The 72089-nt window shown below is 46.8% G+C and overlaps 2 protein-coding genes, 1 long non-coding RNA gene and 1 pseudogene across 4 annotated transcripts in view; 2 read left to right on the top strand and 2 right to left on the bottom strand.

Moving 5' to 3' along the window:
- Positions 1-433: 433 nt before the first annotated feature.
- Positions 434-43375, bottom strand: GMEB2 (glucocorticoid modulatory element binding protein 2). Of its 2 annotated transcripts, none has more exons than XM_089662569.1 (10): positions 43224-43375; positions 28575-28706; positions 22145-22239; positions 20983-21113; positions 19271-19374; positions 16534-16691; positions 14041-14121; positions 13333-13470; positions 11194-11316; positions 434-8093 (listed from the first exon to the last, which is right to left on the bottom strand). In XM_089662569.1, exons 2-10 carry the CDS (start codon positions 28688-28690, stop codon positions 7453-7455), a joined length of 1587 nt encoding a protein of 528 aa, XP_089518695.1. In that variant the 5' UTR covers positions 28691-28706; positions 43224-43375; the 3' UTR covers positions 434-7452. The 2 variants fall into 2 exon arrangements, with proteins under 2 accessions (XP_089518695.1, XP_089518696.1); XM_089662570.1 differs by lacking the exon at positions 43224-43375 and adding an exon at positions 41182-43094.
- A 3400-nt stretch (positions 43376-46775) lies between these two features.
- Positions 46776-50148, top strand: LOC149435557 (uncharacterized). Its single transcript, XR_016308460.1, has 2 exons — positions 46776-49199; positions 49279-50148. It is a non-coding gene; the product is annotated as an uncharacterized LOC149435557 (long non-coding RNA).
- On the top strand, positions 47818-47934 carry LOC149435558 (U2 spliceosomal RNA; annotated as a pseudogene).
- Positions 50149-59426: 9278 nt separating the features above from the next.
- Positions 59427-72089, bottom strand: part of STMN3 (stathmin 3) — a 23058-nt gene continuing 10395 nt past the window's right edge. The window contains exons 3-5 of the mRNA XM_089662571.1: positions 68019-68194; positions 65182-65373; positions 59427-59750 (exon numbers count right to left, since the gene is read on the bottom strand). Of these exons, the coding sequence (XP_089518697.1) occupies positions 59691-59750; positions 65182-65373; positions 68019-68194 (428 nt within the window). The 3' untranslated portion in view covers positions 59427-59690. The remainder of the gene's footprint in view (positions 59751-65181; positions 65374-68018; positions 68195-72089) is intronic.

A 72089-nucleotide genomic window follows, 5' to 3' on the forward strand; every position in this document is an offset into this window, starting at 1 on the left:
ATTTGCATACATCTTTTTGCAGTAGATCCCGTTTCTGTTTTTATCATTTTTATATTAATTAAAAGCTAACCTACACCATCCATGTCAAGATTCTGTTCATCAAATCATCTCTTTATTATTATTATACAGGATTTATATAGCGCCAACAGTTTGCGCAGCACTTAACCACTTGCCCTCATAGGATTTACCCCCCTTCCTGACCAGGCCATTTTTTGCAATACGGCGCTGCGTTATTTTAACTGACAATTGTAAAATTGAGGGAATTTTGCCTTTTTGATACTTGGTATATATCTTTCAATAAATATATTGTTTTTCAAGCCGCAGAATTGTTCTCGAGGACTTCTTTTCCAGTGGGTCCTTTATTCACAAGGTTGTTTTTTTAGCCATTAGCTTTTAATTAAACAGTGAAAGGAAAGAAAAAAAATCACACAACCAGTGTTTCAGTGTTTTATTCTTCCCGTTACATCATCCATTGACTCCTTCCAGTGAATAGCCAGACAGGGCAGAGTTATTAGCAATACAGGCAGTTCCCCGTGTACATCTAGGCATTATAAACACAGGGAAAATGAGCCAAAAATATCAAAAAACAAAACAAGTAAACAATTTTATACCCTAATAAACCGCTCATTTGGATTGCTATAGAGAACCATTATTAGCCTACAAAGGACTCCTTTGCCAAGACACTTTGGGGTTTATTTACTAAAGCTGGAGAGTCCAAAATCAGACTCCCTTCTGCATAGAAACCAATCAGCTTCTAACCTCAGCTTGTTCAATGAAGCTTTGGCAATGAAACCTGGAAGCTGATTGGTTTCTATGCAGAAGGGAGTCTGATTTTGGACTCTCCAGCTTTAGTAAATAAACCCCTTTGGAGCTATATACTAGAGCATGTTCCTGAAAAAAGGGTCAGAGCAGGACATTGAAGTTCTGAGTGTGTACAGGCGGGCAGAAACCATTCAACAGATCCTAGCGCCACTCACCAACCTGAGCCGCCACAAGCAAGAGTCCCTGCTCTTGATTCATCAAGTCAATATTGTCACCTGTCATCCTAACATGCCTTAGGCACCCTTTAGCAATACCTCATGTTCCATTGCGGCTTGATGAATGAGAGCCGTCGTCACTTTAGATTTAACATTAAGGCAATCCATACGGGGAATTCTACGGCTGGAGTTCTTGTCACATGCAAGAATGCCAGCAGGCCACTCAGTCCAGTAGTGTGCAATCATAACTGAAATACCAATTTAAGGTGTACTGGTCCTTTAACTGCCATCGCTATACAATAAGCCAGATATAACCGGGGTTACCTTGTTTCATTAGTCAGCTCCATCCTTCAGACTGTCAGTTTTCTCTACTACTGAGATTACATGCCATCTGCTACCAGGAATCTCGTTATCAAGAAACTGATAAAAAGTAAAGAAATGAGACGTAAATTGTGGCTTCGTTTATATATAAAAATGAAATTCAAACAAAATCATTATTTCCTGCAAAGCCATTGTGACTAAAAAACACAGTAGTTCTGTTGCTATGGTTATCAAAGGTACTTTGCTTTTCACCGGTTTTGATTATTTGGACTTGATCTCTAAGTTGAAGGAGGCAGGCCAAAAATTCTCCATTTGAATGCTAACTGCAGCTAAACAGATGCAGTCCCTGATCGGGTACTCTGTGGGAGCAGCAGCTGTAAAAATGCAATGGGCTTCAGGGGAGATTCCTCCATCCAAACTGTTCAGCAGGGGAGTCTATTGATTTCTCTTGTTCAGCTCTGCTTTACTGACCTTATAGGACCTTCAGCCAAAACATTATTTTGCAGTTTTGGAGAGAGTGTGGAAGGATGGAGAACCTCCATTTTTGCTTCCCTACGTGGCCCCCTCTTGGGGAAATTTTGTTTCACTTTGTTCTTGCTGGGCCAGGAAGTGGGGAGAAATCTCCCAAGACAAATAAAATCATGCTTTATTTAAAAGAGTAAAAGGAAGACTAGAACCCATATTGCTTTTGTTAATCGCTGTTATTAGCTGTTTTTTTAGAAATCTTACTTCACTTTCTCTCTTTGAGAAAGTGGAAATGAGGGTCTCTCTCCGTTATGAGGGCTAAGATAGCAATGAAACCATGCAAAGGTTCTCCTCTACTCAACCCTAAATAAAAAATGATCTAACTGGATGCATTCTTTAGGGCAACCATGCCACCAGGTTTAATCCTAGGTTCTCATCTGTGCGGGTGGTGCCGCTGCGGATCCGCACGAAAATCCGAGCAGCCGCACCACCTGCACAGAGAAATGCGGACCCGTGGACGGGAAAACGCACTGGAAAATGCAACCGTACTGGGAACCGAGGTCCCGTGCGGGCTGCATTTTCAAAAGAAGTGCCGGGACTTCTTCCCTGCGCGTCATGGGCACGGGAATCCATTCAAATGAACGGGCTCTCGTGCCCGTGCACAACGTGGCCCTCATGGCCGCATATATGTGAACCGGTGGTCAAAAAATATGTCAAAAACCATGCCCTAGGAGAAGTAGTTCTACTCACCTGTCCACCTGTTCCTCTAATCTTCACTCTCTTGCAGAAAAATGGCCTCTTCACGTCTAACACATTTCCGGTGTGAGATGCCTGCCCGCCGCCATGATCTGCCATTTCATCCCCCAGTGCCTCAGTCACTACAAACAACATAGACGAGAGTAGGAACCACAACACAGGACGGGGGAACACAGACATCCGACACGTCTGGAAATGTTGAGGCTGAGATTCTCCAGGAGGCTGTAGCTCTTGAATAAAGTAAAGATCAGAAGAACAGTTGGTAGGATGGGTGGGAATAACTCAACTCTTCTTCTCTTGCAGGTCACGCTTTTTGACTTTTTTTTTTTAACTAGGCAAAAGAGTTACCTTAAAACATCTCAGAGTTTCTTAAATCCTTTTTGCTGGTCCACTGGTGAGATCTCGATTACCCCGGTATGCAATTCCTACAGCAAAGACACAAGATCCCGCTCCCTGTGCAAACATTCAGACTACCCGTTGTAGTAAAAGTAAAACACTAAGGGGAATGGGTTGGATTACCTCACCTTGAGCCCTGGTTCACACTGATGTGGTGCGGAATTCGCAGCGCTTTCAGTACAAACTCTGCACCGCATCAGAATCGCACCCCGTTCATGCGAACCGCTGCGGGTTTGTATGTTAACAACACTCAGAAAGCGGTCCACAAAACGCGGTGCGATGTGCAGAATCGGATCACATAAGGTGTGAAAACCAATGCGATCCGATTCTAGTGCGGACCAAAAAAAGGGTCCTGCGTGTTTTTGGTGCGGTGTGATTAGAGCCATCCAAAATGTACGGCTCCAATCGCACCGCACGCAAATCGCATGTGATTTGCGCAGGAATGCACCGCATGTATGTGAACCCAGGCTGAGAGTCCTCCACACACTGAGGGATTAAATAGGTTGCAAAAGCTATTCTTTTTTTTTTTTTAAATATATACTGGTTGTCAAACCGATCCAATCATTTCAATGCTTTCTAAGTCGCTTACTGGAAGAAGCTTGTGAAGAGTTAACGTCACTCTTTGTTGCATGTTTTCTCCTTGCCAAAAGCTTAGCAAGTATTGAAACTAGCGGTGGCCAGAAAACCAAAAATTTTTCGGCAATGGCAGAACCTCTCAGTAGATTTTTTTTTTAAATCTCATGTTCGAGCAGACACACAGGCAGGGGTGTATTTACCACAAGGCAAACAAGGCGTTTGCCTAGGGCAGCATCTTACAGGGGGGCAGCAGCATCTTTCAGGGGGGCAGCGCCGCTCCCCTAAAGAAGAGATGGAAGAAGAGACGCACATAGAATGGGGACCAGGTGGGATCTGTGAGAGGCTGCTTGGTGTATGTAGAGCCTGACTCTTGTTCCCGGGGATGTCCGGAGTTGTGAAGATGAGTGTCTTATCTCTTGCCAGGGTGGGGTGGGGGGGCTGGGGTGTTGTTGGTCAATCTCAGGCACTCTTCGTGGGTGAGTGGGGTGTTGGCCGGTGTCAGGGCCTCTCTGTGGGGGGGGATTTTTGTGTTGCCTAGGGCAGCACGAAATCTAAATACACCACTGTCACCATGGGGGGGGGGGGGGAGGTAGTAGAAGGCTCTCCCGAGTGGGAGGCAGGGCTGTCATTGGTCAACGCCAGGCTTTCTCCGCGAAAGGGGGAAGGGGGGGTTGTGTTGGTTGGTGTCTGTGGGGGCTGACAATTTTTGTGTTGCCTAGGGGGGCAGTACGAAACCTAAATACACCACTGTGACCATGGGGGGGAGGGTTAGTAAGTAGAAGTCTCTCCCGAGTGGGGGGGCAGGGGTGTCACTGGTCAACGCCAGGCTTTCTCCGCGAAAGGGGGAAGGGGGGTTGTGTTGGTTGTGTCTGTGGGGGCTGCCAATTTTTGTGTTGCCTAGGGCAGCATAAAACCTAAATACACCACTGTCACCATGGGGGGGGGGGTTAGCAGAAGGCTCTCCCGAGTGGGGGGCAGGGGTGTCATTGGTCAACGCCAGGCTTTCTCTGCAAAAGGGGGAAGGGGGGGTTGTGTTGGTCGATGTCTGTGGGGGCTGACAATGTTTGTGTTGCCTAGGGCAGTACGAAACCTAAATACACCACTGTGACCATGGGGGGGGGGGAGGGTTAGTAAGTAGAAGGCTCTCCCGAGTGGGGGGGCAGGGGTGTCATTGGTCAACGCCAGGCTTTCTCTGCGAAAGGGGGAAGGGGGGGTTGTGTTGGTCGATGTCTGTGGGGGCTGACAATTTTTGTGTTGCCTAGGGCAGCATAAAACCTAAATACACCACTGTCACCATGGGGGGGGGGGGGGTTAGTAGAAGGCTCTCCCGAGTGGGGGGGCAGGGGTGTCATTGGTCAACGCCAGGCTTTCTCTGCAAAAGGGGGAAGGGGGGGTTGTGTTGGTCGATGTCTGTGGGGGCTGATAATTTTTGTGTTGCCTAGGGCAGTACGAAACCTAAATACACCACTGTGACCATGGGGGGGGGGAGGGTTAGTAAGTAGAAGGCTCTCCCGAGTGGGGGGGCAGGGGTGTCATTGGTCAACGCCAGGCTTTCTCTGCAAAAGGGGGAAGGGGGGGTTGTGTTGGTCGATGTCTGTGGGGGCTGACAATTTTTGTGTTGCCTAGGGCAGCATAAAACCTAAATACACCACTGTCACCATGGGGGGGGGGTTAGTAGAAGGCTATCCCGAGTGGGGGGGCAGGGGTGTCATTGGTCAACGCCAGGCTTTCTCTGCAAAAGGGGGAAGGGGGGGTTGTGTTGGTCGATGTCTGTGGGGGCTGACAATTTTTGTGTTGCCTAGGGCAGTACGAAACCTAAATACACCACTGTGACCATGGGGGGGGGGGAGGGTTAGTAAGTAGAAGGCTCTCCCGAGTGGGGGGGCAGGGGTGTCATTGGTCAACGCCAGGCTTTCTCTGCAAAAGGGGGAAGGGGGGGTTGTGTTGGTCGATGTCTGTGGGGGCTGACAATTTTTGTGTTGCCTAGGGCAGTACGAAACCTAAATACACCACTGTGACCATGGGGGGGGGGGAGGGTTAGTAAGTAGAAGGCTCTCCCGAGTGGGGGGGCAGGGGTGTCATTGGTCAACGCCAGGCTTTCTCTGCAAAAGGGGGAAGGGGGGGTTGTGTTGGTCGATGTCTGTGGGGGCTGACAATTTTTGTGTTGCCAAGGCGGCATAAAACCTAAATACACCACTGCACACAAGACATTGCTGAAGAACTATTATAATGGCAGAACCTCTCTGTAGAGTTTTTCTTGAAATCTCACGTTCGAGCAGACACACAGGACATTGCTGAAGAACTATAATAATAATAATATAATAAACATCAAGAAACCAAATAATGGAAAGACTATGAATCACCCCGTAATTGTTTTGCTGAACACCTCTGGTACTTGTTATAATGCAAAATGCTGAAAAGTAGTCACATACACAAACAAAATATTAGCTTTTATTAAGATATAAAATTAGACTACACTTTGTCATATTCTATTTCCTATTATTGTGGGCACGTCCGTGAACACATTTAAAGAGAAACTCTATAAAGAGACCAGGATCTCACAGTTGCAATGTGGTGGGAAAGGTCTCAGACAGCAGTAAAGACCCAGTCAGGGATGGAAAGGTGCCGTAGCACACCCAATCATAAGGTGTATGGGATTTTTGGTGTAGGTACAAGGTCTCACATAAAGTTGTTGACTATTCCTTACAATAAAAATGTACTATTGAGTTATGAGTTTTGGACGGAATGACCCAGTGTCTTCTTAAAGCTATTTGGGTACTGCAGCAGCACAAAATAAAAATCCGCTCAACTAATGCAAGTTCTCTGACCTCAACACAAGGCAGATTCTGCAACAGTGTGATCCATTAATTTAAAAAAAAAAAAAATAATAAAAAATCAGTGACATCAATGGGTATTCAGCCTGCGCTTTCACCAAAAACAAAGAACCACGCCGAACCATTATTTGTGTGGTAGTCACACATATAAAGAGGCCAATAGGAATAAAACTATGTAATTGCCAAAAGCTGACAACTTTTTGAATGCTTAAACATAGAATTGCTCTTTTCAACCCTGTCTGCTGCTGCATATATTACTGGGGTAACAGAACTGGTATCCATGTGCATTTATGAAAGTGCCAGGTCTTGTATCATACTAGCAGCTTGGAGATCAAAGCAAATTGTGGAATGCCGATAGGATTTTAGTGCAAGGCTGGACAAATCCAAGTAGGCAAGGTGCATAAAAAGAAATAAAAAAAAAAAACAGCTGGCACATATATTGAGCTTTCCTATTGGTTCATAAAAAGTGCCCATTAGCTTCTGGACTGGACTGACTGGCTCTTGAATTCTAAATAAATCTGTTCACCACTTTTCTTATGAACATTATAAAGGAATAAACCTGCATGATCCCATAAGGGAAGCTTTGGTGAAAGCTGAAAGTCAGTTGTGCTCCAGCTTTCATGGAAGCTTCTCCACGGGTACAGGCAAAGAAGGTTCTCACCTGGTGCAACCTAACGCTATCTACTTTGATAAACTTCTCAGGGCTGTCATATTCCAATACATTCTAATTCCTGGGGTACAAGCTCTTAGAACATTGCTAAACCCACTGCACATCGCAGATATTGGATGATAATAACACTGAAGGCTTGGCGGCTCCATCTTGGCCCATTCCGCTGGAAAACGCCACCCAGGCTCATCCAGAAAAGCGCCATCAGACTTTCCTAGGAGTGACCACAGGAACATCTCACTACTAAGGCGTGAGGCTCTGTCTATTAATATTCAACATCCTGTTTGGTGATAGAACCATCTTCGTCTGTATTCTGTGCAATTTGCTGCAGATCTGTAGAACACAGAACTTCCCTCATCCTTCTTTGGTTCATCAGCTTCCTCCAGCTAAACTCCCCTCATCCATCACTGTCACATGACATGTCCGATCTGTTAAGGTACCAAAATGAGGCTTCCCATCTCTACTTCTGCATCTGGTCCTCAGTCAGAGATGTTACCTCTATGGTGGTATGCTCCTCCTCTCCATCCGCTGAGTCACAGGGCATGGCTACAAGGGTACCCCCGGCTGACGCTAGCTGTGCAAAGTTCTGTATGGTCCCCAGCCCTGGCAAAGTGAGCAGCTGGATGGGGCTCATCACTTTGAGAACAGTGTTGCTATCTTGCATAGCCGCCGTACTTAGAACAGTGAGGTTGGATGAGTCGGGGTGAATTTCCAGAGTGCCTGGGAAGTTGCTTCCTGAAGGGGTAAGGATAGTGTAGCCCCCCAAAACTGGGGAGGAAGGCGAGCTGGCTTGGGAAGTTGAGTTCCTGTTTAGGACTGAAGAGGTGGAGGAGGGGATACTAGCAGAGAGTACTTTACCAAATGGAATGCTGGTCAATTGAGAGATGGACATTCCTTGGGGAAGGGTGATCTGCGTTGGCTGAGAAGACACCTGTGAGCTTATAGCAGCAGGGCCAGAAGTTGCACGGGTTAAACGTGGCCGCTTGGCCGGAGGGGGCATGCTGACAGGGGTCAATGTCATCAGTACGTTGTTCAGATGTTGAGATTTGTGCTTCAGCTCCTTGGCTCGTCTCCTGTGTTCATCACACTGCTGCTCCAGTGCTGTGGAGAAAAGGATTTCAACAAGATTCATTCTCCGACCTTAATTTACAGTAACATTTGGAAGGTTTAAAAAAAAAAATTCACACTTTTAAAAACTTTCATGTCACATTTTAGTAATAATATTTTACATATATAATTAAAGCTACTAGAGTGAGCGACACAATAGGCATCCTCTTTTTTCCAACAAAAACTAAGAGAAGGTGTACAGAAACGTCGCTAAATAATAGTCCTCCTGCCTACTTCATTTTTGAAGGATTACAAAGAACATAGACCTCTACTCCTCATCTCCAATACTGCCCTTGTTTTTTTTTTTTTATAATTTGTTTATTTTTGTCAATTTACAAAATGCAAAGTGAGCAAACAGAATAAAAATCGAAATCAATATTTGGAGTGACTACCCTTTGCCTTCAAACCAGCATCAGTTCTTCTAGGTAGACTCTTTTTTTTCGATTTAAATATTTTACTATATCTTCTCAATTTACCATTTTAAATATACAAAAGCTAATAAAACAGACAAAATTACACAAATTTGTCTGACATTCTCAAAATATAACATTAATCATGGTATCCTTTTACACCTCCCTCCTCCCCCTCCACCCCGCCTTGATTATGCACTTTTCCCTTCATTCTAAAGATCTTATTTCTAGAATAATAATGATATTATATTGTATTTGTCCCCTATGACTTTCCTCTATTTCACATATTCTAGGTATAAATCTGACTTTTTACATTCTACCCACTTTTCCCACCTTGTACGGAAAACCTCCATTTTATCTTCCTCCATATGGTAAAGTTCCTCCGTTCTATGCCAATACTGCCCTTGTGATCAGACAAAGAGCACAGGAACATCTCACCTATCAAGATTTCTGCCAAAATTCAGCAGGTATTTTTTGCCCTTCTCAAACAGATAGCTTTGATTACAGCACAGCCCTGTAAACTGTTCCCTGTCTGCTACAATGCCTGGGACAGGCATGACGAGTGTTTGCAGGGACAGCAGAGGACAAACAGTGAAGATCCATACACCGATTGTCCCTACACTGAAACATGCTAGAAAGGACAAACTTCTTGTCACTTATGGTTTCAGATCTGTCATTCCCTGGCTGCTGTGACCAGCGATGAAGCTCATCAACCACCTTAAACTACAAAATTAAGCAGAGACCTCATATGTCTGTGGCTAAATGATTTTGAAGATTTGGAAACCTTGTGTAATCGCAATCATTCCCACCAAAATAAACCAGGATTCATTATGGGTGTGCCCCCGAGGACGTGTTGGTACACGAAACGCATTGGGTGGAGCCCTATTGCTGACGCCACGCCGCCGCCATTGAGGAGCGGCGGCCATCTTGGTAATCACTTTGCTATTATTTTTATTACTCTACATGAATATTTTAAATTGTTACTCGTGACTATTATAATAAAGTACTACACTATTAAGCACCTTTCTGGCTCCTGTGGCTGAGCTAATTCCTCCCCAGGACCATTTTGGCACCCACCCTGATGGATGGAACTGGATGACTAACCCATAGCTGCCAGCATACCGCTGCACCCCCAGATGTGTGACATTTGTAACCCATGCGCATTAATACTTTTGTTTTTGTGAGTGTACACCCGCCACAAGGATTACCTTTCACAAGTTCATACACTACTGTTCATCACAGAAAAACCACACATGCCATTCATGGGCACTCTCTGAGTTGGTACTCTCACACGAAGGACATTCCATTATTCAAGAATGATTATATGAACTTTTTTTAGCACCATTTACCAGTTTACATCATTATTGCACTTATTTGCACTTTGTTGACTTTACATGCGTTTATGATTAATAACATGCATTTATAGCGCTGCACTATTACTTTAACATATGGTTTCACAATATAGTTACATCCAGGACATGCCTTGAATGATTGCGGTTGTAGTTACTACTGTGAATATGTTAGTTTTCAATTGAACTGTCAAATCCATCAAATGGATAGTGTCTCATAGCTGATCACATGTGCACAACGATGGCTACTGCAGATCAAGATGACAGCTCCCCTGGCTGTAGAGGATATGAGGTTTTAGTTCCACTTTTATCAAACATGTATGCTCAGATGAAATAAGGACATGTTTAGTGAACTTCCAGTCAAAGACATGCTGCCAGTCCATGCCTGCATAACTAACTGCTTCTGTAGGGCCATCGTATGGGCCGGTTCACACTAGGAATGTGCTGCGCATCCCTGTGCAATTTACATGCGGTTCAGTGCGGTGAGATTTGGGCCCATTCATTTTGATTGCATGCATGCACGACTTTTGGAAACTCCAGTAACTGGATCGCATGGTACTATTGTACCATACGATCTGGTGCAGGTAAACCCACTTTGTTTGTGACCTATGTTTGGGGTGTCGGTAACTTCAAGTGGTTTTAAAGCCTTAAGGTTTTTTTTCACCTTAATGCATTCTAGGCATCAAGGTAAAAAAAAAAAAACCTTCTGTGCTGCAGGATCCCCCCCAGCCCTCTGCTTATTTTTACTTGAACCCAATCCAATCCAGCAATGTGCACGAGAGCAGCAGGCTCTCGCCACTGTCTCCCCCTCCTCATTGGGAAGATTGATAGCAGGGGAATCATTGGCTCCCGCTGCTGTCAATCAAATGATGTGGCAGGTAGGGGGCCGAGCCACCCAGTCAGTGTCAATAGTTGCAGACAGGAAGGCTCAGGAGGGAGCCCACACCAGTGCCCCCCATAGAAAGTGGGGTGTCCAAGGGAGCACTTGCTGAAGAGAAGGAGCCTGGAGCACCGGTGATTGAGCCCATAAGAGGAGGATTGGGGCTGCTCTGTGCAAAAACACTGCACAGAGCAGTTAAGTATGACATGTTTGTTACTTTAATTGACAAAAATAAGCTTTGTTACTTTAACATTGACACCCGCTGCACACCCGTTTCGAACAGGGTGCGGAGAAACGCACACGAACGCCGGTTTCTTGCATTGCGTTCTGGTGTGAACAGGGCCTAAGGTAGGAGTTACATCTTTGCATTTTGGTACATATTTCACTGAAATCAAAACACACATCAAGCTTCGCCACAGTCTGGACTGTTTTGAGGGTGCTGAAAGTAACCGTACCTGCTAAATCTCTGGTGTACTGCTCTCTAGAGCGGTCCATCTGGCTTTTGTGACTAGCTAGCACTTTCTTAATCAAATCCAGCAAGCCGAAATTCTGGACAATGTTGTTGAGAAGCACAGCGTCTGAAAAACAGAAGGAGGATACCGGCTGAGAGAAAAGATACAAAAGTGACAGCAGCACAAGAGATAAAACCAAATCCTTAAAAAGGTCCAGTGCTTGTTGCCGAATCACTTATAACCCAACAGTGGCTCCAGATAAAACCTTTAAAGAGAAGTCAACCATATATTATTTGTTTGTTGAATCAAATTTATCCATCTGCTATCTGCAGTTTTGTGAGCTTACAACTAATAAGGAGTTGGACTGGAAGCCACAACACTGAATCACAGAAGAAAAAAAGAGATTCGTGACAGGGCAAGTCAACGCTAGGATAAAGTATTAGTGAGTAATGTGTCCTAGTGAAGATAATTGGTAATGTACCATTATTATCCAAGGGGGCGGAAAGGGGCAATTCCAGGTTCACACATTTAAGCAATACAAAAATATAAAATAAAGCTTTTGAAGTTGCTATGTAATATCTCAGAGATTTTAAAGGATAAGTTTATCTTTTGAAAAAAAAAAGCATTTTTTTGCAGGTAAAAAATGTGCATATTTTTTTCCCCCAGGGGCCTGCAGAGCATTGCACACTTGATCAGCAGATTGTGGGGTGTAACCTCAGGCTCCTGCAGACTTGTATGGTAAGGCAGTTATTTAAGTCCAGGAAGATCAAGAGCACTTACCAGCACCCACATAGTTCATTGAGAACTACAAGCCAACAGTTGCAATGGCTGAAGGTACTTGTAGGCAATCATTCACAGGAAACTGTGTATGAATGACGTGGCCGTGTGGATGGCATATCTGATCCTTTCCCTGCACACTGTCACAATTTAAAAATAGGCGGCAGATGTTGGAATAGGTTACATGTTCCACCCTAAAAATGGGTGGAGCATGTAACATGTTCTAAAAGTGAACTTACTCTTACTAAAAAAAAAAAAGCTCTAATTCCAACTCTCACCCTCTCTTTTATTGACCCCTGCATTAATCTCCACTAGACGTCCTCAATCTGAGGACAAACAGAACAAAGCATCATGGACCCCATCATTAAAGGGATGGTTCACCTTTACCAAAAGAATTGCCTATGCATTGCCCCCCCCATGTAATTTCAATAAAGATATTATTATTATTATACAGGATTTATATGACGCAGACAGTTTGCTCAGCGCTTTACAATAAAAAGGGAGACAATACAGCAACAATACAGTTCAATACAAGAGGGATAGGAGGGCCCTGATCCTTGAAGCTTACAATCTAGGATGCAAACATGTTTGTAGTCCATATCAGGAGAGCAGCCTAGGGCAACCACATCACCCTCCATAGACAGAGTGGAGGAGTGATGTAGCCAACCCATGGACAGAAAATGTGGCATTTTCAGGATCACCAAGTGAAAATAGCTTGGAAATAAAATGCATCTACCACACCAAGAACCAGCAGTCTGCAATCTATTACATTTTTGCACAAAGATACATAGCTCCGCTCAAGACTGGCCTCTCCTGCTCACGGACAACCTGGGTACCGGCCAACACAGTCCATCAGTCCGTCTCCACTCTTCATTGAAAATAGGAAAAAATATCCGTCACACTGCAATTAGCTCTTCTTTCAGTATTTTTAATAATCAGTGAATTAACTGCCTACAGTGATGTCTCCAAATCAAAACCAACCTTTGTTGATGCTTTTAGCTACTCCTGGCTTGCTCACAAGGATAGGGGAACTTCCCCAGGAGTGGTGCAGGAGCATGCCAGGAGTGGTGAAACGTGTCAAGGAAATTTGGTTTTGAGCTGGAGACATCACTGTAGGAAGTCAATCCACTGATTATTAAAAATACCGCAGGAGGAGCTAATTGGAGTGCAGCGGATATTTCTCATATTACGTTTTTGGTATGGGTTTAGTTACACTAAGGATTTCCCACTGCGGTGTCACATGACTGACCTAAATACTTTTAGAAAAAGTATTAAAAACATACAGTGGGAGGGAGATCAGTTTTGGGGCGCTGATCCCAGAGTTGGGTTTTACGCATAGATCAATCTAATTGACAGCTGAATTACCCTCTAGCTGGATGGGGGGAATCTGCAACCGCTGTCTCAGGCCTTTCATCGTTTCAAGCAGCTCCCGATGAAACTCTTGAATAACATCACCCAGCAGCCCAGCATCACGCAGCCCCTGCCAAAAGATCAGGGTGTCATCTGCATGGGAAACAAAACCGGGGTCAAGCATAAAAGACAGAATTACAATTTATTATGGTTCAGATGTTTCAAATCACAAGCCCATCCTATAATCCTTTCAGAGTGCATTTCCAAAAGGGTTAGACACATTGTTCAAAAATTTTCCCACATGCTGGAAAATGTTGACGATGGATAACAAGCACTTCTTATGGCAGACGTAGTCCTTGCCGCCTCCTAAGTTCACCCTTAAATGGCCCATGCGATCAATGAGCTAACAGACAGAGCTCTTTGTGTCCAGTTTTAAAAAAACTAAAGTTGCTCACTTCATGTATAAAAACTAAGGAGACATTTTTAACATGTTTACAATCTGATTGCACAAACTGTAAATAAATCTACATTGATGTGTGTTCACAGAGATCGAACATATTCACAAAATTTGTAAGACCTTATATGAAACAGTGGTTTGCTAAGCTGGCAAAACTATCACCAGGCCTGAGCCGATTGTGAAGTTGGAAACACACCTTACAAACTCTGTCAACTTTTCTTTTTTCTGTGAAATAAAAAATCCCTTATGCCATTTTCAGTACTCACCTCCAACCAGATTGCTCCAGTCTCCGGATCCTTCACACGTCTCTATAGTAATAGTTGCTGGACTCCCATTAACAGTAAAATCTGTGCGGGAGAAGACACGGTTAAAAGTAGATAAACTAATATGTATGGCAGTAATGAAAAGCTTTACCTGTCATGAAACTTCTGAAAATGTTAAGATACCTGGTCATGTTGATCCCTTGTAAATTCTACATACCATTTTTAGGTACCTCTATGCCCTGTTCCTATACATTACACAGAATACTGTACAGCAGGGAGGAGGTTAAAAGCCTGAGTTTTGTCATAATATAATAAAAAAAAAAAAAGGGACAAGGGACAAAACTTGCTATTACTCTGATGTGTCCCTTGTGCTGCTGTCTCCTGCATTCATTTAAATCTTCCTCCATTGATCCCCCAATCTATGAATGGAGATTGCGGATCTTTCATTCACCCGTCCTCCATTCATAGATTATTTTTCATTCATAGAAGATGTATATGAATGGAAAAGCTGGACAGAAATGGCTGGCATTGCCGAGCACTATTGATAAGTGCCTGTCACAAGCCTGTTGGCTCTATTAACCCCTGCCGCACCAGGAGATTACAATGGCAGGGGTAAGGAGGGGAGTCGGAGGAGGAAGATTTCAATGAATGCCAGCAGCATGGTAAACACATTAGATTACTAGTAAGTAATGTTCCTTGTGCCAATTTGTTTGTGACTAAACTAAGGTTTTAAAGTGATCCACAGCATTCCTCTTGCTATTCCAACAGTACCTTGCATAGAGGCTGTTGTAATGTCTTTATTGCTGGCTCTCTGATGTCACTAGCAATCCCCAAAAATCAATTTTACCAATTAAAAAAAAAAAAATGTATTTTACTTTTGCTGTCGCTTCCATTATTCTTCCTTTCCCCAATGGCTGGAATTTACTTTTCTTTTGGTTGAAATAGAGCTCAGGAAATGAGGAATAATGTCTCAGTATTCAGACAAATCTATAGGGACTGACTTCACCTTCAAAAGAATGATTTCCAATCACTTTGTACCACTGTTATGAAGGGATTGCTAGAGTAGTGTTTCTCAACCTTTTTTCAGTCAAGGCACACTTTAAAATTATGGACAGTACCGAGGCACCCTTTAAAATGATGGACAGTCCCGAGGTACCCTTTAAAATGATGGACAGTCCCGAGGCACCCTTTAAAATGATGGACAGTCCCGAGGCAGCCTTTAAAATGATGGACAGTCCCGAGGCACCCTTTAAAATGATGGGCAGTCCCGAGGCACCCTTTAAAATTATAGACAGTCCTGAGGCACCCTTTAAAATTATAGACAGTCCTGAGGCACCCTTTAAAATTATGGAACAGTTCCGAGGCACCCTATAAAATTATAGACAGTCCCGAGGCACCCTTTAAAATTATGGAGAGTCTTGAGGCACCCCATTTTAAAATGTGAAAAACTATTCTAATAGTTTTATATAACGCAGCAACATCCACACATGTAGGACACCCAACAATAGAGGTGATTTATTCTTCCAATGCAAATACACTTTTGCAAACCGGTACTGACTAGTATTCCAATGTTTCTCTTTTCCTTCAGTTTTTCTCCATCACTGAGCTAATGTGACCCCAGCACTGATGGAGAGGGAGAGGGGAGGGTGAAACTAGGATGCTGTGTAGGCAGCTGACATCCTCCTTATCAGCTGATGATGTCATTGGGAGTCAGGACGCTGGCGGCTAGAAGGTCGTAATGGTGCACAATGAAAACCTATGGCTTTGTGTAACTAAAAGGCAGACGTGTCCCACCCGCTGGCTTGTATATAAGTTTTGGGCAATTTTTTTATATTTTGCCAATGCACCCCTGAAGAAACCTTAAGGCACCCTGGTTGAGAAAGGCATAGATTGCCCAATTGGCAGTTACCACTTTTAAAGGCCCAATTCCACAGTGGGTTGATATGTAAGCATTTTCCTGCTCAGTGGGTTCTATAGCAGCCCTGATGTGGGATTTTACTAGGTTGCATCTCCCAATAATATTTCCCGCGTTGTCATATGCCTTGGCTATATGGGCTAGACATAAGGTGAAGAAAAATCTCCACTCATACCACACGCCCTTGTGTCCTATATTTTGTAACCCAGAATTTATCCCTGGACTATACTGACAACTCTTCCACTGGTGGGTTAATAAAGGCTTGTTAAGAATAGGATATTTCTGAACAGGAGATAGCTTACAGTCTCTGGAATATTATAAAAACAAATGGCACAAGTAAAAAAAAGCAAAAAAGAAAAGCAAGAAACTCATTACATTTTTCTAATAGAAAAGATGGAAGAATGCAATTGGATAAGTTATGGGATAAGTCTGTTTTAGTCACTAACAAATGTTGGCTACCGCTAACATGGCACCGTGCATTAAACATTGACGTCCTGCAGATGGATAAGTGAGGTTACAGTATTGGAAATACATTTGCCGATAGTGGATGAAAGAAGAGTTAGTCCAGAGTCTTCACTCACTGTCACTGGCTGTAGTGGTGAGGGGAATATACTCCGTGGACACCTGGCTGCAGAGAGACACGCGGCTCCCTGTCACGTCGATCTTGGTGCTCCGGCAGGTATTGGAACAGACCTTGGAGTGTTGGTAGAAATCCAGCTCCCCCGAATCCATTATTTTCCTGATAGAAAAAAAGAAAAAAAAAAAAAAAGGGAATAGGACTTTACAGATGCAGTCGAAACAATAAATGATTGCATTAAACAGGGTACACAACCTTCCTGGTAGCTTACTCCGCTGTATACATCCCAATGGTTGCCAGTATGATGATATGATTACACCTAAGATGTAGCCAGCGTGTTCCCTGGTTCCGGCACACTCTAAACCTCACTGCACTTCAACACATTCTACAGCAGAAGAGGGGGTATAGGTAGGACAAGCAAACAGGCGGTACTGCAACTTCCTTTCCACCCGCTATTCTAATGCGATGTTTATTCAAAACACCTGGCCCTATTCCTGCAGACTCCACAGTACAACAGGGCCATGTTGGCCATTCAGGCACTGTCCTCGGGCTTGGGGTCAGTAGGAGACCCCTTGTGAGTGTCTACACGTGTCATACAGGGGCAGTATATTTAGGTCTGTCTGAATAATGCGTCCGCCTGAAACCCGGATACATTATTCAGGCAGGTATGTGGCTCGGAGCGGGGTCCTGGTGAAATGGTGAGGGGAGCCTGGGATGGGAGCGGATGAGGAGACAGGACGAGCAGTTGACTGCTGGTGACTGTGAGGGGAGTGGGGGAGATGGCGGTGGCCTCCTCCATCCTGATCCCGGAGGTAGCTCACATGTGATGTAGTGGCGGAACGGGTTGGGGTCCCAGGCTGTGATATTCCCTACATGCAGCTGGTGATGGATGAAGGCGTGAGGAGTCCATGAGGTTAGGTGACATGACTGGACACTGACTCCCTTCACCACAGCTGTTGTAGTGGTCAGGGAACCCTGCTGATAGAATCCGGGCAGGGGTGTCCCTAGGGTTGGTGTCACCCGGTACGATAACACTTGGTGACAGCACCTCCAACGATCCCCGCAGGATGGATCGGATCTGTGGATTGAGCATAATGGATTGGAGTCTGATCCATTATGCTCCCCAATCCGCAGATCCGATCCATCCTGCGGGGATCATTGGCATGCAACCTATATGGGGTGACACTGGACCGGCTCCACGAAAAGGTAAGTTGTAAAGCAAGCCGACGATCCCCGCAGGATGGATCGGATCTGCGGATTGGGGAGCATAATGGATCGGACTCTCCTACTTCCCATCTCCCGCATCTCTCTCTCTGCCTCCTATTCCGCTCTTTCCTCCCCCTCCTCTCTCACCCCACTCCTGTTTATATCCCTCTACCCTCTCTTCTTCTCTTAGTTTCTAATAGGAATTTGCAATATTTCAGGATCTCAGTAAAAAATGTATTCTGTCAGTAGATTTTCCATGTTTTGTCAGGAAAAAAAAAAAATGTTTTGGGGGTTGGCAAACCTGTGAGGAAAGAGCTGAGTGGTAGCTGAACGGCCGCACAGGGCAATTAACCTCTCAATCATCGAACATCTTTATTGTACTTTATAACCAGCAGCAGGGGCGGACTGACCATTTGAGCACTCGGGCACTGCCCAAGGGCGCAGGGTCAGTAGGGGACCCCATGAGATGCCCCTAGTACCTTTCATAGGCATTTTTGGGTGTGGTGTGGGTGAGGACACAGGGGCCCCCAATGACCCCCTATTGCCTGGGGGCCCCATGAGATGCCCCTGGTACCTTTCATAGGCTTTTTTGGGTGTGGTTTAAGTGTGGGTGAGGACACAGGGGCCCCATGATCCCCTATTGCCTGGGGGCCCCTTGAGTTGTCAGTCCGCCCCTGCCAGCAGCCTAAATTATGATATTGCACACAGGCCCACTGCTTTCATAAGAAACATCCCTTGGTCGCGTGGCAGCCATCTTTAAACCTGAAAGTGCCTAGCAGGTTCTACAGAAAGGATCCAGGAACTTCAAAGCAGGCTATGCTGCAGTAGATATTAAAATGCACAATGGGGTGCCTCAAGACTGTCCATAATTTTAAAGGGTACCTTGACTGAAAGGAGGTTGAGAAACACTGGTCTAGAGAAACCGTTACCTCCTGATGGCTAGGCTCCACCTGCCAGACATTGCACAGGAGGCCCTTGGGACAAAGACTTCTGGCAACTGAAGTGAGGGATTCCATATCGCTGTAGGTACGGTGTGTAGCCCTATTTTACCATTTCATATGGAGGCCGCATATGTTTATTTTTTTCTATTTTTAAACTTCTCCTTTAAAGCCAAACTCTTGGCACAAGAATTTTCATTTCAGTATAATCTTCTAGTGCCACAAAGAATGTAAAACCTGTGCATCAAATGCATTTACAATCCCAAGTACAGGTATTCCCTCTTAGCAGTGACATCATCATGCTGTATATAGAGCAGAGCTATGGGAGGGACCCAGCAGGTCATCGATTTAAAAATATTAAACCAAAATTATTATTTAAATTAATAAATATAAATTGTATAAATTAATAAATGTTAAAAATAAATACAAATATTAAACCAACTGGGGGCCGCATGTAGCCCCAAAGAAAAAGAATCTGCATTGCCTGCTTGAAACGTAACCTAAAATAGCACAATAAACCAAAGATAACACGCACGCAATTTTAGCAACTGCAGAATCAACGATATGTACACATTATTTATCCAATTATGTGCTGACCTGAGCATGACTCCATTCATCCTGATGGCTCTCTTCCAGTCCTTTAAGGTAGATTTTCCAGCCAAATGCACAAATTCTTTTGGACTGATCAGATGGTCGTTATACTGAACGTTGAAGAAAAAAAAGGGATATATTAAGATAATGGACTTTGTGTGGAAAAAGGCATTTATACTCAGAAAGACTCACTGACGGCTCCTATGCATCCCTCTCAGTTCTCAGCTTGCCTTCATAGTTTCATTATATTTTTTCATCTTGCCAAAAAGTTACTAGTATTAGCAGACTAACCACCCTCCCCATCAGTAGTAGTTCCCACAATAATTTCTGCATTCCGTTTGTTTCTGTATGCATGTTAACATGCATTTTGTAATGCGTTCTGATGAAGTTTTGATGCATTCCGGTGCATTTTGTATTTATCTTCTTTTTTTTTTTTTTTTAACATCAACGGAGTGCTTTATTGACCAAACAGACAATACAACATTGATACAAAAACAACATGATGCAATACAAAACACAATCCACAGCAGAATTAAATAGATTTATCTTTATCTTAATTCAGGACATGCGCATTCCGATGTGTTTTCCATGCATTTTGCCAGATGTGTACCATACAGCTCTACTTTTGTTGATTGCACTGCACTGATGTGAACTAGGGCCACTGGAATATAAAAAAAGAACTCTGCATGGCTTTTTGATGCAGATTAAAAAGACAATGGACTGCTGTGATGGGAGTCACTTTGGGTGGGGGGCCCATGGAACACAGCTCACTTTGGAGAGGTAGGGAGACCCCTGTCTCAGCTCCCCATATCCCTCTTATGTGTAAGTCACCCTGTGCCTGTTAGGGGTGCAGGGTGAGCTGTCCTAATATTGTGTGGACATGTCTGGGAGATAGGTGGGGTGGGGGTTGTGGATTGTTTGGTGTTATGTGGTTGCATCCCATTGTTCTATTGTTTGTCTTGCTTGGGAGCAAACTATTATGGGATGTATGTGTTTATGTGTATTAGCTTAGTGGGGGGGGGGGGGGGGGAGGTGTCTCCAGCAGCCCTCGCTCCTGATGAGACTGTCTGCTGGAGTGAAGTTTGAACACCTGTGTGTCTCTTGTTACTAAATGTAGATTTCCCCGCCCTGTGTCATTATGCAGGGAGGGGGGATTGCCCCCTGAGTGTATATATCTTGTATCTGTGTTCAAATAAACTAGTCTACTTTCTGGATTACTTCAAGATTGGTGTCGACTAGTCTTGCTTGGTCGGCTGTGGTGTCTGTGGTCGGTGTTCGGACGGGGAAGCGGTATTCTAACGGAAATACCCAAGCGCAGTCTGGGGTCTGTTCCGTTACAACTGCATCTGGTGTGAACCAGCCCTTCGTGTTCATAAAGCAGCATCAAATCTCACCGCAACTTACCACAGTTAAAGTAAGTGCAGCAACCCACATTCATTTTGCTATACTTCATTGGTACACATGTATTTGATGGCCCCAGAAAATATAATTATGTTTTCTGCCAGTTATAACATACAATTTTCTGTACCACTTTCCTCCCCTCTTATGTGTAACTATCAACCAATATCATTTATGCACATTAAACTCGATGTAAAAAAAAAAAACCAAAAAAAAAATGCATACATCATGATTGGCATTGTGGAATAATCCGGTGATTTGGGTGACAATAATGCTTGGTAAATGAATTCCAGCTGCATTACAAGTGGACTAGTGCTCACCTGCACACACTTGACATTGATCCCCGGGCACACAAACTTCCTCCAGATCAGGTTTGCCTTGCTCTCTCCGCAGGTGATGGGGTACGCAATCTCTGCTTCGAGAGTTTCCTCTTCCTCGTCACCCATCTTCACTTCTCAGCCGATGTCAAAGTTAAAAGAAAAAGAAGATTTCTGTGAATCTCTCATTTACGAGGCACAGATAAAGAAAGCTCCAGCATTGTCAGCGGTGTGTTACGTGACTGGCCGAGTGGACAGGGAAGGGGCAGAGACGTGACACTACAGGAAGGACCTGCAGTGCCCATGTCTGCAGCTATGGTATGTAGGATAACTAAAAGATCTTTTTTTTTTTTACCAGTTTAACCCCTTGGCGCCGGCGCTTCCCGGCCCTTTAAGAGTTTCACTGTTTGGCATTTATACAGCAAAAAAATAAAAACCCCAGTGGTGAATAAATACCACCAAAATAAAGTTTTATCGGTCTCAAAAAATGCTAAAAAATTCACATGGGTACAGTGTTGCATGACCGTGCAATTGTCATTCAAAGTGTGACAGCAACGCTGAAAGCTGAAAACTGGCCTAGGCAGGAAGGGGGTGAAAGTGTCCGGACTTGAAGTGGTTAAAGTTTTCTATGCATAAACCGATCCAAATGTCCTCATCTAGTGCATTTCATTTCATCTGGAGCATATTTGTAGATTTCACAAACTATGAATAAGCTCCAAAGTGACAATTATTAGAGGTTGTGGGACAGGTAGAATGGCTTCTGCATGGAAAACTTTAATAAACAAACACAACGTTTTAAAAGGAGAGCAGCTTCCTTTCTTTTGTGCTTGGAAATCGTGTACAACAGTCCCGTGTTTCCTTCCCCTCTAGTCTGAGACACAACACCAGCACTTGCATCTATGATACAGGAGGAGGCGAAATGGACAGGGAAGCCACCCTGTGTAAATTCCCATTCTCCCCATTGGCAGGGGGAAATGGAGCAATGGAAGAGTGAAAAGGAAGTTAATAATTTATAGTGGTGTGGTCACCATTAATGAGAACCTGTTTTTTTGCATGCATAAGGCACAGGTTGACTTTCAGTCTAGTAGAGGTTACAGTATCTCTGAATGAAACCAGCAAAGCCATTGTCCCTGGGCAGCAGATATAATGAGAAGACTCTAAATACCTAAAACGGCTTCTTTCAGTTCTGTTGAGGCACTAAAGGCGGCTGCAGCTGCTGCTGCCATGTTTTCTGACTCCAAGGCTTCTTCAGCTAGGCTCCTGCATCCAAAAAGGAGAACAGAGGGTTAGGACAACTGGCAACTTTATTTTTTTTTTTTTAGCTTTGTGAACATAAATCATAACAGGCACACTGCAGTTTAATCCTGCTGTACCCTAAGGCACGGGTGTCAAACTGGCGGCCCTCCAGCTGTTGCCGAACTACAAGTCCCACAAAGCATTGCAAGATTGACAGTTACAAGCATGGCTCCCAAAGGCAGAGGCATGATGGGACTTGTAGTTCGGCAACAGCTGGAGGTCCACCAGTTTGACACCCGTGCCTTAAGGTTTTAGTCTCACAGCTGTTATTAAAGCTGAACTTTAACAAAACCAATAACATTAAGAAAAAAAAAAAACAGGTCTGAAATAAAATAAAAAAAAAAAAAAACAACAAAAAACAAAAACAGACAAACAAAAAAAAAAAATAGAAAACCACACAACACATATTCCCGCAATAACAATCAAAGGCCTGCACTACACTATTTTTCTCCGAAAACTAAAGCCAAAACTTGTTTTGGATAGAATTCTAAATTTCACTTTTAAACTGATCGCCGGGACAAACAGAAAGGGTGAATCTCTCTAATGGGGACACAACAATACCTGACAAGTGTTCTAATCCCTCTCCACTCAATCAATTCTCCATTTAAAAAAAGTAAAAATTGGCCGCAGCCTGAGGACTGTAATCCTTATCCCAGATTTACTAACTTGTTCTCTGGAACATGCAGGATGCTAGTCCAGCCTTGTTTCTATTTAGTGAAGCATTAAAGCGGAGCTCCACCCAAAAGGGGAAGTTCCGCTTTAAGGACTGCTCCCTATTAAGGATTGAAACCTTTGGAGGGCGGGTACCTGAACTTGACAGGTACCCGCTCCCATTTCCGGGCGATCGGAAACGGAAGGTGTCCTCTCTCCCTCCCTGTAGTCTTTTGGGACACGTGACAGGTCCAAGAAGACTACAGGACCATTCAGGAAGCGCAGCACTACTCATGCATGCGCAGTGGGTACCCGGCTGTGAATCCAAAGAACAAAAGGTATACCGCTCAGGCAAACAATCCAGATCAATCCACGAGAGGTGCAGGCTCTGGCTTGCCTTTGTTATGATTAACCACGAGATCGTGTGAAACGCGTTAACTAGTCCTGTATTCATGTCCTGGTGTTTGGTGTGTCCTATGGATCAATAAATACACACTATATTCATCTATCCTCCGGTGTGCGGCTGACCCTTCTTCCTGTTACCCGGCTGTGAAGCCGCAAGCTATCACAGCTGGGTGTCCACACTGAAGATGCCGGCCTCCTGGAATACAGGACGGCCGGTGAAACGGGCTGCGGGGGACACACCACGGGACCGAGGGACAGGTAAGTGGCTGTTTTTTAAAAATTAGCAGCTACAGTTTTTGTAGCTGCTGACTTATTTGTTGAGGGTGAGTGGAACTCCGCTTTAAGTTGTACAGCCAGGATTACCTACAACTTTAGGCTAGGTTCCAGGGGCGGACTGACAACTCATGGGGCCCCTGGGCAATAGGGGATCATGGGGCCCCTGTGTCCTTGCCCAAACTCAAAAAAGCCTATGAAAAAGGTACCAGTGGCATCTCATGGGGCCCCCTACTGACCCCGGGCCCTCGGGCACTGCCCGAGTTTCCAAATGGTCAGTCCGCCCCTGCTAGGTTCACATCTATGCAGGTTTGCGGTTGATGCATTTTACCAGTGTGTTTTGCATTTTGGAACAAGCGTTTTTGATGCATTTTTTTTTTTTTGCTAATAGGAAAGTATAATAATTCTGTTCCTGTAGTGTGACTTTGATGTGACTTTACGCTCTCTGGGACTCAAGTAGCATCAAAGTTGCATTAAAGTAGTGCAGGGACCTTCATGTGTCCAAAGTCGCATGTTATGGTTTGGGTTAGCAGTTATTGTTGGGATTAGAGTTTTAACCCTAACAATTACCACTAACCCAAACCATAACATGCGACTTTGGACACATAAAAGGTTCCTGCACTTCTCTGATGCTACTTGAGTGCCAGAGAATGTAAAGTCGTACCAAAATGCATCAAAAATACAATACTTTTGGTGCAGGTCCACTGAAGTCTATAACAGGCAAAACGCAATCTGCCGCGGAAAAAAAAAAAGTCCCTAACCCCTTCCAAAAACCGCACCGAAGTGAACTAGATCCATAGGAAATCATGTTAAATGGACTGTAGGGTGTTTCTCCAAAACGCACTAAAAAAAATGCATAGGTGTGAACCAGATCTTAATAAAATACACCGTTTGTTACCACCGTGCATGCCTTTAAAAAAATGTATTTTTACATAAAACTATAGTAATTAGCCTCTACTCCGCAGGACTACGCTGGAGAAAGGCAGAGGCTGCACTAGGAACCAATCGGGCCCTGTTGCAGTGAACATGTGCTGACAACAGGAGAAAGCAGAATTAATGGTGATTTGCTGCTCTCTTTCACTGTCCAATCAGGCAGATGCAGGTGTTTCGGTGACACCACTGTATTCCTTTAAGTGTCACTAAAGACAAACTGCCTTCCCCATCATTTTGGATAGAATTAGAGAGGGTTTATAACTAACTTTTTTTGCCATCTGTGTCCCATTGGGGAGACTTCCCTTCACTTCCTGTTCCATAGCCAAAACAGGAAGTGAGATGAAATCCCTGCAAAGCGAGGGAATCCCGGCTGTGTCACCAGATTTAATGTCCCCATCAAAAGATTTGTTTTTTTATTCCTGTTCTCATGTCAAATCAAAATTTGGGATCTTCTCTTACTTTCAGCCCGGGTTCACACTGATGCGGTGTGGAATTTGCAGCGTTTTCAGGGCGAATTCTCCACCGCATCACAATCGCACCCCGTTCATGCGGGTGTGTATGTTAACAACACCCCGAAAGTGGTTCACAAAACGTGGACGCTGACAGATCAGCCTCGTCTCAGAAGGGGCCTGAGCTGTGGTTCACACTGATGCGGAATTCACAGCATTTTCAGTGCAAATTCTGCATCGCAACACAATCGCACGTCGTTCATGCGAACTGCTACGGGTAAGTATGTTAAGTTAACAACACCCCGAAAGCGGTCCGCAAAACGCGGTGCGATGTGCAGAATCGGATTGCATAGGTGTGATCCAGTTCTAGTGCGCACCCAAAAAGGGGTCCTGCGCGTTTATGGTGTGGTGCGAATAGAGCTATACAGAACGTATAGCTCCAATCGCATGTGATTTGCACAGGAATGCGATGCGGTTCCCGTGTGCATCACATGCGATATACCGCGCCGCACAGATGTGAACCCGGGCTCAGTGATAATGGCAAACAGGACAAATAGAGAGGGTGATGCTCCCAAACGGGGGCACAGACAGCAATAAAAATCTGACAATGTTTATTATTCTTCTCCAGTCTATCCAAAACAAAAACAAACAACAAAAAAAAAAACAAAAAACAAAACAACAAAAAAAAGCAAAACAGAAAAAAAAAAAAGTTTTGCCTTTAGTGACACCAACTCGAGCAGAGAAAATGGTGTCACTAAAGGCCAAACTAGTTTTTTTTGTTTGTTTTTGTTTTGGCTGTGCAGCAAAAGTGTATTAAACACACAAACGTGCCAGACCGCATGAAAGCGATCTTTTTGGCAGATTACAAATAAATATTTAAACATACAGAATGAAAAATCTTTTGGCAGACAAGACAATTCACAAATAAATATTTCTACTGTTTTATTGGAACTTTTATGGGGAGTAAAGTCAAGGTCATGTTAAGGCAGATATAGATTGAATTCAGAACAGATGCAGCCGGGGCTCCTTAATGTACCATGCGGTCAGGCGTGGCGCAGGATCCTGCCGGTTTAAAGTCTCAATTGCCGTTTAAAAAAAAAAAAAAAAAACTGGCAAAATAAGGAACGCTTCCCTTCTTCCGCAAGTTTAACATTTTGCCTGGCCAATCAGGTGTTAACATCCAGGAATACCTGGTATTTTTAGTGTCGCTTTAAATCCCTAACTTGCTCTACATTCCTTATAATGTGATTGGTCCGGAGAGAAAGGAATATGTCAGCAGCCCCCGGCTGGAGGTGTTTGATGTCGGCCCCAAGTGTACATGTCGGAAGCAGGCCCTTGCTTGTTGCCATGGCAAAACTGTAGGAGGCAGATGGGTGCAGCCTGTTAAAGCCTTGTATCTAGTGTCTGGACTGAAGATGGCATTTCAGGACAGCGGTGAGCCCAAAACTCGCATATCCTAGCAAAGAGTATGCGGCTGGGAGATATCACCCCATGTAATGAAGATCGCTGAGATCAAACCCTTTGGGAAAGCACTGCTGCAGGCCTGCTAAATTATTTATGTCCTGAAAGAATACAGCTAAGAAATGCTGCACCCTAGGGATGAAAATGCATGAAGTACCACCGGTATCTAAATGGCATCTTTTAGGGGGAGTGTGTCCATTAAAGGGACACTGACAGTTTGCCCATAGCCCCTTTAAACCCAGGGCCCCCCTTCCCACCCAGCTATGCTCCCTCCCACTGCAACATCCCAGCTCCAGAGCAATTCTGTAATAGACCTATGGCCTGCCTAAACCCAGGGCCCCCCTTAAACTGCTATGCTCCCACCCCCTGTAGCATCTCATCTCTGGTTCAATGCTTTGGAGGTCCTATAGTTCCCGAAAACCCATGGCCCCTCTTACCTGGTCATGGTCCCTTCCACTGCAACAACCCAGCTCCAGAGCAATTCTGTAATAGACCTATGGCCTGCCTAAACCCAGGGCCCCCCTTAAACTGCTATGCTCCCACCCCCTGTAGCATATCATCTCTGGTTCAATGATTTGGAGGTCCTATAGTTCCCCTAAACCCATGGCCCCTCTTACCTGGTCATAGTCCCTTCCACTGTAGCATCCCAGCTCCAGGGCAATGCTGTAATAGTCCTATGGCCTGCCTAAACCCAGGGCCCCCCTTACCCAGCTATGCTCCCTCCCCCTGTAGCATCTCATCTCTGGTTCAATGCTTTGGAGGTCCTTTAGTTCCCCTAAACCCATGGCCCTTCTTACCTGGTCATAGTCCCTTCCACTGTAGCATCCCAGCTCCGGAGCAATTCTGTAATAGACCTATGGCCTGCCTAAACCCAGGGCCCCCCTTAAACTGCTATGCTCCCACCCCCTGTAGCATCTCATCTCTGGTTCAATGCTTTGGAGGTCCTATAGTTCCCGAAAACCCATGGCCCCTCTTACCTGGTCATGGTCCCTTCCACTGCAACAACCCAGCTCCAGAGCAATGCTGTAATAGTCCTATGGCCCGCCTAAACCCAGGCCCCCCCTTACCCAGCTATGCACCCTCCCCCTGTAGCATCTCATCTCTGGAGCAATGCCTTGGAGGTCCTAAAGTTCCCCTAAACCCATGGCCCCTCTTACCTGGTCATGGTTTCTTCCACTGTAGCATCCCAGCTGCAGAGCAGTGCTGTAACAGTCCTACGGCCCGCCTAAACCCAGGGTCCCCATTACCTGTCTACGCTCTCTCTTCCCCCAGCATCCCAGCTCTGGAGTAATGCTGTATTGGTCCTATAGCCTCCCCCCTTACTTGGCCACGCTCCCTCCCACTGCAGCATCCCAGCTCCGGTGCAATGCTTTAGTGGTCCCGTAGCCCCCCTAAACCTGGGGCCCTGCTTCATCAGCACCACTTCCTCCCCACTGCAGCATCCCAGCAATGGAACAATGTTGTAATGTCCTATAGCCTCCCCTAAACCCAGGGCTCCCCCTTTTCTGGTCATGCTCCCTCCCCCTGCAACATCCCAGGCAAAAGCCAACTGCTAAAATGAGTTCATACTTCCCACCGTTGATCTGCGTTGCACTGCAGAGTTACCACTGCATGAACAATCGTCAGAATCTGACACTTCCGGGAGTGTCAGATTCTCATTCCCCCCAATGCACTTTGTGGTTCCTCTGTCTGGTCCCTATGCCATTACTGTATTGTGTAGCGACATAGAGCTGGCGGTAGGAAACACTGTGTATAATGGGGGAACCAGATATCCGACATGTCTAGAAATGTCACATTCTGCAACACCACATAGATCAACAGGAGATATATGTATGAACTCCCTGCACTTCCAAAAGAATCAGAATTCTGGTCCTCAGTTATGCTGGCCCTATGTTGCTACAGGGAACAAGAATGACATATGGGGCCAGTGACAGGAAACAAATTTATTTTTAATTTGTGTTCCAGGGATAAAAAAAACAGTCTTATGAAAACAGAAACAAAAAAAAAAAAAGTCTGATGTCCACAACAAGTACACAAGTGTAAACCAACTGATCAAGAAAGTAAACATATCCCGCCCGAGGCAGATTGCTGTATTCATATGATACAGAATTTAGTACAGAGTCCTACCTGTTGGTGGTCACAAGCACCGCTTTCACCTCCTCCATGCTACCATCCATTATATTATCCGGTGTGGTCACCACCACCACCTCTTCTACATGTACGCTGACATCTGGGGTAGCCATGGTTTCTCTGGTTAGTCTGGATTAGAAAAAAACACACCAAATTTCTTAGTAAAAAATGACAATGGATTCATATAAGACATAAGCAATCAATATTATGAAAACCCTGTATCTCTATACCCTGAAAAATTGTTTTTGTTGCAGGAAAATTAACAAAAAGAAAAAACAAAAACATATGCTGTACAGTACACCTCTTCAATACATTCACATTCTCCATGGGTTATCCATTTAAAAACACTATAGTTACACCACAGGTACAGAAATATACCTGATGATTTGCCAAAAAACAGAAAGCTCCTGATTTCCTGTTGTGGGCTGACAACGCTCCATCTGTTGCACAGAAATTCCAAGGAGTGGTCAGCACTGCCTGCTGGACTACAGAACTCTGCATATTGCCGCCCCTCTCCAAGTGCATACGGTGCATCTACCTCTAAAAACCTAACAATGACGTAACTGGGAGTAGTAAAAATAACATTCTAAATTAGATTGTAAGCTCCCAGGATCAGGGCCCCCCTAACCCTCTTGTATTGAACTGTATTGTTGCTGTATTGTCTCCCTTTATATTGTAAAGCGCTGAGCAAACTGTTGGCGCCATAAATCCTGTATAATAATAATATATAAATCCTGTATAATAATAATAATATATAAATCCTGTATAATAATAATATATAAATCCTGTATAATAATAATAATATATAAATCCTGTATAATAATAATAATAAATAAATCCTGTATAATAATAATAATATATAAATCCTGTATAATAATAATATATAAATCCTGTATAATAATAATAATATATAAATCCTGTATAATAATAATAATAAATATATAAATCCTGTATAATAATAATATATAAATCCTGTATAATAATAATATATAAATCCTGTATAATAATAATAATATATAAATCCTGTATAATAATAATATATAAATCCTGTATAATAATAATAATATATAAATCCTGTATAATAATAATATATAAATCCTGTATAATAATAATATATAAATCCTGTATAATAATAATAATAATATATAAATCCTGTATAATAATAATATATAAATCCTGTATTATAATAATATATAAATCCTGTATAATAATAATAATAATATATAAATCCTGTATAATAATAATAAAGGAGGAACCAAATAGCTGAAAACAGCCAGTGGTCAGTTACATGAAAAAAAAATGTTTTAATAAGAGAAAGAGAAAGGATTGCAGAGAAGGAACATTCTAAATCCTAAATGTTTTGCAAAGACCACAACATCACTAAAGCAGAACCCTAGCCACAAAAAAATGGATAAACTATATATATATATACACACACACACTTCTTTTTCCTCCTCGCTCTCACAGGCTTTGGTGAGGGCAGCGGGAGCCATCGGTTCCCGCTACTGTCAGTCAAATCCTATGACAAGGGAGCTGGAGATGGGGCTGAGATTACAGTAACAGCAGCTGTTTTCTAGCGTTCAAAGTGTTTGTAGTTCGCTTCTCTCCTCATTTGGAGAAGCGATGTACACCGCTTTATAAAAAGGCATTCAGAGGAGAACGCTCTCCTCTGAGAATGCCGGAGAAGTGAGCAGTGGTCATTCACTGCTGCATGATAAAAGGACACCTAAATATGTTAAGAGATAGTTTTCAAGAAAACCCCCTCCTTGGGGGACAAAATTATTTGTAGTCTATGTAGACCACAAGTGACCTCTAAGGCTTCCTCGAGGGGCATATTCCAACGTAGCCAATGTTCCTTTTGCCCCTGGATACAACAGGGCATGCGTTTTCGCTTGCCAAATGGGGAGTTGTTTATTCCACGCTTTCAAGCTGCAACACCCAGGGAGTTATCTATCTCATGTTGTGCTCTTGTGGGGCTTTTTATGTTGGCAAAACAATTCGCCAATTTAGACAACGGATTAAAGATCACATATATTATTCCAATAAAGGTAAAATATTGACCCCAGTTAGCAGGCATTTGGGATTACATCACAGATTTGACATTTCGCACATAAGATTTCTGGTTTTGGATGTTGTGCCCAAGGACCCACGTGGTGGGAATTGGGATAAAAGAATTCTTCAAAAAGAAACATTGTGGACTGAACGTCTCAATGCCACCTAACCTCCGGGAATTAACGAAATTATATCCTATAGGCCTCTCTAGTGAAGTGCTAACTGCAGGATATTGTTAAGGAATTGGGTATAAATCTTTGGGCCTGTAGATATATTTTCATACATATATAAACTTTTTAGGCTAATAAAGTCTAGATCTTTTGGCACGCTTATCAATATTTTGGAGGAAACGTTTATAGAATGTACATGCCCTTATTATAATATTTGTGAAATATCTGGATTATACAGAATTTTGTATTATGGTATTGTTTAACACATTGGTTTTTGAACAGAGGGAGTATTGGAGCAGACATGGGTGAGTGGTCCAGATGTGCGGTCGGAAAAACCACAGCGCATGGCCGGTGGGTGTATGTGCATGCCTTCGGGTGTACTGGTCTCTCCCCTGCCATGAGCTGTGGCCTATGGAGTGTTGGTTCTCTCCCCACCTCCAACTGTGTGCGTGTCGGTGGGGGGAGTCCAGTCTCCTGTGTGGCCGGCCCCCATTGTGCTGGCTCTTGGCCTTTGGGGAGGCTGCATTCCCTCTGCACATGCACTGGTCCCTCGCGCGTGTGCATCTCATCTGGCTGGATCATAAGACAATACACTCTTGTCAGGGCTATTTAGGGCAGGTAGTGGAACGGCATCTGTGGGGCTACTATAGTAGCCGTTCTGCCCTTTGACAGGCATCGGTAGGCAGCCGGATCTCAGGCAACATGGGGCAGAGCAAGCTTTTGGTGGTGTTTAAGGCCCACCATGCTACATGGATGGGATACTGATTTGGGGTATTGTTTCTTATAGTGCTGGGAAGTGATTACCATACAAGCATCATTTATTTCCATCACAACTAGTAGGGTTTGGATAGATCGCAACTACTGATATATTGAGGTCCTCAAACTAACATTGGTGGCAACATACCTATATGCTTCAAGGTATTTTATTCATTGTTGTGATTGTAACGGAACCGGACCCCGACTGCGCTAGGGTATTTCCGTTAGACTCTCGCTTCCCTGTCCGAACACCAACCACGGACCCCACCGCTGACCATACAGGAAATAGACAGCACCAGACTCTTCTTAAGACAGGAAGTCAACTGCTTTATTTTAACACAAACACAAGATATATACACGGCGGGAAATACAACCAGGAACAGGAAACACATCAGCAGGCCATCCCATCAGGAGGGAAGGGCTGCTGGAAACACCCCCCCACCAAACCAAGACACACAATAGAACAATGGGATACACCACATGGCAGTAGACAATAGGGGAACACATGCATGCAATAATAGTTTGCTGGAAAGCAAGATACAATAGAACAATGGGGCAACCACATGGCAGTGAACAACCCCCACACCCAACCTATACATGTCTACACAGTATCAGGACAGAGCACCCTGTACCACTGACAGGCACAGGGTGGGTTACACATAAGAGGGATTTGGGGAGATGACACAGGGGCCCCCCACCCCCAAAAGTCACTCCCTTCACAGTGATATATATATATATATAACTATATATATATTTTTTATTATTGGCATATGGGGTTATATAGAGTGCGATCTAGATCTCACCCGTTTTCCTTTTTTTCTAGCAAACCATTAAGTCCATCATACTCTCCATGGTATGTTGGGGATCAACTGATACCACCTAATTATATTGGCTTAGCACACAGAGTAAGTTCATCATTGTATACGATTTCCGTTTATAATCCAGTTCAATGTGATTGGTACATTCAGCAAGTGCACCGCTGCATATTGCTGTTATGCCCTTTGCATTTCGGCAACAACTGTACTGATGGCCAGTTTTATCAGAATTTAAAGCGGTCTTGTTTTTATTACATTGCAACGTTATCATATGGTGCTGGCCCTGGCCCCTTGATGTGCCTCCATGTGTGGACACCCATCCTGTTCTATCTTATTTTCTCCAATGACGAACTACAATTGTGATTTTATTGCAATTGTAACTGAATATCCATTTATACTTCTCATGGTCTGAGAGTCCCTCAGGTGCCTTTTGGCAAACTCCAGGTGGCCTGCCATTTGCCTTTTACTGAGGAGTGGCTTCCGTCTGGCCCCTCTATCATACAGTCCTGATTGGTGAAGTGCTGCAGAGATGGATGTTCTCTCTCCACAGAGTAACGCTGGAGCTCTTTCAGAGTGACCATCCGGTGCTTGGTTACCTCCCTGGCTAAGCCCCTTCTCCCTTGAACGTCCATTTTGGCCGGACGGCCTGCTCTAGGAAGATTCCTGGTGGCTCCAAACTTCTTCCATTTATGGATGATGGAGGCCACTGTGCTCATTGGGACCTTCAATGCTGCAGAAATGTTTCTGTACCCTTCCCCAGATCTGTGCCTTGATACAATCCTGTCTCGGAGGTCTACAGACAATTCCTTGGACTCCATGGCTTGGTTTGTGCTCTGACATGCACTGTTACCTGTGGGACCTTCTATAGACAGGTGTATGCCTTTCCTAATCATGTCCAATCAAATTAATTTCCCACAAGTGGACTCCAATCAACTGAATGTCCCTCAGGTGGACTCCAATCAGGTTGTGGAAACATCTCAAGGATGATCAGTGGGAATAGGATGCACCAGAGCTCAATTTTGAGTGTCATAGCAAAGGCTGGGAATACTTATGTACATGGAGTTTTTTTAATAAATTGCAAATATTTCAAAACGAACTTCTTTCACGTTGTCATTATGGAGTATTTGTAGAATGTTGAGGGAAAAAAATGAATTTAATCCATTTTGGAATAAGGCTGTAACATAACAAAATGTGGCAAAAGTTAAGTGCTGGGAATACTTTCTGAGTGCACTGTATGTTGGTATCACTTTTAGTGTTAATTGTTAAAATATATGTATATATATTATATATTAAAAACAACCATTTCTTTTTTTTAAAAGGTGGGATCAAAAAGTTAGTTTTTTAACACTCCACCAGATGGCAGCACAAGGTTGCACGCACAGTCAAAGGGAGCACCAACCTTCATAAGTCAGTGTGCCAAAAGACATCGTCCTGTGTACATTGGGAGCTATGCAACTGGTGCTATTCTGACTACATGCATTACCACGTCTGCTATTTCATCATGAACAAGTTAGAACAAAAGGTCAAATGCGAAATTATGAGTGAAACTGGTCAAATCTGCCACAGAGACGTTTGATGTGATTTGGCAAGTTTACGGCGATGCTGCAATGAGTCCTTTGAGGTGTTTGGAGTGCCAAGTGCACTTCAAGAGCTTAAAACATCACTGAAAGAGAGATCAGGAAGTCGTTCAACAAGCTCAACCCCCGAAAATGTTGAAACCATTCGGCAACTTGTGCAAGATGATCTTCGGAGGAGAATCCACAACATTGCTAACATTGTCACTGTGTCATATGGAACAGTCCAAGCAATCCTCACTTGAGATTTGAACATGTGCCGTGTTGCTGCCAAGTTCGTCCCCAGGCTGCAACGATCTCACTTCCGCACCCACCCTACTTGCCAGAAATGGCTCCTGCGGACTTCGCCATCTTCCCAACAATGAAGATCCAGCTCAAAGGTCACCATTTTGACATTGAGGAGATCCAGCGCAAACAGCTGAAGGTGCTTGACATGCTTTGAAAAGAAGACTTCCGGGACACTTTCCACAAGTGGCAGGAACACAGGCAGCACTGTATTGTTGTACAAGGGGACTATTTCCAAGGGGATAATGTGTATATGTGGGGCAGCACAGTGGCTAAATGTTCAGCACTTCCACCTGGCAGTACTAGGGTTGTTGGTTCGAATCCCAACCACGGCACCACCTGCCTGGAGTTTGCATGTTCTCCCTGTGTGGGTTTACTCTGGTTTACACCCACCCCAAAGACATGCTGGTAGGTTAACTGGCTCATGACTAAATTGGCTCTTCTATGTGTACGTATGAATGTGAGTTAGGGACCTTAGATTGTACACCCCTTGAGGGTTAGGGACCTTAGATTGTACGCCCCTTGAGGGTTAGGGACCTTAGATTGTACTCCCCTTGAGGGTTAGGGACCTTAGATTGTACACCCCTTGAGGGTTAGGGACCTTAGATTGTACACTCCTAGAGGGTTAGGGACCTTAGATTGTACACCCCTTGAGGGTTAGGGACCTTAGATTGTACGCCCCTTGAGGGTTAGGGACCTTAGATTGTACGCCCCTTGAGGGTTAGGGACCTTAGATTGTACGCCCCTTGAGGGTTAGGGACCTTAGATTGTACCCCCCTTGAGGGTTAGGGACCTTAGATTGTACGCCCCTTGAGGGTTAGGGACCTTAGATTGTACGCCCCTTGAGGGTTAGGGACCTTAGATTGTACGCCCCTTGAGGGTTAGGGACCTTAGATTGTATGCCCCTTGAGGGTTAGAGACCTTAGATTGTATGCCCCTTGAGGGTTAGGGACTGATGTGAATGTACAATATATATGTAAAGCGCTGCGTAAATTGATGGCGCTATATAAGTACCTGGAATAATAAAACGTAGATAAAAGACTTCCTTGAAAACAGAGCTAGTCTCCAAACTTTTTGATACCACCTCATATATGCAACAAGGGTACGCAAGACCTACACACGATGCAAAGCCGGCCACACACAATTAGTTTTCTTTTCGTTCAGCCACTAGGCTGTACACATTGTAATTGAGTCACAATTCCTGTAAAAATAAAAACCATCAGTTTATCTATGGGCAGCACAGTGGCTAAATGGTTAGCACTTCCGCCTGGCAGTACTCGGGTCGTTGGTTCAAATCCCAACCATGGCACCACCTGCCTGGAGTTTGCATGTTCTTCCTGTGCCTGCGTGGGTTTCCTACGGGTACCCAGGTTTCCTCCCACACTCCAAAGACATGCTGGTAGGTTAATTGGATCCTGTCTAAAAATTGGCCCTAGTATGTGTATGTATGAATGTGAGTTCGGGACCTTAGATTGTATGCCCCTTGAGGGTTAGGGACCTTAGATTGTACGCCCCTTGAGGGTTAGGGACCTTAGATTGTACTCCCCTTGAGGGTTAGGGACCTTAGATTGTACGCCCCTTGAGGGTTAGGGACCTTAGATTGTACGCCCCTTGAGGGTTAGGGACCTTAGATTGTACGCCCCTTGAGGGTTAGGGACCTTAGATTGTTCGCCCCTTGAGGGTTAGGGACCTTAGATTGTACGCCCCTTGAGGGTTAGGGACCTTAGATTGTACGCCCCTTGAGGGTTAGGGACCTTAGATTGTACGCCCCTTGAGGGTTAGGGACCTTAGATTGTACGCCCCTTGAGGTTTAGGGACCTTAGATTGTACGCTCCTTGAAGGTTAGGGACCTTAGATTGTACGCTCCTTGAAGGTTAGGGACCTTAGATTGTACGCCCCTTGAGGGTTAGGGACTGATGTGAATGTACAATATATATATATATAAAGTGCTGTGTAAATTGATGGCGCTATATAAGTACCTGAAATAAATAAAATCTGCACTGTAATGAAGGGGCAATTTTGTTTTGCCATGGACTAGGTGATGGCTGCTGTAGTTGCAGCCCTCATATACCCACTGAATGAACTCCGTAAGTCACAAAACGGACTAGTTATAAAAAAAACCCAATGGCGAGCCACCCCTTTTACCCCCTTCTTTACGGACAGGCAACCTTCTTCATATTCTCGTTAGCCTCGGCTGATCCAGTCAGAATAGGAAAGGATGAGCAGAAAAAGTTCTGGATGCCTTCCATACTGGTTGATCAACACCAGGTATTTATGAATAAAAAAAAAAAAAAGAAAACCAGAGACCAATAATACTGTGTGTCATCCAACCTGGAAGACTAAGGACATTGTGTTGCCCAAAACAAAAAAAGTACTACTTCCTGACCAGAAATAAAAGAAAAAAAAAATCGCGAATCATTTAAACCATCCACCTAAAACACCATCAATTGTTTTCCAGTTCCAAGAAACCAAACAAATGATTTTTAGGGTGAACATGAACTGAAAATAGCGTTTAGCTATAACTGTGGCGATTTTCATTCATTTCCACTGCAATTCTGACCGTTTGCTTGCTTGAAGACGTGAAATGATTGAATCAGCGGGATGCAGAATGTTTTGTGCTGTACATTTCCAAGTGATTGTTTCCTTTTCAGACAGCTGATGGAAAGCTTGTGAGACCAGCATTAGCTCTTCCATACAGTACATGGACCTTAAAGGAAGAACACAGCATACTTCCCTCCAGTTTCCAATATGCAGCCATGAGCACACAGCATGGGATTCACTTACTCTGGATTGTACAGTGCCTGGCTTCATTGGGGGCTGCCTGACCTTTTGTTTTCATTGGCCTCCCTGCCTACATGCACTGCATTTATTTCAGCATCCAGCCTGTCTACAGGTCTTATTGTCAAAGAGACACAGGGATTAATGTAGAATTCCAGCCTAAACTTAACTAGTCTTCAAAATGTATACACCAGCCTTTCTCAACCAGGGTGCCTTGAGGCCTCTTCAGGGGTGCCTTGAGGCCTCTTCAGGGGTGCCTTGGCAAAATGTCTAAAAACTGCCCAAAACTTGTATAAAAGCCAGCAGGTGGAATAAGCCGGCCTTTTCGTTACACAAAGCCTCAAGTTTTCATTGTGACCTTCTAGCCACCGGCATCCTGACAACCAATGACATCATCAGTTGATAAGGAGGATGTCAGTTGCTTGCACAGCATGCTAGTTTGACCCTCCCCCGCCCCTCTCCATCAGTGCTGGGGTCACATTAGCACAGTGATGGAGAAAAACCGAGGGAGAGGAGAAACACTGGTATAGTAGTCAGTACAAGTGTGCAAAAGTGTATTTGTTTTGGAAGAATAAACCATCTCTAGTGTTTGATGTTCTACATGTGTGGATGTTGCTGCGTTATAGAAAACTATTAGAAAAGTTTTTCACATTTTAAAATGAGTGCCCCTTTAAAATTATGGACAGTCTTGAGGCACCCCATTTTAGAAAGGGGTGCCTCAAGACTGTCAATACTTTTAAAGGGTGCCTCGGGACCATCCATAATTTTCAAGGGTGCCTTGACTGAAAAAAGGTTGAGAAACACTGGTATACACTACCCCGTTTTCAGCCTGCTCTGGTCACGTGATCCCCTGTATCACTCAGCAGGGGGGCTGCAGAGCAGAAGAATGGAAAGAGAGCTTGGCAACAGCTGGGAATTCCGAGAGTGGTGGCATCACCCACAGCCCCCCCCCCCCCATGTCCCAGCAGTAGCTGCAGGGAAGAGGAAGGAGCGATAACAGCTGCTAGGACATGGGAGCCAATGGGTGATATCACCGCTGTCAAGTGCTCTCTCCTCTCCCCTGCAGCCGCTGCTGGCCAACACAGGGGAGCCGAATCATGCGAGTGGAAAGGAGCAGGTTGAAAATATCCCTCTTTCTTACACAGGTTAGCCAACGTCGGTGTTAGGAGGGGGGTGGGAGCATTTTTAATTGTTAGGAGGGGGGAGGGAGCATTTTTAGGTGTTAGGAGGGGGTGAGAACATTTTCAGGTGTTAGGAGGGAGTAGGAAGCATTTTAGGTGTTAGGAGGGGGGAGGGAGCATTTTCAGGCGTTAGGAGGGGGGAGGGAGCATTTTCAGGCGTTAGGAGGGGGGAGGGAGCATTTTCAGGCGTTAGGAGGGGGGAGGGAGCATTTTCAGGCGTTAGGAGGGGGGTGGGAGCATTTTTAGGTGTTAGGAGGGGGTGAGAACATTTTCAGGTGTTAGGAGGGAGTAGGAAGCATTTTAGGTGTTAGGAGGGGGGAGGGAGCATTTTCAGGCGTTAGGAGGGGGGAGGGAGCATTTTCAGGCGTTAGGAGGGGGGTGGGAGCATTTTTAGGCGTTAGGAGGGGGTGGGAACATTTTCAGGTGTTAGGAGGGAGTAGGAAGCATTTTAGGCGTTAGGAGGGGGGAGGGAGCATTTTCAGGCGTTAGGAGGGGGGAGGGAGCATTTTCAGGCGTTAGGAGGGGGGAGGGAGCATTTTCAGGCGTTAGGAGGGGGGGAGGGAGCATTTTCAGGCGTTAGGAGGGGGGGAGGGAGCATTTTCAGGCGTTAGGAGGGGGGTGGGAACATTTTCAGGCGTTAGGAGGGGGGAGGGAGCATTTTCAGGCGTTAGGAGGGGGGAGGGAGCATTTTCAGGCATTAGGAGGGGGGTGGGAGCATTTTTAGGCGTTAGGAGGGGGTGGGAACATTTTCAGGCGTTAGGAGGGGGGTGGGAACATTTTCAGGCGTTAGGAGGGGGGTGGGAACATTTTCAGGCGTTAGGAGGGGGGTGGGAACATTTTCAGGCGTTAGGAGGGGGGTAGGAACATTTTCAGGCGTTAGGAGGGGGGTGGGAACATTTTCAGGCGTTAGGAGGGGGTTGGGAACATTTTCAGGCGTTAGGAGGGGGTGGGAGCATTTTCAGGTGTTAGGAGGGGGGTGGGAGCATTTTCAGGTGTTAGGAGGGGGTGGGAGCATTTCCAGGTGTTAGGAGGGGGTGGGAGCATTTCCAGGTGTTAGGAGGGGGGTGGGAGCATTTTTAGGTGTTAGGAGGGGGTGGGAACATTTTCAGGTGTTAGGAGGGGGGAGGGAGCATTTTTAGGTGTTTAATTTACTACAGAAATAGAGAGCATAGTGGACAGTCTCTACTCTTTTAGAAAATCAACTCCACAGACTACTACGCATTCCATCTATGCAGCAGTACAAAGCAAATAAAAATAGAAAAATTGCCAAGCGGCAGGTTCCTTTGAAGCAGAAGAACCATGCTGTCTCTTCTGCATTATTGCTTGTTACCTGCCTGTCAGCAATGTACAATCTCGGCATATGCTGAGATGAATGCACTCCTGCGCATGCACAGGAGTGCCGTCACCTCTAGCCAATGAAAATGGCCAAAGTTCAGAGTGGCTGTAGATACCACTGGCTGGTAATGGAGCTCCAGCATACCACAGCACTGGACTGGAGGAGAGTATAGCTCGGCTTTAAATTCTACAGCATATGGGAAGGATGCAAACTTCAGCAATATGAAGCACTATACATACACTCTACAGCTTAAAGAGGACAGCATTCTACCCACTGCATGGTGTCACTGGGATCACCAACAACTCTCAGCAGCTCTGCTAGGTGGCTGTGCTATGTGTTCAATACACAGAGTCAATTCTTGAAATCAAACTCCAAATACCTTGTTGTACATTTTGGATAGAAGAGCAAAGAGTTAAAAATTCCTGGGTATATCTGGCAATACAGGCTGCCCAAAGCAGCTAACAGACTCTGGGTGTCAATATCTGCCAGGTTTAACCACTTCAATACCAGGAACTTCTACCCACCGGGTGCTTCTACCCCCTTTCTGCCCACCGGGCGCTTCTACCCCCTTCCTGCCCACCGGGTGCTTCTACCCCCTTTCTGCCCACCGGGCGCTTCCACCCCCTTCCTGCCCACCGGGCGCTTCCACCCCCTTCCTGCCCACCGTGCGCTTCCACTTCCTTCCCACAGCGTGCTTCCACCCCCTCCCTGCCCACCAGGGACTTATGCACCCTTCCTGCCCACTGGGGACTCTTACCCCCTTCCTGCCCACAGCGCGCTTATACCCCCTTCCTGCCCACCGGGCGCTTCTGCCCTCTTCCTGCCCACCGGGCGCTTCTGCCCCCTTCCTGCCCACCGGGCGCTTCTGCCCTCTTCCTGCCCACCGGGCGCTTCTGCCCCCTTCCTGCCCACCGGGCGCTTCTGCCCTCTTCCTGCCCACCGGGCGCTTCTGCCCCCTTCCTGCCCACCGGGCGCTTCTGCCCCCTTCCTGCCCACCGGGCACTTCTACCCCCTTCCTGCCCACGGGGCACTTCTACCCCCTTCCTGCCCACGGGGCACTTCTACCCCCTTCCTGCCCAGGCCAATTTTCAGCTTTCAGCGCTGTCGCATTGTGAATGACATATTGCGCGGTCATACAACACTGTACTCATATGACATTTTTTATCATTTTTTTCACACAACTAGAGCTTTCTTTTGGTGGTATTTAATCAACACCGAGTTGTTTATTTTTTGCTAAACAAAAAACACCTGAAACTTTGGATGAAAAAAAAAAAAAAAAAACAAAAAAAAACTTGTTTCTGTTATACAATTGTGCAAATAAATAACATTTCTTCATAAATTTAGGTCAAAATGTATTCTGCTACATTTCTTTGGTGAAAATAATAATAAACTGAATTCGTATTTTTTTTTTTCAAATGTTCCTACAAATTTTTTATTACATTTTTTCACCTTTGTTTTTAAAAGCCCCCCCCCCCTCCGACATTCCTAATATCACCTCCGATTTACATACAGATTTGATTAAAAAAAATATATATTTTTTTTTTTATCTGGACAAGTAGATTGTCATGAGGGACAAGTGGATTGGGGCCCCGAATTAGTCCCTGGACAAGTAGTTTTTAAAAAAATATCCATAGCCCTGGTTTATTTTGCAGCTTACCAATCATTAGATGTGGTGGCTGCGTTAGTTTTCCTTCCCCCCCATTATCACCTGGTAATCCAGCCAGTAACACACTAGGTTTCCCCATCACTGGGAGGACTACAAGTCCCATCATCTCCTATACACAGACTCCCCATCACCGGGAGGACCACAAGTCCCATCATCTCCTCTACACAGACTCCCCATCATCTCCTCTACACAGCCGCCCCATCATCGGGAGGACTACATCTCCTATACACAGACTCCCCATCACCGGGAGGACCACAAGTCCCATCATCTCTACACAGACTCCCCATCACCGGGAGGACTACAAGTCCCATCATCTCCTCTACACAGACTCCCCATCACCGGGAGGACCACAAGTCCCATCATCTCCTCTACACAGACTCCCCATCACCGGGAGGACCACAAGTCCCATCATCTCTACACAGACTCCCCATCACCGGGAGGACCACAAGTCCCATCATCTCTACACAGACTCCCCATCACCGGGAGGACTACAAGTCCCATCATCTCTATACACAGACTCCCCAAAACCGGGAGGACCACAAGTCCCATCATCTCCTCTACAGACTCCCCATCACCGGGAGGACTACAAGTCCCACCATCTCTACACAGACTCCCCATCACCGAGAGGACTACAAGTCCCATCATCTCTATACACAGACTCCCCAACACCGGGAGGACCACAAGTCCCATCATCTCCTCTACAGACTCCCCATCACCGGGAGGACTACAAGTCCCATCATCTCTATACACAAACTCCCCAACACCGGGAGGACCACAAGTCCCATCATCTCTATACAGACTCCCCATCACCGGGAGGACTACAAGTCCCATCATCTCTATACACAGACTCCCCATCACCGGGAGGACTACAAGTCCCATCATCTCTATACACAGACTCCCCATCACCGGGAGGACTACAAGTCCCATCATCTCTATACACAGACTCCCCATCACCGGGAGGACCACAAGTCCCATCATCTCCTCTACAGACTCCCCATCACCGGGAGGACCACAAGTCCCATCATCTCTATACACAGACTCCCCATCACCGAGAGGACTACAAGTCCCATCATCTCTATACAGACTCCTCATCACCGGGAGGACTACAAGTCCCATCATCTCCTCTACACAGACTCCCCATCACCGGGAGGACTACAAGTCCCATCATCTCCTCTACACAGACTCCCCATCACCGGGAGGACCACAAGTCCCATCATCTCCTCTACACAGACTCCCCATCACCGGGAGGACCACAAGTCCCATCATCTCCTCTACACAGACTCCCCATCACCGGGAGGACTACAAGTCCCATCATCTCCTCTACACAGACTCCCCATCACCGGGAGGACCACAAGTCCCATCATCTCCTCTACACAGACTCCCCATCACCGGGAGGACCACAAGTCCCATCATCTCCTCTACACAGACTCCCCATCACCGGGAGGACCACAAGTCCCATCATCTCTATACACAGCCTCCCCATCACCGGGAGGACTACAAGTCCCATCATCTCTATACAGACTCCCCATCACCGGGAGGACTACAAGTCCCATCATCTCCTCTACACAGCCTCCCCATCACCGGGAGGACTACAAGTCCCATCATCTCTATACACAGACTCCCCATCACCGGGAGGACTACAAGTCCCATCATCTCCTCTACACAGACTCCCCATCACCGGGAGGACCACAAGTCCCATCATCTCCTCTGTGAGGTAACACTCTCATTGACTCTGGCGCCCCCTTAGGCCACGCTGGAAGCTGTACCCCACCCCCTCTTTCCCGCGCTCGGGCCCGGTTCCCTCACGGCGAGCCCACATCTCAGGGGGCCCTCTCCTCCGCCGGTCACCATGGAACCTCCGACTCCCTGACTGTCCACACGCCGAGGTGACGCTTATAAGGCGGCCTTGCGCTCTCCCTCCTCCCCCCGGCGCCGCCGTGAGCACGGCCCGCCGTCACGTCCTGACGCTCCGCAGGGACCCGGTGCGTGCTGAGGGGGAGGGGAGGCCGCGGCGTCAGGGCTGCTACACTCACCTGGTCGCTGCCGACACCAGAAACCGGACAACTCCAGTCCGCCGCCCGCCTTGGATATCGGACGCCTTCCTAGGAAAAGGAGGAGGATGAGTGGTGGGGGGGGTCTGAGAGGAGAAGGCCGCGCGCGTTCACGGGCTGAGGCGAAAAGGGAGGAGGTGGGGGGGTTGGGAAGTGTGCGCGCTCACGTGACGGCTACTAATATGGCCGGGTCGAGAAGTGTGTTCGCGCATGCGCCGATAGGGTACTGTCCGCCAGGTGGCGATGTGCGCTCATAATATTTTTCAAGGAAAGCAAGTTGTATTCTCACCAATAATAATAATATAATATTTTAATATTAATGTGTAATTTATATTGATTAGTAGCGCACAAAAATGATAATTCTGGTGCAAAAACGAAAATTCAAAATGCACTGAAAGCCAAAATGTGCAGTTTTAAAAATCAATATATATTTTTTGGAAAAAATACACTGAATAAAATATATATATATATATACCCTAATTTTTTTGTAAAATATGGAAAAGGATGTTACGGCGCGTAAATAGATACCCAACATGTCACGCTTTAAAATTGCGCACGCTCGTGGAATGGCGTGAAACTGCGGTACTTAAAAATCTCCATGGGTGATGCTCTAAAAATTACTGCAGGTTAGCAGTGTGCCGTTACAGAGGAGGTCTAGTGTGAGAATTATTGCTCTTGCTCCGACGTTCGTGGCAATACCTCACGTGTGTGGTTTGAACACCGTTTACATATGTGGGCATGGTCTACGTATGTGTTCACCAATACGCGGGGGGCGGGTGCACTTCAAACTTTTTTTATTATTTTTTTGGACTGTCCCTCTCTCTCCTCCCCTCCTCTCCTCCCCTCCCCTCCTCCCCTCCTCCCCTCCTCTCTTCTCTCCTCCCCTCCTCTCTTCTCTCCTCCCCTCCTCTCTTCTCTCCTCCCCTCCTCTCTTCTCTCCTCCCCTCCTCTCTTCTCTCCTCCCCCCCTCTCTTCTCTCCTCCCCCTCTCTTCTCTCCTCCCGCTCTCTTCTCTCCTCCCCTTCTCTCTTCTCTCCTCCCCTTCTCTCTTCTCTCCTCCCCTTCTCTCTTCTCTCCTCCCCCTCTCTCTTCTCTCCCCCTCTTTCTTCCCTCTTTCTTCCCTCTCCCCCCTCTTTCTTCCCTCTCCCCCTCTTTCTTCCCTCTCCCCCTCTTTCTTCCCTCTCCTCTCCACCTCTTTCTTCCCTCTCCTCTCCACCTCTTTCTTCCCTCTCCTCTCCACCTCTCTCGTCTCTCCTCTCCACCTCTCTCGTCTCTCCTCTCCACCTCTCTCGTCTCTCTCCTCCCCCTCTCTCTCCTCCCCCTCTCTCTCCTCCCCCTCTTTCTTCTTTCCACCTCTTTCTTCCCTCTCCCCCTCTCTTGTCTCTTCTGTCCATCTCTCTCTCCTATCCCCCTCTCTTGTCTCTCCTCCCCACCTCTCTCTTCTCTCTCCTCTCCACCTCTCTCTTCTCTCTCCTCCCCCTCTCCTCCCCCCTCTCTCTCCTCCCCCCTCTCTCTCTCCTCCCCCCTCTCTCTCTCCTCCCCCCTCTCTCTCTCCTCCCCCCTCTCTCTCCTCCCCCTCTCTCTCCTCCCCCCCCTCCCCCCTCCCCCCTCTCTCTCTCTACCTCTACCCCTCTCTTCTCTCCACCTCTACCCCTCTCTTCTCTCCACCTCTACCCCTCTCTTCTCTCCACCTCTACCCCTCTCTTCTCTCCACCTCTACCCCTCTCTTCTCTCCATCTCTACCCCTCTCTTCTCTCTCCTCCCTTCTCTCTCTTCTCTCTCCTCCCTTCTCTCTCTTCTCTCTCCTCCCTTCTCTCTCTTCTCTCTCCTCCCTTCTCTCTCTTCTCTCTCCTCCCTTCTCTCTCTTCTCTCTCCTCCCTTCTCTCTCTTCTCTCTCCTCCCTTCTCTCTTTTCTCTCTCCTCCCCTCTCTCTCTTCTCTCTCCTCTCCTCTCTCTCTTCTCTCTCCTCCCCTCTCTCTCCACCTCTACCTTCTCTCTCTCCACCTCTCTCTCTCCGCCTCTACCTCTGTCTCTCCCTCTCTCTCTCTCCACCTCCACCTCTGTCTCTCCCTCTCTCTCTCTTTCCTCTCTCTAATCTCTCTCTCTCTTTTCTGTTTCTCTACTCTCTTTCTCCCTCTTATCCTTCTTTATTTTTCTTGGGGGGGAGGCCATTAGATAGAAGGGACTTGGATCTAACCCTTAATCTTTCACACCCACTTCCTGTGTTTACAGGAAGTTGCTCCGACATCCTCCATAATAACAAACATCCTCTGGAAAGAAACAATTAATTATCTGAGGATTTTTTTCCTGGCTAAATGTTTTCCATTCATAAGGAAACACTCAAGTGTTTTCACCTGTCAGTAGCCAACAGTGAATGTTCATCTGGTGGGAAAGCCCGTGGGTTTGATATGATCTTTCATATGACATGGGGGGGCACAATGGCTTATGGGTTAGAATGCATGCATTACTGCGCTGGGGTCCTTGGCTTTAATTCCAGCTAGGACAATCATCTGCATGGAGTTTGCAATTCTTTGAAAAGTGAAAGCTTGTGAGCGGCCATGTGGGTGATGAATACCCCCCAGTGCCAATTGTGAATCGCCTGCACCTAACATACTCATACTAGTGTGCCAAACAAATACTATATACAAAAAGTGTGCTGCGCATCACTGAAAATTACTCCAAATAAATATGTGCATACAAGTACTACTAATAATATTGCATATCAAGATGAAATAAAATGAATCAATCAATAACAATTTCCAAAAGAAATGTAAAAATTATAAAAAACAAAAGTCCATATACAAGCTTCTTCAAATGTGCATAATTCACTTTAACATGAAATATCCTATGCCTATTAATTGATTTTTACGTGTGAAAAAACTTTCATTAATGTGCTTCCCCACCGATTGTGCTCTCATCTCAAGTACAGTTGCAAGAAAAAGTATGTGAACCCCTTGGGATTACGTGGAGTTTTGCATGAATTGGGCATAAAATGTGCTCTGAACCTCATCTAAGTCACAACAATAGAAGAACACAGTCTGCTGAACATAATACTATGCAAACATTAGATGTTGCCATGGTTCAATTGCACATAACATGTAAACATTCACAATGCAGCGAGGAAAAATTATGTGAACCTTTGGACTTAATAACTGGTTGACCCTCCTTTGGCAGCAATAACCTCAACCAAACGTTTCCTGTAGTTGCAGATCAGACCTACACAATGATCTGGAGTCATTTTGGACCACTCCTCTTCACAAAACTGTTTGTGTAGAAATATTCTTGGGATGTCTGGTGTGAATCGCTCTCTTAAGGTCATGCCACAGCATTTCAATCGGGTTGAGGTCATGACTCTGACTGGGCCACTCCAGAAGGCGTATTCTGTGCTGTTGCAGCCATTGTTTTGTTGAATTACTTGTATGCTTTGGGTCATTGTCCTGTTGCATCACCCATCCTCTGCGGAGCTTCAGTTGGCGGGCAGATGGTCGTACGTTTTCAGAGCACATTTTATGCCCAATTCATGCAAAACTCCACGTAATCCCAAGGGGTTCACATATTTTTTCTTGCAACTGTATATGACCAAACCATTAAGTAAGGTCATATAACGCTTGTGTCCCTTTAAATAAGCCAAAGTATGGGTGGTTTGGTATCTTGCTGTTTGGGGTCCTCCTCCACTCAATGGATAGGCTCTCCTGCTTGGTGGTTATAGTTTTAGCCAGCTAAAAAGCAGTTGTTGGGTAAACTCCCAGTTTAGCAACTGCATCCATTGTTTGTTTGTTTTTTTTCCCTAAAGGTTGCAAATTAGACCTCTATGGCAGTGGGGGTGAATTAGATTGCAAATAGTACATTGTTTTATGATCAAACACAATGTTTAAAGGACTGGGCTAATGAACTTTTGAGAAGTTTGTATTATGCATAATAATTTGGTACAGGGTGTATGTATTGAAGACATTGAAACACATACAGTCCATTCTTGGATAGGCCAGTGATAAGACCACTTTATACACCAAAAGGACTCCTTACTATGTTAAGGTATGCAGGAGGCAATTACCTTACCTTTGTTGTGTTGGGTTAACCTGTTTTTGGGTAAATATATGGAGAGTTAGGGGAAGTTTAAGAGCGGATTAATTGCAAATAGATTGGGAAAAGTCTTAAATATTCATGATGTGCTTGTTTATGGTGAAGAGAGCAGATTTGCCATAAACAAGACAAAGGATCTATTTCACTTTTTAATTAAAAGCTATGCATACAGCTATTCTGGGTCTAGACACCTAAGATCAAACATGCTAATAAAAGTGTCAAATAAAAAAATCAGAGTGCTTGCCATTGTACGGAATGGGGAAAATGTGTATATTAACACACAACACAGGATAGAATACATGGGACAGAGCATAGGTCAGGATACGGGTGACAAAACACAGGTGACAGGACAGGTATAGATCATAACTCACATTATTGCATGCATGGGAGCTACCTAGGTGCATATTATATATCGGACATATGCTGGATGGTATTGGGGGAGGGGAGAGTGGTCTCTGTTCATCTCTGACTGCTAAGGATGATCTGCGGGGTAACAAATCGCTTCCCGGCCTTTTGGCTAAGATCAAGTGTAGTATCTGTTCTTATCAGTGCCCAGTAGGGGTGCTCCACCATCATTCCTGCTTGCGGGGATTATTGGTTGTATAGTACTCCTGCTGGTAGGATGGGGGTCCTGATGGTTAATACAGGCTGGAAAAATAATCGAGGTGCCCACAGGCAGTTGGGGTGCGGGAGTAATTCCCCCCAGGAACGCCAGAGGGGCCCATTTTCTTCTGGTTTGAATGGACCTACCTTGTCTGGCCAGGGGCCGGGGAGGCAGAGAGTCCGCGGAACAGTGCCCCCTGAGTGACCGCCTCAGGGGTGCTCTTAGTAGCACATGGGGGTGGGATCCCAAGTGTGAAACCTGCACATGGTCACTGATCCAAACACTTTTCCTGCACTGCGCCTTTTAGGGCTAGGCCTGTTGGCTAAGTCCAGGGCAATTTTTATGCTACGGGCCTCAGGGCCTAGCCAGTGCACAATTGCACGGCCACTTTTTTATTTTTACTTATTTAATTTATTTTTCTCCCACATTTGTTTCACTTTTCACTTATGTGTGTGTTTTTTTTCTCACGGACAGTAGGGTGTGGGTCCTCGGGCCTACTCTGAAGTCTAGGGGGAGGATGTTTGGCCTTTTGGTTCCTTCCTTCTCTGTCCCTGGGGGGTCTCTCTTCGGGAGAGCCCCCTGACCAAGTACTTGGTGGCTGGCTTCGGCTGGCCACAAGGAACGGGGTCCGCCAGGCCTTTTGGCTAGGTGGACCACATGGGAACCTTGTCCCTGTCAGGAGCTTCGTGCCCCGGGGGATCAGGGTAGAGCTCCTACCCCTTCGGGGGGTGGACAAAGCACATCCCTAAGTGCACTTTTTTGTGTTGGTTTTGCACTAGCACGTTTTTTGTTCACTTACGGGTTTTTTGTTTTTTCGCACTTCCGCGGACTTCAAAAAAAAAAAAAATCTTTATCCGAATAAATGCATCTTTCTGGAAAAGGACTATTGGTTGCTGCGGGAAAAGTACATATATAAATACACCCTGGTCATCCGGAGAAGGGCTAGATCTGCATGCCTTGATATGAACTATCTTGAAAAGATCTAAATGCATCTCTGGCAAAAGAACTGTCATAATATTAGTAAGACAACATCTATGTCCCTGCTGGAGGTGGACAGCTTGTATGACTGCTGTGAGTACTGGCCAATTGAAATTTTATGTTTTATTTATGCATTTTTGGGATGCTTATGTTACCCATTGGTGGTGTCTTATATATTTCCCATTTAGGATCTTTTCCTACTATATTTGACCTTGAGTCCTTTTTTGTCCGCCTTGCTCTCTGGCCTCCTCTGCCCGCTCCCCAGACGACTTTGCTGCTGATCTGCAATGTCTCCATGTAAGCCTAGCTAACATTTTTTGCCTATTTATGTATTTCTATGTATTTGTATACCTAATTTGTATATTTTTACATGCAGTAGCTGTCAGGACAGGAACGCTGGAATGGGCATGCAGGCATATTAACAATGTAACGCACTGGCTGACGACAACCACCACCCACAGACCGAAGTCCCTCGGGGCGCGGAGTCTAAGTCCCAGGCTGCCCTTCACCAGGGCCCCTGATGGTGGGGATGGACTTGACGCAGACAGGAACCAGGTCGCGGACCTCAAGACACCCCATTTGCGGTAATGGCCGCCGCCAATGGCGTGTAGCTGGTGGAAAGGACAATAGAGTAGTCGGCAGGCCGGGTCGACAACGGGACAAAACGGTACAGGACAGCAGACGAGAATCACAGGTCACGGGCCGGGTTCAGCAACGGAGGGTCAGATCAAAGGAGAACACACAGAATGGTCGAGTCACAAGCCGAGTCAGATTCCAGGAGAGTTACGAGAGTCAGAACAGAGCTGTAGCAACACAAAGACACAAGTGCAAAGGGCATGTGCGGACCACAGGCTTATATGTAATCAGCCACACCCCTCTGGGGGATGGACCTCAGAGACCTGAAGGCATAAAAGGTTCCCACCATGCTCTGCAGAAATCCAAGATGGATGCCAGCACATGGAGTAACATAACCTCTGGGAAAAGGTAGGACCTTGACAGTAGCACTGTGCTTCCTTACATTCAAGTTACGGTCTTGAAGAAGCCAAATGCACAGGTGAAACGCGTTGACCGTTCTTTTTTCATATTGCAATTACTGTATCTATGTGCTAAATGATTAACATGTATGCAAGGGAGGCACTTTGTAATTATTTATGTCCTTTTTCTGACCCCTTTTAGGGGTTATGTTTGTAATATGAGCCCTATAGAGAGTATAGGACTCTTTTATGTCAGTAAATGCTTGTATGTATTTTATTGTGTGGTCTCTTACTGTGCCCAAAGAATCCAATATTTTTGTCATACTTATTGTCTGGCTTCTTTTTTCTGAAAGATTTATAGTACTTCTATATAGATGGCTATCGCTGTAGTTCTGGGAGCCAGAATCCTTCTGATCCTTGTATCTTCAAAAGTAGAGTCGCTGCCGCTGCTATACCTGCCCCTCCTCTTTCCCAATCACAGAAGCCTTGGCATTATGTGAACATATTCACAAAATACAAAGGCTTCTGTGAATGAGCAGCAGAGGGGAGGGGCAGGCATAGCTACTCTGTGTGCTACTCATCTCTCAGATTCTGATCCCCCTTCCCAGAGCCTGTTCAGTGTTTTCATTAGAGATTAAAAGTGTCAGGGCTCCCGGGTATGACCAGAGGTGTGTGACTGACGCAGGGAAACGCAGACTTCAGATATGTTATAAACAATGTAATTTATTAACACTAACCATACAAACATAAACGCAGTGCAATACTAAAACATAACACAGTGCAAACAAACCAACCAACCACCCACAGATAACAGTACATACAATGCAAGCATCGTCAGGCAGGCCGGGTCAATATCAGTTGGGCAGGTAGGTACAGGGGGAGCAAGCGGAGAATGGTCGGGGTCACAGGCCAGGTTCAGCAGGTAGCGGGCAGCGTGGTACAGAGGGTCAGGCAGAGGAGAATGGTCAGACAAGCCAGGGATCAGAGCAGGGTCAGCAGAGAATCAGACAGGAACAGGAAACAGGGCCCAAGAGAAACACAACACCAAGGCAGAGTCTGCAGGTCTGAATGTCCCTTAAATACACCAGTATAATTAGTTCCAGGTGTTTGACTGGCTGCAAGGTTGAGTCTCTGATTGCTGGGAGCACCCGCTGGCCAGCCCTGGTACTGCAGCTCATAAGGCAGCTGAGTCCCACTATTGCTGGCCAGTCCATTCCTGACAGTACCCCCCCCTCAAGGAGTGGCCTCAGGACGCTCCAAACAGTCCTAGCTGGGCAAAATGTTCCACCGCCCGGGTCTGGTAACTGGCGGGATATCAAAGACTGGCACACCGGGCAGGACTCCGGGCAGCGGCACACCGGGCAGAGGCACATCGGGCAGGACTCCGGGCAGAGGCACATCGGGCTGGACTCCGGGTAGAGGCACATCGAGCTGGACTCCGGGCGGAGGCACATCGGGCAGGACTCCGGGCAGAGGCACATTGGGCAGGACTCCGGGCAGAGGCACATCGGGCAGGACTCCGGGCAGAGGCACATCGGGCTGGACTCCGGGCAGAGGCACATCGGGCAGAGGCACACCGGGCAGAGGCGCATCGGGCCGGACTCTGGGCAGAGGCACATCGGATTACCAGGCGAAGCAGCAGGCACCGGGCCCCCAGCCGGGGCAGCAGGCACCGGGCCCCCGGGTGGAGCAGCAGGGAGCGGGCCCCCGGGCGGAGCAGCAGGCAGCGGGCCCCCGGGCGGAGCAGCAGGCACCGGGCCCCCGGGCGGAGCAGCAGGCACCGGGCCCCCGGGCGGGGCAACAGGCACCAGGCCCCCGGGCGGGGCGACCGGCATCGGGTCCCCAGTCGGGGCGACCGGCATCGGGCCCCCAGGCGGAGCGGCGGGCGCCGGGCCCCCAGGAGGGGCGACAGGCATCGGGCCCCCAGGCGGGGCGACAGGCATCGGGCCCCCAGGCGGGGCGACAGGCATCGGGCCCCCAGGCGGGGCGACAGGCATCGGGCCCCCAGGCGGGGTGACAGGCATCGGGCCCCCAGGCGGAGCGGCGGGCGCCGGACCCCCAGGCGGAGCGACAGATCTCAGGCGGAGCGGCGAGCGCCGGACCCCCAGGCGGAGCGACAGGTCTCGGGCCCTCAGGCGGAGCGGCGGGCGCCGGACCCCCAGGCGGAGCGACAGGTCTCGGGCCCTCAGGCGGAGCGGCGGGCGCCGGACCCCCAGGCGGAGCGACAGGTCTCGGGCCCTCAGGCGGAGCGGCGGGCGCCGGACCCCCAGGCGGAGCGACAGGTCTCGGGCCCTCAGGTGGAGCGACAGGTCTCGGGCCCCCAGGCGGGGCGGCAGGCGCCGGACCCCCAGGCGGAGCGGCGGGCGCCGGACCCCCAGGCGGAGCGACAGGTCTCGGGCCCCCAGGCGAAGCGGCGGGCACCGAGTCACCAGGCACGACAGTGGGCTCCGAGTCAACTGGCATGACCGCTGGCACTGGGTCAGACATTGGATCGTCTGGCTGGACAGCGGGCATCGGGTCACCAGGCATCAGGTCATTTGGCTCGACAGCGAGCACCACGTCATCTTGCAAGGCAGTGGGCTCCGAGTCAACTGGCATGACCGCGGGCACTGGGTCAGACATTGGATCGTCTGGCTGGACAGCGGGCATCGGGTCACCAGGCATCAGGTCATTTGGCTCGACAGCGGGCACCGCGTCATCTGGCAAGGCAGTGGGCTCCGAGTCAACTGGTATGACCGCGGGCACTGGGTCAGACATTGGATCGTCTGACTGGACAGCGGGCATCGGGTCACCAGGCATCAAGTCATTTGGCTCGACAGCGAGCACCGCGTCATCTTGCAAGGCAGTGGGCTCCGAGTCAACTGGCATGACCGCGGGCACTGGGGCAGACATTGAATCGTCTGGCTGGACAGCAGGCATCGGGTCACCAGGCATCAGGTCATTTGGCTCGACAGCGGGCACCGCGTCATCTGGCAAGGCAGTGGGCTCCGAGTCAACAGGCACGACAGTGGGCACCGGGTCATCAGGTACCGGATTGTCTGGCTCGACAGCGGGCATCGGGTCACCAGGTATGACAGCGGGCACTGGGTCACCAGGCATCAGGTCATTTGGCTTGCCAGCGGGCACCGCGTCATCTGGCAAGGCAGTGGGCACCGGGTCCCCAGGCATTGGATCGTCTGGCTCGACAGCGGGCATCGGGTCACCAGGTATGACAGCGGGCACTGGGTCACCAGGCATCAGGTCATTTGGCTTGCCAGCGGGCACCACGTCATCTGGCAAGGCAGTGGGCACCGGGTCACCAGGCATTGGATCGTCTGGCTCGACAGCAGGCATCGGGTCACCAGGTATGACAGCGGGCACTGGGTCACCAGGCATCAGGTCATTTAGCTCGCCAGCGGGCACCGCGTCACCAGGCACAACAGCGGGCTCTGAGTCAACTGGCATGACAGCGGGCACTGGGTCATCAGGTACTGGATTATCTGGCTCGACAGCGGGCATCGGGTCACCAGGCCTAATAGGATCGTCAGGCTGGATCAGTTCATCATGCTGGGTAGAGGCATCAGGCTGAATGCAGGCATCTGGCTGAGTAAAGGCATCAGGCTGAGTAGAGGCTTCAGGCTGAGTAGAGGCTTCAGGCTGAGTAGAGGCTTCAGGCTGAGTAGAGGCATCAGGCTGAGTAGAGGCATCAGGCTGAGTAGAGGCTTCAGGCTGAGTAGAGGCTTCAGGCTGGGTAGAGGCTTCAGGCTGGGTAGAGGCTTCAGGCTGAAGAGAGGCATCAGGCTGAAGAGAGGCATCAGGCCGAGTACAGGCATCAGGCTGAGTAGAGGATTCAGGCTGAGTAGAGGCTTCAGGCTGAACCACGGAAGGCAGGCTCACCGGTTTGGATACTGGCAGGATGGTATTGGTTGGAAAGAATTTTCGCTTTTTTCTGGTTTTAACTACTGGAGCACTGCAAGTAAACGCAGGTCTGCAAACGAATGGAGCAGCTGGAGACAGAGAAGAGCTGGAGGATGGAACAGAGGAGGGAGCAGTTGCTACAGAGGGCTTTTTTACAGGGTTAAAGGCAAGATAGGTGCAGCGAGTGGGAACAGGGTACTGACATGCGGTAGATAGCCAAGTATACTGGGCTGTAACTGGAGGAGCTGTTGGGAATGCAGGAATAGAGTTTTGAGGAAATAGATTAGAAGCAGGACTGGGTCTTTGTAAGCTGACTGAGGCTGGGTGTAACAAATCTGTCCATGTCTGCAGTATGGGGTGAACAAAGCTGAGCTTACACAAAGCCTGTCTGACCAAAGACTGCACTGCGTTTATACAATCTCTTAGTGTCTGTGGTGAACATGTGGAATAACGCTCCAGAAAGTAACCCACATCATCCTCTAATAACCACACCAGGGACTCTACCTGGTCTGCACTAAATGGTGGCAAAAATTCATCCCTGCATTCGGGGGTACCAGATGAAACCAACTCAGCACAAACCTCAATCAATGGCTGCACCTCAGAGAACTCTGTGCCCTGATCTACTAGAACATGAACGATCCGTATACATTCTAGCAGTTCATCCCGGGGATACTCCTTCAGAGTCTGATAAGCATACTCCCTGTCATCAAATACTAGCAGATATAAATACGCAACCTCATCCAGATCCATCCTTCCCATCAACAAACCAAGATGGCTTCCCTGTGCAGCCACTTCTGGTCAGGATTGGCCTTGGTGTAATGTCAGGGCTCCCGGGTATGACCAGAGGTGTGTGACTGACGCAGGGAAACGCAGACTTCAGATATGTTATAAACAATGTAATTTATTAACACTAACCATACAAACATAAACGCAGTGCAATACTAAAACATAACACAGTGCAAACAAACCAAACCACCCACAGATAACAGTACATACAATGCAAGCGTCGTCAGGCAGGCCGGGTCAATATCAGTCGGGCAGGTAGGTACAGGGGGAGCAAGCGGAGAATGGTCGGGGTCACAGGCCAGGTTCAGCAGGTAGCGGGCAGCGTGGTACAGAGGGTCAGGCAGAGGAGAATGGTCAGACAAGCCAGGGATCAGAGCAGGGTCAGCAGAGAATCAGACAGGAACAGGAAACGGGGCCCAAGAGAAACACAACACCAAGGCAGAGTCTGCAGGTCTGAATGTCCCTTAAATACACCAGTATAATTAGTTCCAGGTGTTTGACTTGCTGCAAGGTTGAGTCTCTGATTGCTGGGAGCACCCGCTGGCCAGCCCTGGTACTGCAGCTCATAAGGCAGCTGAGTCCCACTATTGCTGGCCAGTCCATTCCTGACAAAAAGGCTGGAGAGCTGCCACATCACTGCTGGGAGAAGGGAACTAAATTGAGGCTAATTTTGAAAATGAATTCGTCCACAGAGCGTGCAGCTAAGGAGGTCAGTGAGGGCTTGGCAAGAATATATAAAATTGAATTCCATAGCCTGTCCACAAGTTCATTATGACTCCGTACCTGAAAGTTAAGTGATGGAAGGGGGCAGTGAATATTTATTAACCACTTGCAGAATCAAAAAGTGTGAAATATGTCCTAAAATACTTCTTTACGTCTTTAGGATGCATCTCTTACATTCAGCTCTTCTCCCTCTGCCTCTGTTACCAGCAATTAATGGCTGCCAAAAAGACAACTGGTAATTTCCTTGTATTACATAGCAGGAGAGGCTGTCAGAAAGCAGTTTTTCCTGTGTTAAATTACACTTACAGATAGTCTGCAAGTGTAAGAGCTTGTTCACTCCAGCTGCTGTATTCATCTACCAGTGTGGAGGATCGAGTTAGTAGACCTTTTTTTTTATAGCTGGCCACACATTATACAATTTTCTTGTTCATTTTCCTTTTGAGTTACCTTCACCTATGTAGTGCAAGGGCCTGTCTGATTGCATCGTTGGTTCGAATCCCAACCACAGCACCACCTGCCTGGAGTTTGCATGTTCTCCCTGTGCCTGCGTGGGTTTCCTCCGGGTTCTCTGGTTTCCTCCCACCCTCCAAAGACATGCTGGTAGGTTAATTGGATCCTGTCTAAATTGTCCCTAGTATGTGTATGTATGAATGTGAGTTAGGGACCTTAGATTGTACGCCCCTTGAGGGTTAGGGACCTTAGATTGTACGCCCCTTGAGGGTTAGGGACCTTAGATTGTACCCCCCTTGAGGATTAGGGACCTTAGATTGTACACCCCTCGAGGGTTAGGGACCTTAGATTGTACGCCCCTCGAGGGTTAGGGACATTAGATTGTACGCCCCTCGAGGGTTAGGGACCTTAGATTGTATGCCCTAGAGAATAAAATTGTGGTAGTTCCAAATTTTCATGTCACACGATATTACTGCAAAGGTCTAGAAAATGCAAAATTTAATTAGACACATTAAATTAAACACAATAAATTATCCAAATTTTTGGTAAAAATTAAAAGCCGAGGTTTTGCCGCATCATCAAACCTTAAATTTGTGTGCGCCCGTGAAATGGCTACGTACTTCAGTACCCTATATTTTCTATTGGCGACACTTCAAAAGCTTCCTGTAGGTCATCAGTTTAGTGTTACGAAGGTGGTCTTGTGCTAGAATTATTGCTGTCTGGCGTGTGCGGCGATATGTAACGTGTATCGCAATCGACGTTTTCATGCATAGACACGTGTGTGTACATGCATATATATGTGGGAGGGGCCTCAACATTTTTGGGGGGAGGGATTTTATGTGCTTGGGCTTGCCTTAATTTTTTTTGCAGAAATTTTTTTTTTATTGCTTAACTTTTTTCTTTTGGTGACAGGTTCTCTTTAATGCTTACAATGTTTTTAATGTCTAAAAGACCCTGCATGTCTGCTCTGGGCTCCACTCAATGTTTTACACTGCAGATCGCATAGCAATACGTTGCTTCTTGGCTGTGCTAGCTGGGAAAAGTGATAGGTGACCCGGATGTGACGTCATACATGTGGCTTTCCGGGTCATAGGAAGAAGGGGAGGAGAGCGGATGTGTGTCAGCTCTCCTCCCTCCCCTTCATCTGCCGGTACCCACCATGTCAGCCCCGAACCCGCAGCTGGACAAGTGGAGCCCGGGACACATGCCGGGGGGGGGGGCGCGCGCGGTGCCGTGCCAGTACCGAGGTGTATGGAAGCAATCTGGCAGCAGCTTCTAACTGCTTCCACCTGACAGGCAAGAGTCTGTCTGCAAGTGCACAGTATATTTGCCTTTAGTAAATCATCCCCGAAGTCTTTTCTCTCCGCTGTCTCATTCCTCTTATCACTTACAAGTTCTCCTGACACCAGAAGCTTCAGAGGTGACAAGGAAGGGACCTTCAGCTGATTTAAAGCCTCAGCTCTATTCCTGTGTAAAGGGGAGGGGTGTCCCTTCTCTCCAATCAGCTCTTTTGTACAGTCTTTAACTGCAGTTCCCCATCCCCTGCTTTGTGAGTCGGTGAAAATCCTTTTCGTCTCTGAGTTTCACAAGGATGTAGAGGACAAATGACTGCAGATACACAGGTACAACCTATGTGGGATAATTTGTTTTATCTCTGTGTATCACCTGAAGCCAGTCACTTCACTGGGTATAGTTAAGGGGTGTCAAACCAGCGATCCTCCAGCTGTTGCAAAACTACAAGTCCCATCATGCCTCTGCCTTTGGGAGTCATGCTTGTAACTGTCAATCTTGCAATGCCTTGTGGGACTTGTAGTTTGGCAACAGCTGGAAGGCCTCCAGTTTGACACCCGTGAAAAAGGTTTTAAACCACTTTAACCCCTTCCTCCCCTCATCTATTTTTTTTTAACCAATAAAAATTTAATTTTCTTTTATATTTCAATAGTTTTCTTTGCTGTCTTTTTTTTTTCTTTGTGGCATAACGAAAATGCACAAAATTGCAAATATCTTTGCAAAATGGGACAAATGATAAAATAATGCTGCATGCACACGGACGTATTAAATTAATAGAAATTGCTCCGGCCCATAAGAGGTACACAGGTACAAGAGCTGAAGTGGTTAGAAAAAGGTTGCAACAAATGTGGATTTATTGATAAATTTTAGCGGTAATCCAGACAGCAGCAAATTTGCCAGAAATCCATTACTAGTTAAGTAGTACATATATTACTTTTTTTTCTGGCTTCTGTCCCATTCACATGGGTTTACTACAGCGTACACCCAGGGCCGTGGAAAAGGGGGTACAACCAGTCCTCCTGTATGGGGCCCAGGTCAGCAGGGGGGCCCAGGCAGCTGGGTGAATCAGATTTTTACGCAGGAAGGGTGATTGGCACAGCTGGGGGGGGGCAATTACTGAACCAATCCCTTGTATACCTCTCTGCAGCAGTTGAAAGCTGGCCTCTTCTCACCCTCCTGCTGGCTTTCAGCTGCTGCAGAGAAAGCCATACAGGGGATTGGTTCCAGTAATCCCCGCCGCACCCATCACCCTCCCTGTGCACCATACGTTTCACTCTGCGGCCCGGGCCCCCCATGTGTGCCCCCCACCCCTGCAGTGCTGCTGGATTCCCTCCTCTAACCACCAGCAACTGCAGTAATGCAATAGGATCCTTCAGGATGGAGACTGAGGGAAGGGTGCGGTAAATATGTCACATTTACCCGCCCTTTCCTTTTCTGAATGAACACAATGATCGGTACCGATCACTCGTGTTCATTCATAACTGAAGCATAGTAAGCTTGGAGATTTGAGGGAAGGGTCTGGTAAATATGTCACATTTACCCGCCCCTTCCTTTTCTGAATGAACGCAATGATCTGTACCGATCACTCATTGCGTTCATTCATAACTGAAGCATAGTCAACTTGGAGAGTTGAGGGAAGGTTTTGGTAAATATGTCACATTTACCAGCCCCTTCCTTTTCTGAATGAAGGCAATGATCGGTACCGATCACTCATTGTGTTCATTCATAACTGAAGCATAGTAAACTTTGTGTTTTATGTTTTTGAGGGGGCCCTGTCACGTTGGCTGTATGGGGCCCTGTGGTTTCTAACAACCGATCACTCATTTTGTTTATTCATAACTGCAGCATAGTAAACTTGGAGAATTGAGCCCCTTCCTTCTCTGAATGAACGCAATGCTCGGTACAGATCACTCATTGTGTTCATTCATAACTGAAGCATAGTAAACTCTCTTTTTTATTTTTTGAGGGGGCCCTGTCACGTTGGCTGTATGTGGCCCCGTGGTTTCTAACAGCAGCCCTGCGTACACCTGTGCAAGGGCCGTGTCAACCTACATATAGGTGAACAGGTGTTCTGCGCATCACCATGCGGGTAGTCTCATTCATGTCTATTGGGATGCTGCAGCTGCGTGGACACAGCCGCTGCTCCCAATTTGACATCCATGTGAGTGAAGGGCCCTGATTGCACACTGTCTGCACATGGATGTCAAATTGGGAGTAGCAGCTGTTTCCGTGCAAACGATGCGTGCTAATTGACATCAATGGGATTGCCTTCTTGGGGATACACAGGACACTTGTGCTTCCCCGTGCTGGTAAAGATGGGCCCTTACATGGATGTATGCTGTGTGAATGAGGCCTTTAAATGATGAGAAGTAGACAGGAGACAATAAAGACAAGGGACGCCAGGTGGTCGAACCATCGTATTTTATATGGTTTAAAAATAAGATATGCAAGGGGCGTTCTCCTCTGGGAGATTCTGCTGTCGTGCGATCCAGATGGCGTTATCGTATGGATGTCATGACCCCAGGGCGGCGGGACCATGAAGGTGACAGGTAAGAGGGAAGGATGGGAGCAGGGACTGTGTGATGGAAGTGACAGATGACATGTACGTAAAACAGTTTCCTTTGCTGTTTCCAGGAGACAACATGGAAGATTGCGGCAGTGGCAGCGTTTATCCGGACATTTCCTCTCGCTGCTCCTTGTTCTTGCGGACTTCAGCAGCATGCAGCTCCTAAAAAGACACAATAATGGGTCTGTGAGGGTTAATGAGATAGTACAACTGAGGCAAAGGGTATTAAACCTTAAAGTGTTACTAAACCCTGGACCCCGCATTCACTATATCCGCTCTCCCCGGACCCCGCATTCACTATATCCGCTCTCCCCGGACCCCGCATTCACTATATCTGGTCTTCCCGGACCCTGCATTAACTATATCTGGTCTCGCCGGACCCCGCATTCACTATATCTGGTCTCCCCGGACCCTGCATTCACTATATCTGGTCTCCCCGGACCCCGCATTCACTATATCTGGTCTCCCCGGACCCCGCATTCACTATATCTGCTATCCCTGGACCCTGCATTCACTATATCCGCTCTCCCCAGACCCCGCATTCACTATATCTGGTCTCCCAGGACCCTGCATTCACTATATCCGCTCTCCCCGGACCCTGCATTCACTATATCTGTTCTCCCCGGACCCTGCATTCACTATATCCGCTCTCCCCGGACCCTGCATTCACTATATCCGTTCTCCCCGGACCCTGCATTCACTATATCCGCTCTCCCCGGACCCTGCATTCACTATATCTGGTCTCCCCGGACCCTGCATTCACTATATCCGGTCTCCCCGAACCCCGCATTCACTATATCTGGTCTCCCCGGACCCTGCATTCACTATATCCGCTCTCCTCGGACCCCGCATTCACTATATCCGCTCTCCCCAGACCCCGCATTCACTATATCTGGTCTCCCCGGACCCTGCATTCACTATATCCGCTCTCCCCGGACCCCGCATTCACTATGTCCGGTCTCCCCAGACCCCGCATTCACTATGTCCGCTCTCGCTGGACCCCGCATTCACTATATCCGGTATCCCCGGACCCCGCATTCACTATATCCGCTCTCCCCGGACCCTGCATTCACTATGTTTGGTCACCCTGCATTCACTATGTCTGGTCTCCCTGCATTCACTATATCTGGTCTCCCTGGACCCCGCATTCACTATATCCGGTCTCCCACAGTACACAGAACATGGAAATGTAATTATTTTAGTAAATATAAACTGGTAAATACCTTTTCCCATCAGCAGTTAGAGCAGTCTCGTGACTTCTATCAGTGTCCCACAGAGCACTGGTTAAAGCTTGTAGAAGGAGTTTTCTTTCTGCTCTAGCAGGATTCAGAACCCCTGACCCTCTGTCTGGACAGTACTGATTGGCCCTGTGCTGATCACTTGCACCCTCCCAAGAAACAAAAAAACCTCTCTGGCAGTACACACCAAATTGAGCATGTGCAGAATGTCTCCGCACAATATGTCTTATCAGGAGATAAGAGGGGGGCACTGGAAGAAGGGGAGGATCAGAGAAGTCAGGATCAAACAGCATTTTTACACAATGCAGAGGATTAACCTCCTAGGTTCCACAGTGAGTATAACAAGCATGCTTTACTGCATCTACAGACTGTTTGTACTGTTGTGGGTTTAGTAACACTTAATGTGGAACTCCAGGCCAAGAGCACAATGTAAAGAACGTGGTTAAGCAGTACAGCTAGGTCACTTCCCTGCTCCCCGCCTGTGATTGCACAGTGAAGGAGCAATAGCAAAATTATGAGTTATCACTTTGCTCTCTCTCCCTGTCAGCATGTTTTTTGTCAGCATATCTGCAGAATATCTGATTGGCCCCTAGTGCTTCCTTCACTCTCCCAGCCTACTGTACAGAGGGTGATGTCACGTCAGATTCACTGAACACACTAGTTGCAAAAAACAATTACAGTTCAAGGAGAAATAGGGTGAATCTCCCTAATAGGGGCACAAACAGCAATAAAAACCTGACAGATTCTATACCATCTTCTTTTTATCTAAAACTAAAAAAAAAATGTTTTGCCTTTAGTTACAACACCTTGAAAAAGTATTCATACCCCTCAAAATTTTCCACATTGTATCATGTGACAACCAAAAACGTAAATGTATTTTATTTAATAGACCAACACAAAGTGGCACATAATTGTGAAGTGGAAGGAAAAGGATAAATGGCTCTCAACATTTTTACAAATATTTGAAAAGTGTGGCGTTCATTTGTATTCAGCCCCCTTTACTCTGATACCCCTAACTAAAATCTAGTGGAACCAATTACCTTCAGAAGTCACCTAGTTAATAAATAGAGTCCACTTGTGTGTAGTTTAATCTCTGTATAAATGCTGTTCTGTGAAGCCCTCAGAGGTTTGTTAGAGAACATTAGTGAACAAACAACATCATGAAGGCCAAGGAACACACCAGACAGGTCAGGGATAAAGTTGTGGAGAAGTTTAAAGCAGGGTTAGGTTATAAAAAAAATATCCCAAGCCTTGAACATCTCACGGAGCACTGTTCAATCCATCGTCCAAAAATGGAAAGAGTATGGCACAACTGCAAACCTACCGAAACATGGCCGTCTACCTAAACTGACAGGTCGGGCAAGGAAAGCATTCATCAGAGAAGCAGCCAAGAGGTCCATGGGAACTCTGGAGGAGCTGCAGAGATCCACAGCTCAGGTGGGAGAATCTGTCCTCAGGACAACTATTAGTCGTGAACTCAACAAATCTGGCCTTTATGGAAGAGTGGCAAGAAGAAAGCCATTGTTGGAAGTAAGCCATAAGAAGTCCCGTTTGCAGTTTGCAAGAAGCCATGTGGGGGACACAGCAAACGTGGAAGAAGGGGCTCTGGTCAGATGAGACCAAAATTTAACTTTTTGGCCTAAAAGCAAAACGCTATGTGTGGTGGAAAACTAACACTGCACATCCCCCTGAACACACCATCCCCACTGTGAAGCATGGTGGTGACAGCATTATGTTGTGGGAATGCTTTTCTTCAACAGGGACAGGGAAGCTGGTTGGAGTTGATGAGAAAATGGATGGAGCCAAATACAGGGCAATCTTAGAAGAAAACCTGTTAGATTCTGCAGAAGACTTTAGACCGGGGCGGAGGTTCCCCTTCCAGCAGGACAACGACCCGAAACATCCAGCCAGAGCTACAATGGAATGGTTCAGATCAAAGCATATTCATGTGTTAGAATGGCCCAGTCACAGTCCAGACCTAAATCTAATAGAGAATCTGTGGCCAGACTTGACAATTGCTGTTCCCAGATGCTCTCCATCCAATCTGACAGAGCTTGAGTGATTGTGCAAAGAAGAATGGGCAGAAATGTCCCTCTCCTAGATGTGCAAAGAGACATCCCCAAAAACACTTGCAGCTGGAATTGCAGTGAGTTCTAGGTGGGTAGGGTAGGTGTGACATGCTCACTCCTTTATCTTTGGGAACTGCAACTGAAAGATCTTCCTGACAGAATTCTGAGTCCAGCATCACATTACAGAATCTCACTCCTCTTGCTGAATTCTCCATACGGCCTGGTTCACTCCAATGCATTGTACTTTTTGTCCGTTTTCATGTGACTTTTTCTTCATTTTTATCAGTTTTCGTCCTGCCTCTGTGCTTCCTGGGCCCCTTTCTTTCGCTGCCATTTTGAAAAATGTACTTTATATTGTGCATGTGAAAGGTGAAGTGCATGATGCAATGCGCCATCTCACCTATGGGCCAGACAACACTACATGTATCTGTTGAATTAAAAAAAAAAAAAAAAACATTCCGAGATCTCAGGGAGAAATTTTTTTTTTGTTGCTGCTAGGTTTTTTTTTTTTAGTTTTTTTTGCCTTTTTCTGGATCAACTGTGGGTATAGGATTATAACTTTTTTTTTTTTAATGTTTGAACTGGATGGACTTTTGTCTTTTTCCAGCCAGACTAACTATGCAACTCTGCAAAAAATGTAATTTAGTATAAAACTTAGTATGACATCATGCGCTTCATTTCTCGCATATGCAGTTAGGCAATACGGCAAGATCCCACCTGGCAGTACTAGGGTCACTGGTTCGAATCCCAACCACAACACCAACTGCCTGGAGTTTGCATGTTCTTCCTGTGCCTATGTGGGTTTTCCCTGGGTACTTTGGTTTCCTCCCACACTCCAAAGACATGCTTGTAGGTTAATTGGCTCCTGTCTAAATTGGCCCTAGTATGTGTATGTATGAATGTGAGTTAGGGACCTTAGATTGTACGCCCCTTGAGGGTTAGGGACCCTAGATTGTACGCCCCTTGAGGGTTAGGGACCTTAGATTGTACGCCCCTTGGGGGTTAGGGACCTTAGATTGTTCGCCCCTTGAGGGTTAGGGACCTTAGATTGTACGCCCCTTGAGGGTTAGGGACCTTAGATTGTACGCCCCTTGAGGGTTAGGGACCTTAGATTGTACGCCCCTTGAGGGTTAGGGACCTTAGATTGTACCCTCCTTGAGGGTTAGTGACCTTAGATTGTACACCGATTGAGGGTTAGGGACCTTAGATTGTACACCCCTTAAGGGTTAGGGACTTTAGATTGTATGGTCTTTTAGGGTTAGTGAGCTTAGATTGTACCCCCCTTGAGGGTTAGGGACCTTAGATTGTACCCCCCTTGAGGGTTAGGGACCTTGGATAGTACGCCCCTTGAGGGTTAGAGACCTTGGATTGTACGCCCCTTGAGGGTTAGGGACCTTAGATTGTACGCCCCTTGAGGGTTACAGACCTTAGATTGTACGCCCCTTGAGGGTTAGGGACCTTAGATTGTACGCCCCTTGAGAGTTAGGGACCTTAGATTGTACGCCCCTTGAGGGTTAGGGACCTTAGATTGTGCGCCCCTTGAGGGTTACGGACCTTAGATTGTACGCCCCTTGAGGGTTAGGTACCTTAGATTGTAAGCCCCTTGAGGGTTACGGACCTTAGATTGTACGCCCCTTGAGGGTTACGGACCTTAGATTGTACGCCCCTTGAGGGTTACGGACCTTAGATTGTACGCCCCTTGAGGGTTAGGTACCTTAGATTGTAAGCCCCTTGAGGGTTATGGACCTTAGATTGTAGGCCCCTTGAAAGTTAGGGACCTTAGATTGTACGCCCCTTGAGGGTTAGGGACCCAAAATATACACCCCTTGAGGGTTAGAGACTGATGTGAATGTACTATATATATGTAAAGTGCTGCATAAAATGACGGCGCTATATAAGTACCTGAAATAAATAAATAAAATAAATAAATCTCACAGTTTAGGTATGAGATTTCCCAAGGCAATGGTGATCTTGCCTTCTCAGATGGGCATCCATAGACTGAGTCTATGCCTCACCGCCTCCGGGAACCAAAAAGTGTAAGTAAAGCAAAAAGAAAAAATTTTTTTTGGATAGGAGTTTTAGGCGATTTCACATCAGCATGCAGAACTCCATGCTGACTAACATCAAAACACATCAGCAAGGAGCCACATCTGGTGGGGGTTTTTAATACGGTTATTTGAAAATGGATAACAAAACCCCACAGTGTGTAGCCTTGATGTTCGTTTCAGTCTCGTTCTGCTTTCTAGAGTGCTCATGCATGGTGTCATGCTCCCAAGAGACCCATACCTTTTCATGGAGGCGCTCCCTGAGAGCGGCCAGGTGTGCGTCACGGATCTCCTTGCTGAGCTCCATCTTGTAGTTGAGTTTCTCCTCAGCCATTCGGCTGAAATTGTTGTTGTCTTCTATTGCCCGGTGCAAGACGTCTCGCTCGTGCTCCCGCTTCTCGGCAAGCTGTTTCAGCACCTGAGCTTCCTGGGACTGATGGAAAAAATCACAAGTTCGGAATTATTAAGAGTTTATGTGACACCAATTGGTTCCCGTTTGGTGCCTACTATCCATTGGAGAGCTTAGTTCTACAGGCTTTGTACGGCTGAAAACTTAATTTTAAGTAAAAGTAACAAGTTCACTGTCATGGTGGCCCCATCAGCACCATACCTCATTTTGATTCCCCCAGCTGGTTTGTTCAGCCATTGGTAGCTGAGCACAAAGTTGGGCTCTAATGTGTTTCCAAGGCTGTCAGAGGCAACAGTGCAAATGGGCATAAAATGAGGTCCATGTTTCTTCAAAAAAAAAGTTCACATTAGAATTCCTACCTAACCCCATAATCTTCTACGATATCAACCCCATCCCCCCCCCCCCAACTTCCAGTTCCCATGTGCCTCCTTGCCTCTTTTAGTGGCAACCTATACAGGTCTGTAGGAAGTCACTGTGCAAGGAAAGAAAGCAAGATTTCTGCATGGAGGCAAGAAATGCATGGAGGCTGTTGAAGATGAAAAGTGGTAAGCATGCACCTAGGTGAGGGATGGGGTTTAGCCAGGACACGAGGGAGGCAATAATGGCTGTCACTCCAGCTGCAGTGGCCTTACATAGGGTTTGGGGGGGGGGGGGGTATGTAGCTGTCAGGAAAGTCATGCTCAAGCCCCAAACCCTATGTGAGGCCAGTTACAGTGTCTTCACATAGGGTTTTGGGGTGGGGTGCGTAGCTGTCAGGAAAGTCATACTCAAGCCTGTACCCAAAGGAATGGCCATTATCAAGGTAATGCCCATGTTCAAAGGTTTACCCTTGCTTACACGAATGCACATGCATGCAGAACAGTCCATAGAATTGTGCACAGCAATATGACCCTGCGTGCATCTACACGTGAGCATTAACAGTCTACGCGTGCTCATGTGCGTGAACATGATTGTTTGATAGACCTTGGGAATGCCCATGTGCAATGGTTTGCCCTTGCTTACAGGAATGCGCATGCTTGCAGAACAGTCCGTAGAATTGTGCACAGTATTATGACCGTGCGTGCATCTACACAAGCACGTGCGCATACACGTGAGCATTAACAGTCTGTGTGCTCATGTGCGTGAACATGATTGTTTGATAGACCTTGGCGCCCAGTTGCCTATTTAAAGCCTTACAGTACTCAGGTTGATTGCTGAGTCGTTGTCAGAGCCTTCTGCTTGTGTTCACCTGTATCTGGACCCGACTTGTTGATCCTGCTTGTTCCTGAACCTGTGTTGCTGGCTTGTGACCTGACTTTGTTTTCTACTTGCTGTTCCAGTACTTCTTCTGCTCGCACACATTTGTTTGCGATGTGCATTGCCCTTCCATGTGCACCTTACTGGTAAGGCTGGTCATGGGTTGGGACAGTTGCCATTTTTTGTGTAGTTGGCTAATTTGGACGCAGGGACGCACTGGATGCCTTTGCTGTCATTTTGGTATAGCTGGGCGTCACATGCGTCCCTGTACCTTTAAGGAGGGATGGGCTCCTTCAGGCATACCTGCCCTTAACCTATCCATTGATACATGTGTTCCTACTATGGAGGATTTGGAAATTTTAGTTAGGGTCACAGTATACAGAGGACCCTTGACGCGGACTGTGGCTTACACATGTATTTGCAAATGTGTGCAAACAAAACCCAAACTGTTGCAGGGCCAAATTGGTGTTTTTGCAGGCTGGCTGGTAAGTGTTGCTGGGAAATCTTTTGTATGTTTGTGATGTGCATTGCCTTTCCATGTGCACCTTACTGCTAAGGCTGGTTATAGGTTGGGACGGTTGCCATTTTTTGTATAGTTGACGCTGATCTTGGCCTGGCTCTGACTCTGCTCTCGTGCTGCCCGGTCAATGCCAACCTCTGGCCATCTGAGATCCAGTATCTGCCTGCTGCCAGCTGGTCTGCTTCAGCTCTGCATCTGCTACAGAGATTTTCCAGACCAGATCTCCTACAGACGCCTGTGCCACTCTGTGCCCTGTTATAATCTGTTGTCATCCCCGGGGAAAACAGGACAAGAGTTGTAAGAGCCTCTTGTCAACTCCACCTCGACCAGGTACTTGACAGTAGTGATGCACATTGAGGATGCATGCTTCACAATGGTTATGTAGGACAACCAGTGGGCCTACCCTGCTTCAGCTTTCTGTATGCTCTGACAGCTACTGCTGTTACACCATACTCCAACACACCCCTTGCCTCAATCACCTAGAGCAGGGGTGTCAAACTGGCAGCCCTCCAGCTGTTGCCAAACTACAAGTCCCATGAGGCATTGCAAGATTGACAGTTACAAGCATGACTCCCAAAGGCAGAGGGATGATGGGACTTGTAGTTTCACAACAGCTGGAGGGCCGCCAGTTTGACATCCTTGACCTAGAGCCAACAGGAAAAATAGACCGGACATGCACAGCCACCCACCTCCAGCTACTGGAATACCAGTGAAAGGCCATGCATGCACAGTGCACCCTCCATTCAAAATATGAGTTGCATGCATGCTTTTTTTCCTACATTAAAACTCTCTGCTGTGTCTAATCTTCCAAATAATGAAAAAAGACAACAGTAATTCTAAATTAAATGCATTTTCCACCTAATGGATATGACTGACTCTTCCCTGTTAGGATCACAAAGCATTGGCAGCTCACCTTCCTCCTCTCCTCGGCAGCCTCCAGCCTCCTCTGCAGTTCCTCCAGAGAGATGTCCTTCTTCCGGGGAGAGGTGGCCAGAGGAGGACTGTCCGGGGACAAGTCTGAAGGAGACTTCAGGATCACCTCGAAGCTCTGCCCTGACGCCCTCTTATTCAGCTGCTTTACCTCCATGTCTGTGAGCGGAAAGATTCAGAAATCTCAGTTACAATGACATATCAGGCATCACTAGTATAGCAGGTAGTCACGTTCATCTGGACCTTGTTGTTTAAGGGCCCATGCATACGGCAGCCAGGAAGCCATACAGTGTCTGGGGTTGCACGTCTCTACCAGGGGTGGTCTGACAAGTCATGGGGCCCCTGGGCAATAGGGGATCATGGGGCCCCTGTGTCCTTGCCCAAACTTAAAAAAGCCTATGAAAAAGGTACCAGGGGCATCTCATGGGGCCCCCTACTGACCCCGGGCCCTCGGGCGGTGCCCGAGTTTCCAAATGGTCATTCCGCCCCTGGTCTCTATGTACAATTGTGCAAATACTGGTGTATACCTCCGTACAACCATGGCCTGTAATCTAAGAACGGCTGTACACAGCAGCTCTGGCTCCCTGGGAACATTTTTTGCAGGTTCTGTATGCGCTTGCATGCTGTATGACCATGTGCATGAACCCTAACCCTAGGTTCACATATATAAGCATGTGCAGAAATGCGTGTAAATTGCACGCGTTCCCGCACTTGCATGCAACTGCACACAAAATATGGTGCACAGAAAATGCATGGGGTTGCCGTTAAAGTGGTTGCAAACATCAAACATGAAATAGGAACAAAGCATAACACTCTATAGTGTGTGCTTGTCTCAGTTAAGAGCACTAAGTGTCATTTCTGTCTGCTGCTTTGTTCCTCTGCTATCAGAATGAGTCACTTCTGACACCAAGAGAAAAATGGTGACGGGAGGGAGCTCCAGCAGATTGACAGTCTCAGCTCTGTTCTTGTGAGTTGTGTGAAAGGGGGGGGGGGGCTGTCCTTTCCTTTCAATCAGCTCTCAGAGCTCTCTTCAATGAGATCTGTAGAGTGTAATTTCAGCTCTCCGCCTCCATTTTTATGACAGCCCAGGCAAGCTTTTTCAATTCTGAACGGATGTAGAGAAGAGAAGACTGCAGATAAATAGGTACAACTTTTGTAGGAGGATTTGTTTTGTCTTTGTGCATCTGAGGCACTTCAATGGGTATAAATATAAGGATTTACAATCCTTTAACTCTTAATGGCACCCCCACACACTGAAAAATGCGGTGTGGTTTTTCACACAAGGAAATCAAATGGCGCAAAAACACTGATTTCCATGTGGATTTGTTTTAAAAAGGTGCAGGGGGACCCTTTCCCTGCAGAAAACGCAGACACTGCAGCCTATTCAAATGAATGTGCTTCCGTGCCTGTGCACTCATGACACACACAGCCGCATAGATGTGAAGTCGGCCTAAAGGGTACGTGAACCCTAATAATGACCTTCTCTTCATTGCATTTTTTTTTTTAGTCTGTTAGACCATTGAATGATATAGGGGTCTCCAAACTATGGCCCGCCAGCTGTTGAAGTACTACAAGTCCCATCATGCCTCTACCTCTGGGTGTCTTGCCTGTGGGTGTCAGAGTCTTGCAAGGCCTCATGGGACTTGCAGTTCCTCAACACCTGGAGGACCGTAGTTTGGAGACCCCACGAGGGTTTTGTATAATCTGTTTGACAAGTTCCAAAAAAATACCTGTAAATCCTGCCAGAAATATTGTCAGCTGATAACTCCCCGTGCTTTCTGTTATCAATGACATTGTTCCTAGCTATCTCTGATGACTACAGAACCACACCCCTCTATATTATGAAGAATAGGAGTGGGTGGGTTTCTGTAGTCCTGTCTTCTTTCTGTTGTCATACAGTACAGTGAGTGAAAGACATTGTCTAAAAACACTCAGCACCAGGGGCGGACTGACCATTTGGAAACTCGGGCACTGCCCGAGGGCCCGGGGTCAGTAGGGGGCCCCATGAGATGCCCCTGGTACCTTTTTCATAGGCTTTTTTGAGTTTGGGCAAGGAGGGCCCGGGGTCAGTAGGGGGCCCCATGAGATGCCCCTGGTACCTTTTTCATAGGCTTTTTTCATTTTGGGCAAGTACACAGGGGCCCCATGATCCCCTATTGCCCAGGGGCCCCACGAGTTGTCAGTCCGCCCTGCTCAGTGCACTAGAGGCTCATATCCTGTAAATAAAATACACAATAAAAAGTCCATGAATGTCCATATCTATATAACCGCTTAGGTGGCAGCCATCCCAGAGTATGCCAACTCTACAGAGAGTGGGAAGCAAGAGAGAGGCGCCTTCTAAGTGCAGTAAATACAGTTTAATGACCCACAATTAAAAAAAAAACGTAAATGGTGAAAAGGTTGAAAAGCCCATCAACTATGGATAATCTCCAGGTATACCAACGTCATCCCCGTCCTGCAGAAGTCCATCCAACTGCCATGAGACCGCCGTGGGTGGTAGGAGAGTCTCAGGACGCCAGGAGTGTCTGTGACCAGCCTGTAGAGGGAGCAGTAAGCTCCGAGCGCATAGGTTTACCTCTTCCTTAGTGTGCCGCTCCCTCCCCTTTGTCACATCCGCTGGTCCACACTGGTCACGGACACTTCGGTGGCATCCTTGGACCCTCCTACCACCCACGGCGGTCCCATAGCCACACTTAGAAGGCGCCTCTCTCTTTCTTCCCACTTATGAGAGATATTGTCACCTTAGGACAGGGAGAGTGTTACTGGAAGAATCACCATGTGAAATTAAAAGGAAAAGAAAACTAATGCAGCCCCCCCACACACATCTAAAGGCTTGTAAGTTGCCATACATTACATGTTTGCTTTTAGGTTTAGATACATTTTAATTGCAATCTTTTTATTAATTTTTTTTTTTGACCGAAAAAAAAAAAAAAGCATTATGAAAAAGTTTCTGAAATATCTGGTATCATTTTTAGATACATTTTAATGTTGCCAATGTTCTGCTGGATGACCAGCAGCTTTTCCACCTCTCAGACTGGGAAACATACCCCAGCATCTATAGTCACGCTGGCAAAATGGTTACTTTGGGTTTGGGTTCCGGGCTGCTAGTGCTTCCGCAGCAGTAGTCAAAACAGCAGCATTTTATTTATTTTTTGTTAACCTGTTACTGCCGGTCAGGGGCGTCCCTAGGGTTGGTGTCACCCGGTGCGATAACACTTGGTGACACCCTCCGACAATCCCCGCAGAATGGATCGAATCTGCAGATTGAGCATAATGGATTGGAGTCCGATGCATTATGCTCCCCAATCCGCAGATCCGATCCATTCTGTGGGGATGGTCAGCATGCAGCCTATACGGGGTGACACCGGACCCGCTCCACGAACAGGTAAGTTGTAAAGCAAGCCGTCGATCCCCGCAGGATGGATGGGATCTGTGGATTGGGGAGCATAATCGATCGGAAACCGATCCATTATGCTCAATCCACAGATCCCATCCATCCTGCGGGGATCGTCGGCTTGCTTTACAACTTACCTGTTTGTGAAGCGGGTTCGGTGTCACCCCGTGCAGTAGGTGTCACCCGGTGTGGTGCGCACCCCCCGCACCTGCCTAGGGATGCCATTGCCACTGGTCATACACATATATGCGGCCAGTGGGCGGGTCTGCTTTAATGTTGAGTGGCCGCATATACGCATCCATGGGGGATGTACGATCCCAGCACATTCATTAAGATGTCACATGAACAGGGGCGGACTGACAACTCATGGGGCCCCCGGGCAATAGGGGATCATGGGGCCCCTGTAGCCCTGCCCACACTCAAACCACACCCAAAAAAGCCTATGAAAGATACCAGGGGCATCTCATGGGGCCCCCTACTGACCGGGCCCTCGGGCAATGCCAGAATGGTCAGTCCGCCCCTGCACATGAAGCTCCTGATGCATACTTGGAGCAAGAGCTTACAATCACATGACTTCTCTGACAGCCAATCACAGTGATCACATGATCAGAATGCCTGCCTCTGCCACTTGGCATTTAGATTCTCTCAAAGAGCCAGGGG

This window comes from Staurois parvus, unplaced genomic scaffold (assembly GCF_062004578.1).
Source record: "Staurois parvus isolate SC_StPar_1 unplaced genomic scaffold, SC_StPar_1.0 ptg001490l, whole genome shotgun sequence".
NCBI classification, from domain to species: Eukaryota; Metazoa; Chordata; class Amphibia; order Anura; family Ranidae; genus Staurois; species Staurois parvus.

What these genes read in the sequence shown, in the direction of transcription:
- GMEB2 (XM_089662569.1), bottom strand. Translation starts at nt 28,690, where the DNA reads ATGGCTACCCCAGATGTCAGCGTACATGTAGAAGAGGTGGTGGTGGTG. An exon ending in TCAATGTCAAGTGTGTGCAG is followed by an intron (nt 19,375 to 20,982) that starts GTGAGCACTAGT and finishes TTCAACGTTCAG; the next exon opens with TATAACGACCATCTGATCAG. An exon ending in ATGAATGGAGTCATGCTCAG is followed by an intron (nt 16,692 to 19,270) that starts GTCAGCACATAA and finishes TTTTTCTATCAG; the next exon opens with GAAAATAATGGATTCGGGGG.